General features: G+C 48.5%; 6 protein-coding genes and 1 long non-coding RNA gene across 9 annotated transcripts; 1 reads left to right on the forward strand and 6 right to left on the reverse strand.

Annotated features, from left to right (window-relative positions):
* Window positions 1–1,477: 1,477 nt before the first annotated feature.
* LOC117842389 (AAA-ATPase At4g25835) lies at window positions 1,478–3,681 on the reverse strand. Its single transcript, XM_034722811.2, has one exon. It carries the CDS (start codon window positions 3,387–3,389, stop codon window positions 1,800–1,802), a length of 1,590 nt encoding a protein of 529 aa, XP_034578702.1. The 5' UTR covers window positions 3,390–3,681; the 3' UTR covers window positions 1,478–1,799.
* Window positions 3,682–18,431: 14,750 nt separating this feature from the next.
* Window positions 18,432–24,496, reverse strand: LOC117844998 (uncharacterized). Of its 3 annotated transcripts, XR_004637982.2 has the most exons (6): window positions 23,653–24,495; window positions 23,246–23,511; window positions 22,885–23,148; window positions 21,915–22,800; window positions 18,781–21,752; window positions 18,432–18,698 (listed from the first exon to the last, which is right to left on the reverse strand). It is a non-coding gene; the product is annotated as an uncharacterized lncRNA (long non-coding RNA). The 3 variants fall into 3 exon arrangements; XR_004637984.2 differs by having other exon boundaries at window positions 18,432–21,752; window positions 23,246–23,492; window positions 23,653–24,496; XR_004637981.2 differs by having other exon boundaries at window positions 18,432–21,752.
* Window positions 24,497–25,873: 1,377 nt separating this feature from the next.
* Window positions 25,874–27,205, reverse strand: LOC117845379 (beta-1,3-galactosyltransferase pvg3). Its single transcript, XM_034726403.2, has one exon. The coding sequence runs from the start codon at window positions 27,005–27,007 to the stop codon at window positions 26,036–26,038; it is 972 nt and encodes a 323-aa protein (XP_034582294.1). The 5' UTR covers window positions 27,008–27,205; the 3' UTR covers window positions 25,874–26,035.
* A 1,469-nt stretch (window positions 27,206–28,674) lies between these two features.
* Window positions 28,675–30,112, reverse strand: LOC117842854 (beta-1,3-galactosyltransferase pvg3). Its single transcript, XM_034723378.2, has one exon. It carries the CDS (start codon window positions 29,984–29,986, stop codon window positions 29,048–29,050), a length of 939 nt encoding a protein of 312 aa, XP_034579269.1. The 5' UTR covers window positions 29,987–30,112; the 3' UTR covers window positions 28,675–29,047.
* Window positions 30,113–33,589: 3,477 nt separating this feature from the next.
* On the forward strand, window positions 33,590–34,248 carry LOC117842148 (histone H4). Its single transcript, XM_034722512.2, has one exon. It carries the CDS (start codon window positions 33,689–33,691, stop codon window positions 33,998–34,000), a length of 312 nt encoding a protein of 103 aa, XP_034578403.1. The 5' UTR covers window positions 33,590–33,688; the 3' UTR covers window positions 34,001–34,248.
* A 20,118-nt stretch (window positions 34,249–54,366) lies between these two features.
* Window positions 54,367–61,187, reverse strand: LOC117844250 (uncharacterized). The gene is made up of 4 exons (XM_072291860.1): window positions 61,067–61,187; window positions 59,977–60,236; window positions 58,067–58,462; window positions 54,367–55,196 (listed from the first exon to the last, which is right to left on the reverse strand). Exons 1-4 carry the CDS (start codon window positions 61,185–61,187, stop codon window positions 54,486–54,488), a joined length of 1,488 nt encoding a protein of 495 aa, XP_072147961.1. The 3' UTR covers window positions 54,367–54,485.
* A 4,052-nt stretch (window positions 61,188–65,239) lies between these two features.
* On the reverse strand, window positions 65,240–67,681 carry LOC117846122 (putative pectinesterase/pectinesterase inhibitor 45). Its single transcript, XM_034727236.2, has 3 exons — window positions 66,576–67,681; window positions 66,339–66,499; window positions 65,240–66,249 (listed from the first exon to the last, which is right to left on the reverse strand). The coding sequence occupies exons 1-3, from the start codon at window positions 67,616–67,618 to the stop codon at window positions 65,549–65,551; spliced, it is 1,905 nt and encodes a 634-aa protein (XP_034583127.1). The 5' UTR covers window positions 67,619–67,681; the 3' UTR covers window positions 65,240–65,548.
* Window positions 67,682–70,265: the final 2,584 nt, after the last annotated feature.

A 70,265-nucleotide genomic window follows, 5' to 3' on the forward strand; every position in this document is an offset into this window, starting at 1 on the left:
GGAAGTCCAGTTCAATAACTTTGAGTGCCTTCTCGATTGAGCTGGTAGTGTTGATGATAGAAAATCTACTGGAGGATTTGCAATATTTTTCGATCCTAACCTTATACCTTGGAGTGCTAGAAAGCAGGCTACAGTCTCAAGGTCTAGCACTGAAACATAATATAAGTCTATGGCTAATGCTACTGCAGAATTGATTTGGTTGGAATCTCTGTTGCTTGAACTTGGAGTGCGCTTGACACAACCGCCTATTTTATGGTGTGATAATTTGGGAGCTACTTATCTTTCAGCAAATCCAGTTTTTCATGCTCGAGCAAAACATATTGAAATTGATTTTCACTTTGTTCGAGAGAGTCGCCAAGAAGCAATTACAAGTCAAATTAGTGTCTACTTATGATCAAGTTGCATTGTCAGCCGGTAAGCTAGAAGATTTCAAGCACAATCTAAATCTCAAAAGGAAGAGAAGATTAGATTGAGGGAGGATGTTAGAATTATGTTTGTAACCAAATAGTTTTGTGCTACGATTGTGGTCTTAGAGATAGACTCAGATTGCTTAGAGATAGGTTCTATTGTAATTCAAGTTATAACAAACGAGTTCTAGGTGATCACGATTGTACTCATGTAAATCTCTTGATGATTTTTCACCTTTTATAAACACGCAACCGTGGTCAATCAAGATAGGCAACCACATTTCCTCGTATTGTTACATCTCCTAGTCTGCTATTGCTATGGTCGCTACTCCTCACATTTCCTCGTATTGTTACATCTCCTAGCTTGCTATTGCTATGGTCGCTACTCCTAGTAGCAAATAATAGCACTGGAACGTGAAAAAATAGAGACTCGCAAGAGCACAAACCAACACAGCTAGCGGCGCACGGCCGCCGCCAGGCACGAACAAAGCCGTCGTTTTCTCATCGTCTCCTCACACGTCACACGACGAGAGAAGGGGTTTCCGGGCGGGAGAGGGGGCTGACTTGTAGTGCGAAAGCGGACGGTCTCCCCCAGCCAAGAACTGCCGGCCGGCGCCGAGCTGGAAAGGGGCGCTTCGGCCTCGGATACGACGGGGGATCCAAAGGAGAGGACACGGCGAACAGTGCCCGGTATCCAAATCCGAGCAGGAACCGGAGCCAGAAAGGCATAAAGAAAGTGCTCGATCTCGGTGACCCACGCCCCCAGCGACCCTGCGCGCGCAAGATCTCTCCAGGAAAAAGAAAGCGCCCGCCTTTCTTTCAGAGCTCTGACTAAAAAAACTGGGCAAAAGCTAGGTGGCAACAACCGCAAAAGGATGGGCGTCACCGGACAAGAATCTGTCGTGCAGGAAATGCGGAATATGGTACATGCGGGTTTGATCTTGTAACAGTGTCTGCCAGCCCTCCTGACAGCACGAGCAAAGCTAGGCGATGTTTTTTTTTTTTGAAAGAAAATAGGCGATGGTAGAAAGAAGAACATAGCAAATGAACAATCACAAGAGAACAAAGACTTGCGCTTTGCTAGCAGCTCATATGCTCCCACTACTGGAATTTTAAATTTCTTTGATATCACACAGTACGGGGAGGAACTAACTACTAGGTAGCTAGAGAAAAGACATCTACGATAAGCATCGAAAGAGGAAAAATAAAGAAAGAATAATCAAACAGAAATAAAAAAGGTGTTCTTTCTGGCCATTGATTTCTCCGGTGAAAACAGGCCAGGAAACGTGTCACCCCAACAGGGAAATTTTGAACCCTTCGCTTTCCCTCTTCGATCTTACCAGCCCCGGCTGGCCTGGCCTGCTCTGTTCATCCCGCACCCGCACGGCCGCCTCACACCTGTTTCTTGGCCTCGGCCTCCTCGTCCTGTCCGTCGCCGCAGCTGTCGATGCCGGCCTGCTCCTTCCCTTCCTTGGGGCTCTCCAACGCCCGCTTCTCCTCCTCTTCCTCCTCGTTCTCGCCGCCGGCCTCCTTCCCCGGAGCCGCGGCCGCGCCGCCGCCGCCGCCCCGGCGCCGCTGCTCGGCGCGGGCCTTGAGGACGTCGAGCAGCTCGCGCATTGCCTCTGCCTTGCCGCTCCGGCGGTTCTTGATCAGAACCTCGCTCACGTCCGCCGGCGTGATCTCCGCGGCGTCGACCCACTCCTCGAGCCCGCGCAGGGCCGCCGCGGCGCCGGCGTCCTCGTCGCCGAGGCGGTCCAGGTCCTCGTCGCTCTCGAAGCCGAGGTAGTTCCTGAGCAGGATCCTGAGCGCCGGGAACGAACAGTAGGACATGAAGATGTGCATGTCCATGCGGCCCGACCGGAGCAGCGCCGGGTCCAGCTTCTCGACGTGGTTGGTGGTGAACACGAAGATGCGCTCCGCGCCGCAGCAGGACCACAGCCCGTCGGTGAAGTTGAGCAGGCCGGAGAGCGTGATCGACCGCCCCGCCCCGGCGCCGCCGTCCTGGTCGATCGTGCCGTCGATGCTCGGGCGCGGCTTGGGCGCCGCCGCCGGCGGCTTGGCGCGGTTGGTGAGGTCGACGGAGCAGTCGATGTCCTCGATCACGATGATGGACTTGGACGTCGTCTTCATCAGCAGCTTCCGGAGCTCCGCGTTGCTGCCCACCTCGGTGAGCTCGAGGTCGTACACGTCGTAGCCGAGGTAGTTGGCCATGGCGGCGATCATGCTGGACTTGCCCGTCCCGGGCGGCCCGTAGAGGAGGTACCCGCGCTTCCAGGCGCGGCCGGTGCGCTCGTAGAAGGCGCTCCCGTCGGCGAAGTCGCGGAGGTCGGCCATGATCGCCGCCTTCCGCGCCGGGTCCATGGCGAGCGTGTCGAACGTGCTCGGGTGCTTGAAGGGCACGGGGTCCCAGGGCAGGCCGCGCGCGTCCATGGCCCCGCCGCGCGCGTTGGTGTAGAGCAGCCGGTCCTGGCTGCGGCGTCGGATGTCGGCGGCCGCGGCGAGGATGTGGTCGAGGTACGCCGGGAGCAGCTTGTCCCTGTCCCCGCGGCGGATGCGGAGCGTGAAGCGGCGCTTCTCCTCGGGGAGCGGGCGCCACGAGAAGCCCTGCCCCTGGCGCGGCGCGACCACGTGCTCCCACGTGACGGCGGCGCCCGCGAAGGCGTCGACGACGCGGTCGCTGGCGGCGAGCCCGAAGGTGAAGGAGGAGGCGTTGAGCGGGCGCGAGAGGCTGAGGCGGGCCCCCGACGCCGGCGCGGCGGTGCTGCTGAGGTAGAGCTGGACGGCGTCGTAGATCTCGTTGGTGCTCATGCCGTCCATCTCCGTGACGTCGAAGTAGCAGTAGGGGGAGAAGGTCCGGGTGAGCCTCCCCAGCAGTCGCGCCACCGCCGCCCGCAGCTCCGCCGGGAAAACCGCGTGCAGCAACCCCTGCAGGAACGCGACCGCGCCCATCAGCGACGCCAGCGCCGTCCAGTACTCCTTCATCTTCTTCCCCGCCTCCGGTCGCCCTCCTCTCGGTTCTTGTTGCTCTTGGGACGCTCGCCCAGCCTTTGGATTGGAAGGAAGCAATGCGGCGGCCTGGAGGAGTCAAGGCTGGACCTTGGAGGCTTTCCACAAGCGGAGGCGACGCATTTATAGGAGAAGCGGCAAAATGGAGAAAGATTTGAGGAGAGCGATTATTAATGAACAGGCGAAAATGAGGTGCGCGACAGTGAGAGAGTAGTAGGCCAGGGGAGCCTGCAGGCAAGGTCACTGTCAATGGAGCTCAGAGAGAGATGGTCAGACGGATCTCGGTCTCGGAGAGCGAGCGAGATGGAGGAAGAGGTTGGTTTGGAACGAGCCTGACTAGTTCTTATCCGTGGAATGTTGGATAGATAAACCAAATGTATAAATAAAGACTAATTCGTGAGAATATTAAGCTTAATTAGTTCATGATTTGACTATGTGATGCTACGTGCTAATTATGGATTAATTAGATTTAATAGACTCGTCTCACGAATCAACCACGACTTGTGCAATTAGTTTTATAATTAATTTATATTTAATTTTTCTAATTGGTATCACTTCCAACGGCCTCGGTCGTCGAAGATCAGGTGATCCGAATAATAAAAATTAATCCACAAAACCAAAACATGATAGCAGGGAGAGAGAGAGAGAGAGAAATCAATGCGGCGTGAGAACACAGGGAGGTTGCAGTGATGCGGGCGGCAGCATACACATACCAAGAGAGATCCTCGTCGCAGATGGGGGCTCACTGCGAGGGAGATTTGCAAACTGTGCAGTGTCATCATGGATAGATAGGATGCTGCGGCCAAACTGCCATCCTGCCAATCGCTCTGGCTGATGGGTACTTGCCCGCCCTGGGCTACGGTTGGAGGCTGACACCACGGTCCTCGACCTTGCACCCAACTTGGGGTGTTTGATATCGTACCTGTCGGATATTTAATGCTAACTAGAGGTATTAAATACAAGCTAATTGCAAAATTAATTATACAGACGGAGTCTAATTCATGAGATGAATCTATTAAGCCTAATTAGTCCATGATTTGACAATGTGTTGCTACAGTAATCATTTGCTAATGATGAATTAATTAGGCTTAATAGATTCGTCTCGCAAATTAGCACAAGGGTTCTCCAATTAATTTTATAATTAGCTCATATTTAATTCTCTTAATTAGCATCCGAACATCTGACGTGACACTGCTAAAGTTTAGCACGTAGTATAAAAAAATCCCCCGGAGGCGTTCGGGACAAGATCGACGACAGGGCTGCTGCTAGCCTGCCCCGCTAGCGATGAATGGGGTTTGGATGTGGAGGCAGCGTCTGAAAACTCCAAGTAACCTACTGTCTCCCTAGTCAAGGAGATCACATTTGGTGGGTGCGAAGTAAACAATATCTCAATTTTTTAAACCTAGTAAAGAACAAGCCTGTCAATTAGATGGGAGTTGAAATTTGCAGTAGGATTGGAAATTTCTTCTGGGAAAAATAATAACAGGTAGTTCTCATGCAAAGACTTCTGCTGGTCCACAAAACGAGTCTCTCGTTGTTTTCTTCTTTCTTTTTCTTTAGAGGAACTCTCGTTGTTTTTACTAGCAATGTTTAGATTATCCATACGTTGGCTTATATTTTTGTTCATAAAAAAATTGATTGCACTGCGACTGTGTGAGTTCCATACGTGCTCAGATAGACACAGAATGACGTCTAACGGCAATCAAAAGACAAAACGTGAGCTGTACCTGACACTTGAAAGAAATCAAAACTTTGCGTATTACTCCGTAGGGAATTTCAAAATCGCCTTGATCACGGACAATTAGACCCGGAGCCCTGAGGTGAGTGGCATCTATTACACATTCGATTTCAGCAATTTAGATAGGTAGTTATTTGTAATATTTTCCAAAAACTCCTTCAATGTCAGGCTTTTAGTGGTACATAGTATAATTTAATGTAGAGAAGCCTTTGGGTTTACATCTCTTTTTTCTTCTTATTGATTTTTTTCTTTGTTTTGGACAGGGCCCATGTAAAAAAAAGGTAATGCTACGCGTCTTACGTGCGACGCGAGCACGAATCGTCGAACGCTCCCGCAGGCCCACCGCCCACCGTTCACGCCCACACGTATATCATCTTTCTCCCTGCACCGCTTATCCCATTCGCCCATCCCTCTCTCCGCATCCCGTTCGCCCCTCCCTCTCTCTCCGCATCGGTGCCCCTCGCAGCTCCCTCCCCACGCCGGGCGCGGGCGACTGGCGATGCTCGCCACTCTCCTCCTAGCGCGCTCCTCCTCCTCCACCTCGGGAGCCGCCTCCCCCAACCGACCGGCTCCCCACGCGCCCTGTTCGCGAAGCTCCCGCCAGGAGCAGGACGCGACGAGCGGGAGCGCCTCTCCCGCCGCATCGGCTTCTCCGCCGGCTGCTCCAGCTTCCCAGCCGCAGTCGCGGCGGCGCGGGGGCGGCCGGCTCGGGCGGCTGCGGCGGCGGGCGATCGGGGCTGGGCGTGGAGGGGCCACCGTGGACGCAGCCCATGGAGGGGGGTCGTTGGCCACTGGCGGTGGCGATGCATGGGGGTGGGGACTAGGGAGCTAAGTGGAGCGGGAGGACCGCCGCCATCCTCCTCCCCCACAGTTTCCCAACGTCAGATCTCGCTATGTTTCAAGCGCATGTTTGATCTCGCTATGTTTCAAGCGCATGTTTCAAGTGTTTCAGATGTTTCAGAAGAATGTTGCAAGTGTTTTATGTGGATGTTGTGAAGTAGATACAGATGTTGTGATGTTGCATATGTTTCACACACATGTTGCAACTGTTTTATCTGGATGTTGCATTTTCAATGAGAGATTTAAATGTTCCATGCAACATGAAACAGATGTTGCGGTGGGTTTTTTCCATCATCATTAAGAGAGGGCTAATAATTTTTTCAACATATTTTTTAATGTTGCAAACGGTGCTTTTCTATGTTGCAGATATTATTTTTTGAAGCTCCTTTGACCTTGAGAGCTATAGCCGGTATTGGAGAAAATAATTAGGGAAGAAGGAGAAAGAGAGATAGGGAGTGAAACATGTGCCATTTTGCTTCTCGGTGAGAGAACTCAAAACGACTGTTATGTTTTCGTTGGAAGCACAACTACATGTCTTCACATACATCTTTGTATTTCATTTAGGATAGATAAAAGATCTCATGGAGCTATAAACATGGCTACATGAATAATTTCCATACAAGATGTAGGGAGTTTAGAAAAACTTTGGATTCATAGGGGGCCATGGCCCCCGCTTGGCCCTCTCCGTCCCTGGTTGCAGACCATGTATACATGCATGTAGAAGTGATAAATTGGTTTTCATGTCAACCACATAGGCTCAAGTTAGTGTTTCAACTAAGAAGGTGTTTGGATCGTGAAGCTAAAGTTTAGTCCGTGTGACATCGAATATTCGAAAGCTAATTAGGAGTACTAAATATGAGTTAATTATAAAACTAATTACACAGATGGAGGCTAAACGGCGAGACAAATCTATTAAGCCTAATTAGTCCATGATTTAACAATGTGCTCCTACAGTAAGCATTTGCAATAGGTTTTGTAAATAGTCTATGTTTAATGCTCCTAATTAGTATCTAAACATTCGATGTGACAGGGACTAAAGTTTAGCCCGGGGATCCAAATACCCCTAGTATACATGTGAAACACATGGAAGTGCGATGCAAAGTAGTTATTTACCTGCAATTGTGGCAAATTTTGTTATTCGATTTGAACCATTTTGCACAAATTGCCTTTATTGGAAAAAGAAAAGGCAAAAGAAGACGCAGACTTTTTTGACACCTTGGTTTTGGGTATTCATTTCAACGGTTTCTTTGTCAATCTTGGTACGCAACAGACAAAAATTAAAGCCATAGGGGAACTGAAAGCAGACATTTCGCCAACAAGTCCAAATTTAACACGCATTGCACACGGCATTTAATTTGCAGGAAAATTAGCATTTATAGCAATGTCACGGCACAAAGCACGTCACAATCGAAGCACTGCATTGTGTTTGTGGCCGAGTTGCTCGAATCCAAAAGGACGATCGGGACACAGGTCGCAACAAGCTACTGTTGCTGGACATGAAAGATTCTTCTTGCCCTTAATACGGCCTAGACCATTCCTTGACGTGTTCCAGCTCATGATCGTGCCATACTACCACTCCTAGCTTAGGTACTACCCAGAACTAGACAAAGTGGATTGAAGCACTGGCAGAAGAACCAAAAGCTAATAATGACCTAATGTAGATCAAGATATTGTCAAATTTTGGTTAAAGATTGGATAGCTTGAAGAATGTGGTGCAGAGATGTGATCCATTCGTGTTGACGGCCGCAAATTTTCCATGGCAAAATACTGTTCACGGCAGGAATTTTGCATCGCCGAGCCAAGGTAGCGTTCATTACTCCAAGCTTTTTATCCATCCATCCTGTGATGTGATTGTAGATTTCAGGAAGATTTTAGAAAAGGGGGTCTAGCGTCTTCTATGGTTATCTGACCTAAAACAAAAAGTTAGGATCACGCTCGTACACTTGTGGCACAGTCGCAATGGGACACCGACACCCACAAAGTACACTGATCGGTACAAGTCATACACGAAAAACAGAAAAAGCATAAGAATGCAAGGATAGATCGGCATGGTCCCAGAATTGTAGTTTACCTTTGCAAAAAAAAAAAGGAAAAAACTGTTTCTAGAAATGCCGTACTACTTTCTTAGTTTAGCTAGTGTTCTCTTGGCCTAGCTCGGCTTGATGTAGTTGTAATCGGCCTGCAAGACAGGGAACGGGAAAGAGTTTGACGTGTTTTTCTTTCGTTTTTTTTTTTGGCTGGAGAGCAACTAGTATAAGAAGAGCGTTGGTACTCGTACTTAGTAAATTAACACACCCAAAATCATCGGATCGGAGTCGTAACATGGGATAGGTTAGATTGAACAAGTGGATGGAGAACAAGACGCCTAAAAGCGGGCCCAGTTTACAGCGTTCATCCCGAGATCATTTGTTCTTGCCCCACCTAGCTTGTTCCTCTGTTTCAGGCACCGCCGAGTACGTAGTAGGTCAACCAGGCAGCCATTGGACGTCGTACTAAACACGAGCTCCTATGCTCCTAAACTTATCGCCTCAGCGCTCGATGCAGCCGCCAGCAGAACAGATGCAGCCATGGAGGCTCAGGCTACTACTACTTGCTTGGAGTGAACTGCAGCTGCAGCCAACGATGCACCTCGTAGAGTGAAGTAGCAGTATCATTAGATTAGACGCGGTAAGTGTGGCTCCGGAATTAACAAAGCGGCAAAGCCCATCAGGGCCTCAAGTACAAGATCTCGAGCAAGTTGTTTATCCAGACCAGCTTTCACCAACCTGAAGAATGTACGCTACGTGTCTTCCATGAGCCCGCTGTGCCGGAAAACATCTGCCAAAGCTTGCATGGTGTCGGCGATCGGCACTACGTGCGCTTCAAGTTTCGAGCACTTGGACTTGAACCATCGATGCAGCGCGACAGGTCAGTCACAGAACCGCAGAGAGCTGAGGTAGGGGCATCCGGACCAAGATCGCTTCCGCTCTAGCTGCTACTACATGCTATAGCCTGTAGCGTGGGCGCAACCGCTCATGGCCATGGCTGCGGCCTTGAGGTCCGGTCTGGTCCTGCAGCGGCAGCTCAGCAAGATGAGATGCCACAGACCTCAGGAGTGCGGGAACGAGTAGCGAGTATAGCTAGGGCTAGGCAGGCAAGCCGTCAAGGATCTCATGAGCAATTGAGCAGTGCGGCCATCATCTCCCTCGGATCTCCTGGCCGACGGTGCTCAGATCATAGGCCGTCAGGCATTCAGACCCTACGCAAAAGCGGAAACGAAATCACCGTAAAGACGCAGCGCGACACGGGTCGGGCCGCCGTGGTCGGGCCGGGGCGTGCACGGCCGAGAACTGAACAGGGAACGAGACACCGCACAGTGTCACAGTCACACGCACAGGGTGGAACCCAAACCGAGACCAACACACAAAGCTCTGGCCTCTGGCTGCTGCCGCGCCTGCAGGCCGCAGCTGCTGGGTCCAAAGGGATCGAATCTATCAATCAGGAATCAGGAATTCAGGCTATCCGCCCGCGGCAGGCACCGGCAGCGGCGGCCAGAGAGTAGGGACAGCGCGGCTGCGCGCACGGCGTCAGGACATTGGATCCCTTTACGCATTGATGGCCAGGGCGCACTGTGTGTGACCTGCGTGTGTTTGTGTGGCATGGCAGGCTCGTCCAGTCCAGGTCCAGGAATCAAGCCGCCAGGGCGCGGCAGCGGCTTTCCCGGCCGCGACCGCCAGCCAGCCCGAGGAAGAGCCAGCCTCGTTCTCGTTCCGTGGCGCTGGCGCGGCAGCGGGCAGCCTGCTGCACGGCCTGGGCGCCCTGGCCCGCGGCCCGGCAGCTCTCGCGCCGTGCACGCTGCCGAGGCAGCCGAGCCGCGGTCACGTCGCTCGCTCGCTCGCGCCCAGGCCGGCGAGGGGCGGTCGCGTTCCGGGGTCGCGTCGACCAGTCTGCTGCTATCTGTAGGCTCGGGTCTTATCGGTGGCCACGACGCGACTCCTGTGCCTGACGGTACGGGCCACCGATAACATGATCCTCAGGGCTCAGGCCTCATCAGCCTAAACAACACCGATGTGCGTAACCGCGATGCAGCACGCAGGGCAGGGCAGGGCAGGCACCATGGACCGCGGTCCACGATGGCGCGATGGCAGCAGCGATCGTGCCGCGCTGGAGCAGCCTACCTAGAGCAGTACGTCGAGCTATTGAATCTTTGAATCAGGCGAGGCAGTCAGGCAGGCACAGTGCACACATGATGCATGCATCTTGCATGGTCCTTGAGCAGCTGGGTTCAGCTGCAGCTTGAGCCTTGAGGCCCAGAATCATCAGTCATCAGTCACCACCATGATCCATTGATCTCTGAACCTGAATCCTGATCCAGCCAGGCCAGTCCACTCGAAAGCTAGGATTGCGCAAGCATCGCGCGGACTCGCACAATGATTGACCCCGCCTCGGCCTCGCTTTTGTTTTGTTCGCATCTGCGCAGAATCCTGGAAAGCAAGCCTAGCCCGTGCGTACGCATACCAGCTGCACCGCAGCCGAGAGAGAGAGAGAGAGAGTCCGTCGCGTCCACGATGGCACGATCCATTCCATCCCGGCTGCCGCTGCTGAGGACAAAAGGCCGGCCGGGCCTTTCGCAATCGATTCGCTGGCCAGCAGACTAGAAGAGGCACCGCCTCGATCGAGCTCGAGGCAGGCAGGGCGGCAGGCGGCGCGGGGCGGATGCCGTGAATAATTCGTGCGATGATTGCCCTGCCCCTCTGGCCATTGCTCTGTTAGTCTGCTGCGCCGCGCTCGACGAGATTGTGCGCCTGCGTCTCGCTGAGCTGCAATGATTCGGGCGGGGATCGGGGCAGGGCAGAGCACTATGGTGAAAGCTGCCTTTGCTATTCCGCGGCTAGCCGGTGGTCATTCTCATTCAGCGCCACCAAAAGCTGCGCACCAACGTGAATGTAAATGATAAAAAAGGATGTTCGTATATCGGTACATGGCTATGGCCCGTTTGTTCAACGTCTCAACCGTATCCCCGTACTGGACACGTTTCGGTTCCGGAGACAGGAGGAGGAGGCCGATTTTTTTTTTATTTTAGCTCTTTTCGTAAAAGGTCCTGACGGAACTAATTCCGAAAGTGGACCCTTGGCTTGGCGCCAAGCTAACACGTCTTGGCGCCAGCCTCCATGACGCCAAGGTCGCGCCGTCGCGACTGACGCAGCAACTAACGTGGCGGAGGCTTAGCTCCCTTTCTTTTCTTACTTCTTCCACCTTATCTCCAGCGCGGCCGCCGCCCTCGGAGCCCGCCGTCGCACTCGGAGCGTGACGCCACGCCTCCGCCCGCCCCCGCTGGCCGCCCCTGGCCCCGCCGGTGGCCGCCCGCCCCAGCCCTTGGGCACCCGCCGGTTGTCGGCCTCCCCCGCCCCTGGCCACCGGTGTGCACCGTCACCTAATAGGTAAGAAGAGTTAGTTAGTAGAATAGTTAGGTAGGTAGTAGAATAGTTAGTGAGATAGATTGATTAGTTAGATAGATAAGAAGATAGAATAGTTAGGTAGATTTGTTAGATAAAATAGTTAGATAGATAAATTGATAGTTAGATAGAATTGTTAGATATGAAAACTAATTTAATTTGGTAGGTTTTGTGTATGAATTGCAACGATAGAAGGAATAGAGAATCTCATGATACTATTTAACTAGGTGGATGTGCTTATAGATGGATAAATAGATAAGAAAATAGAATTGTTAGACAGAGAAATAGATAGATAGAATTTTCTTCGTATATAATTTTGTTTACATAGCTAGATATATAGTTAGTTACATAGTAATATAGTTATTACGATATTTAGTTAAGTAGTTAGTAGTATTTAGTAGTTAGTAGTGAATTGATAGTATCTCATTTCATATTAGAGATCTTGTACTTAGAATGCTTCATTTATTATGGACTAAATGAATTGTGCATCGTTATGTTTATGTACTAGATGGACAACGTAGTGAGCATATATCATGGAGGCACCGTGAAAAGGGATGACTATGGATGTGTTAAGTTTGTTACTATACAGTGCAAGGTTGTGATATTCGATGAGAAACCCTCGTTTAGTGAGTTGGTTGCAAGGGCTCGGGAGGAGCTACATTGTCATGGAGATGATGACATCGCAGTCGATGGCGTACTTTACCTAGGTTCCCTTCTCAACATTCAAAGGAAGATGGTCCCAATTCGGTGTGCAGACCAGTGGGAGAAATATGTGAGAACGGTTATGAACGACCATTCCCCAAGTATGGAAGTGGTTGTTCATCGGGTGTTAGTTGATCCAATTCCTCGTCAGTTTCCCGACCAATGGGTCAACGGGCACACTTCGACCCTCCCGTCCCGGAACCTGTTATGGAAGTGGAGGTTGCACCTACAGTTCCCGATGCTGAATCTGCCCCCAATGAAGTAGTTGGAGATGTTTATCGGACTGTTGATGATGTGGCAGATTCTCCTCATGAGATCCTTTTGACACAGAATGATCCGAGTAAGTGTCTTATCAGTTTCTCTTGTTGGGAGCTAACCCCCTTCGTTCCATCAATTTGTTCTTTACTCATATTTGTACTTATGTTGCAGGAGACATTCCTGAAAATGTGGATGTGCCTCCAGTTGCTGCGCAAGTGCAATGTGGAGATGGATTGCGTGGCTCCAATAGTGTTGAAATTATGAATGATGAAGATGCATATGAGATGGGAGTAGATCTTGATTCTGATGATGATCGCCCTGTTGGAGAGATGACAGAGAGTGATGTTGAGATGTTCAGGCATATCTTCCCCGGATGCCGCGATCCGAGAGTTCACGAGTTCAGCAATCTTACTCATTCCGATCAGGCATTTGCAGAAGGATGTGATGATGAGCTCCTAGAAGCTCCTGAGGTCGGTCCTAGTATGGTGATTGAGGAGGGTAGGGTATTCAAGGACCTCCCCGCATTGAAGAGGTGGTTGCAAGCGTTTGCGGTGATACGGAAGAGACCTTACAAGGTCTTGCATTCATATGCGCAGCGCCGTTACACAGTTGTGTGTGACAAGAAACGGTGCCCATGGAGTGTTTGTGCAAGGAAGCAAAATATCACCGGGAAGTGGAAGATCACAAAAGTTGTCGGTCCACATAATTGTACTGACCATGAGCTTACAGTGAGATATCGGTAGTTGCCATCTACTCTAATTGCCAAACGGATGATGGGAATATTGAAGGAACAATCCAACATGAAAGTTAAGACAATTATCAAAATCGTTGCGGAGATTTATGGAGGTTATGTGATAACTTATGGTAAAGCTTGGAGGGCTAAGCAGCGTGCGTGGCAGATGATATATGGGGATTGGGAGTCTGGGTATGAGCAGCTGCCAGTGCTTTTTAATGCAATCAAAGCGGTGAATCCAGGCATGCATTATGAGTACATCCCCAAACTAAATGCTTGGAAGGATGGGAGGCAGATATTCGGACGTGTGTTCTGGTGCTTCCCTCAGTGTGTGGAGGCCTTTAGGCACTGTCGTCCCGTCTTCTCTATTGATGGTACGTTTTTGATTGGCAAATATAGGGGCACACTTCTTATAGCCATATCTTGTGATGCGAACAACATGTTGGTTCCTTTGGCATTTGCATTGGTTGAGAGTGAGAACAATGACAGTTGGGGATGGTTCTTGAGACTAGTCTGGATACATGTTCATTCAATTAATTATGTTTCATTGTTCATTCAATTAATTATGTGTGTTCATTGACTTTTTGTAGGATGGCGCAATTCCACCTACTCGACGAGGCGTACGACCAGACCCACCGAGGATGTCTCATAGCGGGGGGGGGGGGTAATAATCTACACATGTTCATCTAATTTTTCTAAGCGTACACATCTTGTTCCTTAAATAACGTCAGACTTTATTTGTTTGCATGCAGGTCCTTCCGCTCCTACGCTCTAGAGCCCACAATGGGTTATTAGCGTTGCAGTACGACGACCGTTACACTCGGCGGGCCTAGATGTCATCTCCTTTCAAGTTCGTCATGGGTTGCCCAAGTTCAACTCAGCGGCCATAACTGCGTTGGTTGACAAGTATTATCTTGCGTCTAGTGCCTCCGTTCATGTTCAATTTTTTGTGTCCTTACCTGTTTGACATGTAATATCTGTGTCAAATGTAGGTGACGGCCCGAGACTCACAGCTTCCACCTGCCGTTCGGAGAGATGACAGTGATCCTACAGGACTGTCAGAACATGTTGGGTCTGTCGATTCGTGGCAACGCAGTGACTGGGTTGGGCGTGTCAGAGGGTTAGTGAGCACGAGTTGCGGCCTTCCTTGGTCGTGAGGTTGAGGATCAAGGGGCTCGCACATCTGGAGTGCTAATCTCCTGGCTGTGGGAACACTTCGGACACTACCCCCAGGACGCGGATGCGGGGACAGTTGGGTACTACTGCAGGGCGTGGATCCTACACATGTTTGCCTGCGTTCTTTTCCCAGACGCCACGGGTGACACTGCGTCTTGGATGTGGATCCACTGCCTCATTGACTGGCAGCAGGCGGGTTAGTACAGTTGGGGCTCAGCTGTGCTATGTTTCCTTTACCGGCAGCCGTGCGAGGCGTGCTGTCGGACTTCGGCCTTGGCGTCAGTTGGTGGGTGCGTGTACCTATTGCAGTTATGGATGTGGTCCCGTCTACCCGTTGGTCGTCCCGAGGTTATGGGTCATCGACCGTGGTTCCCAAGTCAGGCACCGAGACGACAGCCGACGTGGGCGTACCTTTGGGACAAGGTTAAGGTTGGCCACACGAGGTTGGAGCGGGCGTACCTAGATTACATCAACGAGCTAGACGCGCTCACGGCTTATAGTGTAAGTAAATTTTATTTGTAATGATGATTTCTATTGCTTTAGTATAGCAACTAACATCTTGTTACTTTATGTTGCAGGTAGATTGGCAGCCGTACGAAGGTGAGGGGGCACTTCCTTTTGCTATGAGCGTCATGTGTGCAAGCGACGATGATTTATACAGGATGAAGTGCCATCTGGTATGTTTATATCTGTCGAGTTCCACATGCCTGATCGAGTAGCACGTCAGTTTGGGATAAGGCAGATTTGGCCAACGCCTGCGAACTCGACTAGAGTGGAGTTACACAAGTAGGTGTTTTGCTATTTCAATTATCTCGTGATGCTCCATTATCATTAAGTAAAGTTTGGCAACTCATAACATCTAACGTGACGTGCAGGGTGGATCGTAAGAAGAAGCAAAAGGTCTCTGAGTGGCTCGAGTTCCACCAGGCTTACATTGAGCAATGGGATCAGTTCCACGACAACGTGGACGAGAACAACAACCCGCACACAAACAATGAGTACAGGCGATACCAAACTTGGTACCAAGGTGCGACGCATAGCAGGCTGAGAGTACAATGGACGCAAGATGACTACGCCGACATCCAATCGTCCGACGATGAAGACACGGTGTACGACCAAAGTACTCGTGCAGGAAGGCACGTGGAGACAGGACCAATCCTGGATAGGATGGTAAGTCAATTGCCTTACTTTTCTATGTTAAGTTACTTAGTGACTCAGTGAGTTAGTTAGTTACTGACTTAGTGACATTCATCATTTATTGGTATAATAGTTTAATGGCTTAGTGACTTAGGGACTTAATCATTTAATGGTTTAGTGACTTAGTGGGTTAGTAAGTTAGTGACTTAATCATTTAGTGGTTTAGTGACTTAGTGAGTTAGTGACTTAGTGAATTAGTAAGTTAGTGACTTAATCATTTAGTGGTTTAGTGACTTAGTGAGTAAGTGACTTGATCATTTAGTTATTTACTGACATAGTGACTTAGTGATTTTATAATTTTGGAAATTTGTTGTAGGGTCGTACCCTCCAAAGCTCGGTTAGAGACATTGAGCATTTCTGTCCTAGAGTTATGGACCATGAGACGCGAAGTTTTCTAGACGTAAGAATCAAAATATTCTTTCAAATACTTCGTTAATACGTTACATTCTTTCATTTAACTAGTTTTTTTGCAACAGTGATTATCAAGTCAGCTTCGCCGTGCGGCTGCTCGTTGTGGTTGCAGGACAGCCACGACGCTAGACGTGCACGTTTCATCCCCACGCGAAGGAGGCGTTGGTTCGTCTAGGCAAGGCCCATCAGGGTCCAGAGCAATTGCGTCCGAGGATGAGGACGACGACGATGATGACGACAACGACGACAACTAGAGGCCTGAGGAGCTTGACCCGTCTTAGCTCCACAATGCTCCCTTGACTCAGCTTACACAGGTTGTAGGCACTAGACTACGTCGCCCACGTTCTCCTTACACTCCAGGCACCGACGCTCTTGGTCACAAGGGTAAGGATAAGACTAGGAGGCGGTGAGGGTACTATTGTGGACTTTGTGGTAGATGCTAGTGTGTATATGGACTATTGTGTATATGGACTTTCATTATTTGACTATTGTGTATATGGACTTTCATTATTTGACTATTGTGTATATGGACTTTCATTATTTGACTATTGTGTATATGGATTTTCATTATTTGACTATTGTGTATATGGACTTTCATTATTTGACTATTGTGTATATGGACTTTCATGGACTTTGTGGACTATTGTGTACATGAACTTTCATTATTTGACTATTGTGTGTATGAACTATTGGGGACTTTTATTTGACTATTGTGTATATGGACGTTTTGAACTATTGTGGATTTTTATTATGAATGTGCCGTATGCTTGTATGTTTGTATTTATGTTAACTATTCATCTCATAATTGTGTATGAATTGCATCAAAAAATAGGGGAAATTCTGCAAAAATTTCACTAAGAAGTACCCTTTTCATTTTCTGCGAAAATTTCACTAAAGAGTACAACTTTAAAAGTGCATTACGTTGCAAAATAAACATACATCGTCTACCACTTGCATGCCCATACTTAAAGTGCATTACATGACAACATAATAAAAGTCTCACAGTAGACAATATTGTTCATAAATAAACCATAGAACTACAAACTAATTATGACTACTGAGTGCAACGAGGCCACTTTCCCTTCCTCAAGGCATCGGGATTCTCCTGAATCGCTGCTTTCGCTCGGCGCGCATGCTCAAACTTCTTCTCCCTGTCTTCCCTATCCACAGCAACACGCCTCCTTTCCTCATCTTCCTTGTGCTCCTTTTCTGCAGCCCCATCTCTGAGGCTCTTCTCCATCATCTCCTTCCTCTCTGCACAGCGCAACATATCCTCTATCTCCTTCTTGTCTTCAGGATTGATCTCAGTGTCGATCCACTGCTCAAAATCATAGAGCGGTGGAGGGGTCTACAATAAATGCAATTGTTATAGAATAAAAAAATATGGAAAATAATTATAACACAACAACAAGTCCTTACCAACTTGTTAATACGGCGCTGACGAAGTGTAGGTTCAAACTCAAAGTTGGAACACATCCAATACCTCTGCCTATACGTGTCATGTTCATCGAACTTGGCTACCTTGCAAGGATCGCCGCAAAAGCACATAAGCACTGGAACACCACTAGGCAGAGGCAATGGATCGAAGGCATTTCCGGTCAGCTTGGCACCACAACTACAATTTAGTTTATTTCGTTGTAAGAACCGAAAGCACTTAACAATAAACCTACAATTAGGGTTTCCCATTTGATCCACAACAATGAACCCATAACATAACTACGTGCGCTGAGGTTACCTTAATTTCCTAGCTTTTCCACACCTCAGCATCCTACGGTTGCATGAAACCCTAAGTTCAAAAATGCAACTACTATATAGCGAATCGATGTGAAAAAAATCTACGAGGGAGAGAGGATACCTTGCTCTTCAAGATCCACGGACCAAATGAAAGTTTCTTAGGCCAAAATGTCGATTCGTAGTATAGAACGAAGTGCGGAGAGCAAAAACCCGAAAGGAAGGAGAAAGAGGAAGAAAAAGGTTCATGCAGAAAGAAGGGACGCGACCCTTATGTAGGAGGCTTGGCGCCAGCAGCCTGGCACCAAGGCCTGGCGCCAAGCCTCCACCACGTGAGCTGCTGCGTCAGCCGTGACGGCGCGATCTTGGCGTCATGGAGGCTGGCGCCAAGACGTGTTAGCTTGACGTGCTGGCGCCAAGCCAAGGGTCCACTTTCGGAATTAGTTCCGCCAGGAGCGTATTTGTGAAAAAAATTCGCGAAAAGAGCTTAAAAAAAAAGTCGGAAGAGGAGGAGGCTAGCGTGCCCGTTTTCACTGTTCGTGGGCCTGCCTTTCTCCTGCCGCTGAGTTTTGCCCAACCCATCGACTAAACTTCGGGCCGATTTGGTAAACCGACTGGGCCAGTGCGTGTCGTTGTGCCGCAGTTTACTTCTTTCTTGTTTCATCTGAAACAATAACTAGTGATTGGCGCGCGAAGTGCTGGATGACTGCATTCTATATTTGCACAAGGAAATAGGAAGGACAGGTAGAAATTGATGATAACATAGCTAAGCATGGGTGGCACTGGTACATACAGTGGGCACAATAATGTTATGAAGAACTTGACATTTGAAGTAAGTCTAGATAATTTATAATACATGTGCGAATAGTTGTAGATAAGTTATAATATACAGGTTTCAGCAGCTAGAGTAAGTTCATAACATTAAGTAGCTAGGAGGTAGTTTGTCACTTCTTCATTCTGCAACACTGCTGGCTCCTATGATTTTGCACGGTAGCTGGTATTGTTTTGGCAAAAGTAGAATCTTCTATCAAATTGTACAGTTGCGGGATTGCATATGGATATCCCTACATTTTCACGAAATTTGTTAAGAGCACCATAACCTACTCAGGATCATACGTGGTAATTGCAATAATTGTCATCTCTTACCTTTCTTAGCTCTGCATTCATCCCTGGAGTTAGAGATATAATTAGGAACCCAAGGTAAGCACGCTCTTAAAATAAGCAATAGTATGCAGGTAACTATATGAATTTCAAATCTATAAGCAAACATTACAACAGCATACTTTGAAATTATTTGCAAGTTTTGAAAAAAAAAAGAACATTGAGATTAAGATGGATTCACATAATCTCTTCACCAAACTAACAAAGCCATCATAATGATATTCGAACAATATAATATGATAAGGTAATGTAAATTGATTTCTTGCAATACTTTTTTTAAATGCATTACATTCCTGTCGCAGCCTAAGCCCTTGCTTGTAACTCCTCTCAATTACAACAAATTAGGAATAAATATCTAATTATCTTTACATAAGATGTATGCAAATTTGGAGATAATTTCCCTCCACACTGAGTGACAACCCATAAAATGTCTAATAGTTTTTGAATTTATTGGATGAAAACTACCATAATATTCAAATATATGGCAAATAAGAATCAATATAACACTTGACCATGCCATTGCAATGCCATGAACTAATTGGTGCATGAACTTTGTATCAATAAAGTAAGCCCATCAGTACGCTATTAAAAATAGCCTTGATCTTTCTTTTTTCTTGTAATCTTGTCTAGAAATAGGCGGATAATTTGCAAAGGATAAATATAGCCGTCAGAGAGCGCACTAACCCTTATGCCAATGATGTCTATCCATGTGTATACCACTTGCAGTTTTAAAGTGACCAAAAGGACACACCCAACTTTTTTGTAATGGTCTGTGTTCACTCAAACGATCAGAGCAATACTGGGCACATGTTCGAGCATATTAGTTTGCTATCTATTAAATTTAGCAAAACTGTAACTAACTATTACTGCAAGTGGATCAAATAAAGCACTTATTTATAATATTGCAAAACATGGATACAGTACACAGCTATATGAATTCTCTGTACGGAGCAGTTGCAGCTCAATTGGCTGATAACCCTTCACCATGCGTGTATTTCAAGGGAAAGATAATGAAATATTCACTCGCAAACTATATTGTGGGACTAAAATAAACAAATCCCATGAAATCTAACAGGAATATGGAAGCACAAAATGACAAGAAAACAAAAAGGATGTACTAAACAGTAAAGAGTAATGGTTGTTCAGTTGGAATTTCAACATGAATCCTATCAAAAAAATTGAATGCAAGGAAAGAGCTTTTCTCTGCATCATTGACTAACATACAGTGAAATCAGCATGGAACCCTTTTCTGATTTAGTAGGCTTACCTGCGAAAGGTTACATCTTGTAGCATAAGGTTCCATGTACAGAGATGTCATGTGCATGGGCAGCCAGGGCCATGGCGCCATGGGCCAGGCAGGCCCAACAGCAGCAGTCAGGTGTGCAGGGGCACCTGCAGCCCTGGGCCGCACCACCCTAGGGGGTCCAGGCGCCCAGCAGCCCCCTCCCTTCTATCTTTAGTCTATTCAAGTATTAGGAAGTCCTTTTGTTTAAGTTAGGTAATAATTAGAGATTGAGTTGTAAGATGGAAGGATTCCATCCTTAGATTGCTTGGGAGTTAAGTTAGGAGTCACTATAAAACTAAAAGGGTGTAATCTATTTTGGATCAGCAAGGAAAAGGTTCAACCCTACCCTGCCCCCTGCCTCTCCACCTCTCCCTGCGCCTCCACCCCCACCCCCTCAACAGTAACCCGCACACCCCCAATTCCTGACAAGAGAGCACGCAGGAAAAAATAAAGGCATTTCTTTGTAGTCACAAACTATTATAAATTAAAACTTTTGCGCTCTATTAAATTTTCAACCAAGAAATAAATCACAGATGCATGCCTACAGCTAGAAATTTTGGCTATAACAGCTCAATTAATCTCATCATCAAATAACTAATTGAATATGAAGGGTGGAATAAATAAATTGGGTTAATAAGGTATGCCTATAGTAGTTCGACATGAAGATACCGGTTTCTCTGTTTTAACCAAATATACACAAATACCTAATGTCCTATTTTCCTTTCATTAAGGTACTTGGAAAAGGAAATTGATAGGACGCAGTATGGAATGTTCCTGTACAGAATCTTTTGCAGATTTCACCATTATTTGGCTATGTTCATATTCTTCTTGTTGTTCCTTGTAAACAAAATGGCTATATGACTAAGAGGAATAGCAGATAACCAAGCAGGCACTAAACCAAATAATAGAAGCATTAATAGAGTTCAGAGGAACATGTTAACTCAAACGCCAAATGGTAAATCAGGTCAACAATATATGACCACTGAAATTAGGAGGTAACATAAGACATCAAAACATGGGTACATCAGAAAAAAGCATCAGATATCTATTGACCAACCAAAATATCTATTGTAAGCTATTAATCAAATATATGTATATCAAGATCAAAATACACACGTGTAATTAAACTTGGGTGGTATGATCGGTTTATCTATTGCTAATTAAATAAGCTTATGGTTACATGTTGAACTGATTTGATTAGCAACAAATTCACTCAATGTTGTAGCCTATCTGTTTTAAACCATGAATTTTACTCTTGAAAATCTATATATCCAGTAAGCTATTGAACAAAGAGCAAACATGTCTGACCTCATATACTCTAGAACATCTCTACTTGGACGAGGAATGGACTGATTGGGTAAATGCATTGGGACAGATGCTGTAATCTCAGTGTTCTTCCAAATAAGACCAGCAAGGAATAGCATCTTATTATTCACAAAAACAACAATAAGGAAAAATATCATGAAAGTAACTTACCACCAAGAAAATTCATATTTCTACCACATTACGACAACATTTACTTCAGTTACAATGCTTCACTTGAGACATTGCATCACAAAGGTTGAACCAACTTTCTGTCGGAAATAGGATATGAAGCTTCAGGTTTGTAGGTCAAACATATAGAAAACCTGAAAACTTCTCAAATCCCTTGAAGCATGCAACCATTTCAAACCTGGGCAAAAAGCATAGAAGGCACAACCTTTAACCTGTAATGCATTTCAGATTAAACTACAAATGAAACATGAAAGTGATTACATCAAAACAATATATGCAATAAAATGTAGTATTTTCCAAGTCTCGTTTTGCAGCATCCATAGGTGAAATGATTTCTTACCTGTACTCACAAATGCACGGTGGCAGGAGCCTTGGACGGAAGCACCCATACTCCATGCGTTAGAAGCAGAGCCATTGAGCTGATCACTTCAGGATGCACAAAAGTGATGAAAAATATGCGAGTGAAATCAGTTTCAAAACCAATATGCTTTTGTCTATTACCAAAATAAAAATACCAAGCACTATTCCTGGCAGGTTCTATTTCTAGTGTGCCATAAGAAGAACTGGATACCACATAAGTATCTTGCAATAAACATGACATGAACTTGAATTGATTATAACAATTGTTTCAGGAAAAAAGATAAGCAGCCTTAATATCGTGCGCAGTTAGGAAAAAACTCACTAACCCATATGAACTCAACCAAATATTAGAATGTGTTAGAAACATGACATTGGTAGATAATATAGCAACCGTGCATCTAGCTCCATATTTGCTCCAGATATTTAAAGCAAATTGAAAACAGTAAACAACTTAGTTTCAGGTCCGAGCATAATTAGCTTATGGTGTCAGATTGCCCCTCTATCTAAGATCCTTGATCATGGTACTATTAAGACTTAACAAGCACCGTGAAAACCACCAAATTTAATATTATAGTCTAAACCACCTTTTAACAAGACACAGTATTCCATATTCCATCTCAACCACCTTTTAATTCTTATCAGTGTGGTAGAATAATTCACTTCTTGCATTTACCCAGCTTAGCTTCTTAAGCCCAAGGCACCTCACAGGAGGCTCCATCATTTATAAAACTGGCATTCTTCTTAAGGCATTAATCTGCAATTGAGGCAGTAACTAACAGAGGACCTTGAAGCTGAATCCAGCTATTTGTGTACTTTCTTTAAATTATCTGTTTCCAGGTTCACCACCTGCTTCATGTCCTCAGCCACTGGTGCATACAAAATAATCAATCCACGATTTGAATCTCAATTGGTCCAAAAACTAAAAAAAAGATAAGTCACATGCAACAAACCTGACAATAACCGCAAAGGTCAATGAAATTGGCAGGAGGAAAGAAAAACAAACAAGGCAAGGGCACTCTTTAATTGAAGTTGCCTGTTTCTGCCTAATCATGACCCACAAGACATCAGTCCTGATAAGTGCCAACACCTGCTGTCAACAAACGACGCTGCTTGTGAACAGCCTAGCCATTGGCAATCGATGTGAACAAACACCAACTTGGAGCCCCTGCCGCCGCTGCTTGCCACAGCACACCACTGCCACACTACAGTATCACCTGGAACATCTTGCAATCAAACATTCTGTATGCACCTATACATTCTTTGCTTGTTAATCGATGCAAAAACGAAAGAGGGCAAGCACGAGCAACAAACCTGAAAAGAACATGAAGACCTTACAAACAGGGAGGAATTCTGCATCTCACTACATCCAATGGGGATGGAACCGGGAGATGCCAAATCACCAGCAGGTCATGCTGGTTGAGGAGTAAAACATTGGAGTGAGGGCAATGCCATCGTAGCCGCAGAATCAGCTGGCTGCACCGCCGTGCCTGCCCCACAGGCTGTGGGCTAGGCCGAGCAACACAGGAATGGACTCCGTGTCTGAATCAGCTTCAAGTAACTGCGATGACCAAATCGAGCTGCAATCAACCAGAATGAAATACATATTACAAAATCGATCTACAGGTCGGCCAAATAGATGCAGTATTACATTAAATCAAACAAGAGCAAAGCACCGACGAAGATAGAGTTTGTGATGAAGGAAGGTAAGTGGTGCTCACGAAAGATTGAAGGATGGTGCTCTCTGTTGCAGCCTGCTCGGCGGAGGACGAGGCTCGTCATGTCACGGCACAGCGTACCAAAGACAGGCTTCATGGTACCTCGGCATCTTGCGGGAACACAACCTCGCAGTTCATGGCTTCCCCTTTGTTGCCGCAGCAGGAGGGTGGAGCAAGATTCAAGAGGCCAGAGGTAGCCGCGGGATGGAGAGCCCTGAAAGAGGATGACGCCAACACCGGAAGGGGCGGTGCATGGCCGGAAAGAGCTGCGGAGGGAGGGGCAGCCGGGGGTAGGAGCGGCAGCGGCGGCGATAGGCAAGCGGAGGAAGGGGCTTTTTTTTCATCGAAGAAGTGGCAGCGTCGGTGGAAGGCGGCTGGCGGCACCGGCGGCGTGAGGGGCAGGCCGGCCGTGGGCGCCCCCATCGGCGCGCGGGCAGGACGGGTCGCCGCCAGCCCCCAAATGGCACGGGCGGTGGACGGCCGCCCACATCGGCGCGAGGGGCAGGCCGGCCGCGGGCGCCCCCATCGGCACGCGGGTAGGACGGGCCGCCGCCAGCCCCCAAATGGCACGGGCGGTGGACGGCCGCCCACATCGGCGCGAGGGGCAGGCCGGCCGCGGGCGCGCCCATCGGCACGCGGGTAGGACGGGCCGCTGCCGCCCCCAATGGCACGGGCGGGGCACGGCCGCCCACATCGGCGCGCGGCAAGGACGGGCCGCCGCCGGCCCCCAGCGGCGCGGCCGCGATAGGCGGCTGGCAGCACCATCGGCGCGGCGCGAGGGGCGCGCCGACCGCGGGCGCCCCCGTTGGAGTTGCCCTGAGCAGCGGCGGAGATGAGGTGGGCACGCCGCAGGTGGGGCAGAGGAAAGGCGGGAAGGACGTGCGTGACGAAGGAGGTGTTTGGATACCATGCTAAAGGTTAGCACACGTCACATCGAATGTTTGAATGCTAATTAGGAGTATTAAATATAGGTTAATTATAAAACTAATTGCACAGATGGAGTCTAATTTGCGAGACGAAATCTATTAAGTCTAATTAGTCCATGATTTGACAATGTAGTGCTACAGTAACCATTTGCTGATGATGGATTAATTAGGCTTAATAGATTCGTCTCGCGAAATAGCATAGGGATTCTGCAATTAGTTTTATAATTAGCTCATGTTTAGTTTTCTTAATTAGCATCCGAACATCCGATGTGACACTGCTAAAGTTAAGCACATAGTATCCAAACACCCGCGAAGACATGAGAAGATGAGCACATATTTTACCTCGTTGGACGACCTAACTCGCGATGCTTCTAGTTATAGCCAACCGGACCTTGTTTAGTTGCCCAACTTTGAACAATCAAAATTGTTATAGCGCAACTGTAGTGTTTCGTTTGTATTTGTGAATTATTGTCCAAATATTGACTAATTAGGCTCAAAAGGTTCGTCTCGCAAAGTACAACAAAACTGTGCAATTAGTTTTTGATTTCGTCAGTACTCCATGTATGTACCGCAAGTTTGATGTGATGGGGAATCTTCTTTTTGCATAGTATCAAAGTTGGAATTTAGAGGTGAACTAAATAACACCCGGAGCTCGTAAAGCTACGATCGGACGTTAAAATAAAATTTATCGACGTGTCCATCGCGGTTACTCGCCGAGCTCGCCACGATTCATGTATACCAATTCTCAGAGGAATACTCCATCCATCCCTAGATAACTAACGTTTTTACTATCCGAAAAACAACTTTAACTAAATAATCTAGTTTTTTAATAAATTTATTTGAAGATACAAATGGTGCATGTATTTTCTACAAATCCAGTTAAACTTGCGGTACGGAAACTAAAAGCGATAGTTATTCAGGGACGGAGGGAGTAGCCTTCTATACAGAATGTTTGTCGGTATGATGACGAACTGACGAATTCACCTCACATGACTAGAGTACTCCCGTTCGCTGGCACTTTGACTAGTTGCACAGCTATATAGCTAATGAGCCCATTCGGTAGAGATTGATGCTGCAGCGTTGCGGCTTAAAAACATTCTACTGACAGTTTAAGTTTGAAATGTTGATTTGGACTTTTGGAGTGGCCTTTTGCAATTTTGCCGTGCCTATAGAATGGCACTCCTTTCTGAGTACGCATTTGCTGTCTATCGACTACTTTGAAAAGAGTAGGTATGTGCGGAGCAAAGAGCTCCATGTCAGTATGAACACGGGCATTCTACTCTGGAGAGCCTTGACGATGCCCAATCAGACGACCGATAATAATAAGTAAATAAATAAATAAATACAGGAAACGAATGCGAACTACGTGCGCCACCTTGGCACAATCGCCTACATCATCTCAGGAAATACACGCACCAAAAGGAAAAAAAAAGATACAATCGAACAGCTTAGCTGCTCGATCACGGCTGATGGTACAGGTCGGAGGGGTTGATCCCGGCGGTGACGTTGAAGTACCTGAACGCCGCCGCCCACCGGCGGTTGTCCTTGAGCATGTGCACGGCGATGGTGTCCGGCCGGAAGTTGTCCATGAACCAGTTGAGGTCGTACATCCGGGGCTTGAGGCTGTACCGGTTCTTCCCCCTGCCGCCGATGCTGAGCCACTTGCCGACGAGCAGGTCCTCGGGCCCGTGCGTGTCGTTGTGCCGCAGGATCTCCTGGTTGTCGGACACCCACCGCGCGACGTCCCACGACACCACGTACCCCATCCCGTGCATGAACGGCATGGGGTCGTCGCCGACGGCGAAGCCGTGGCCGAGGTACACGTCGCCGCGGGGCTTGCCGCGGAGCTCCTCGGCGAGCGCCGCCACGCGCAGGTACGTGTCGTCGTCGGTCTTCATCACGTAGTCGTAGGGCCGCGACGCGAAGAGGCGCGGCACCGAGGAGAGGTACGCGTGCGTCTTGCCGTCGTTCATGTTCTCGGTGCAGTTGAGCACCAGGATGTCGCCGTGCCGCCGGGCCTCCACCGCCACCAGCGCCGCGTCCACCGGGTCGGTCACGTTGCAGAACACGAAGCGGACATCCACGCGCGCCGCGCCCGCCGGCGGCTGCAGCGCGTAGGCCATCCGCACGATGTCCCGCCGCTCGCGACGGCTCGGCATGGTCAGGACGCCGACGAGGAGGCTGAACTCCTCCGTCCCCGCCCCCGGCGGCGGCGCCGTCCCGGCGGCTTTCTCCTCGTCGTCTCCCGACGAGACGGAGTACCCGTCGGCGCCCGCGCCGCCGCAGAGCACGCCGAGGCCGTCGGAGCGGGCGTTTGACGGGCCGAGGCTGGGGAGCACGAGCAGCGCGGCGAGGAGGCCGAGCGGCACGAGGAGGAGGTACGGGGTGCAGAGCGACGCGCCGTGGAGCCCGTGCGACGAATTGGTCTTCATGGCGCGCGCGCGGTCGTGTTCGCTCCGTGAAAATATGGAGGAGACGAGCGAGCGTACGTGTCCTGTCCCAGACCGCCGGGCGTCGTCGGCTTATAAAGCTCACGCGAGCGTCGCCTACCTTGCGACTAGTCGTGGTGGGATGTTGGTTGAAACGTTCGTGCATGACGGGAGAGACGAGAATCTGGCACATCAGCCGCGGGAGGTCGAGAGCATGGTGCTCGGGGATTCCTGTTCGCTTCAGCTTATAAGCCGGCTGAAAAGCTGAAACGACTGATTTGTTGTGAGAAGAAAATACTGTTTGGTGGCTGATAAGCCGGCTGAATAAGCTGAAGCGAACAGGCTTATTCGGGTTGCTACTTGTTTGTGAATGCGTGGTATAGGATTGAGATGTTTCAACGTCCAAGAACGTGAGGCGTGGCAGTCCGGAGGGCATTCGAACTGTATTCAATTCTATCTCGATTCGATCTGTTCTCGTGGCCTTGGGTTGACAGCTCGGGGATCAATAGAAAAACGGTCACAGGTCACGAGCAATCATTCGTAGATCATACAGATACAGACTCCGAGCAGGGCACGGAAAGGGCGTTGTTTAGACGGTTGCAGCTTGCCTGTTTGAGTGATGGCAACGACAGGGAGCAGGGAGAGCCGCCGGGGACAGGATTCTTTGTCGGTTATTGGTTAGTGGTTACTTGATGGAGTTTGTACCTCGGTGGCGTCCGTAGCCTGCCCGCTTGATCAAACTGTATGATCGAAGCTGAGATCTCACCAACCTAGCAAAGTAGCAATATAGTACGGCATTCTCAGCAATTGACAATTCAGGGTGATTAGGGCGTGGGGGCCACCTTCACTTTGTTTTGGTGTCTTTATATGACATCTTACTACAAGATTGCTCCCTCCTAAAATGCTATTACCTCCAGCCGTAAAATATGATGTCTCGACCGGAGAAACGCATTGCCATCAGGTCGTACCTCTGTTGTTCAGGAATATATGGCACTGGAAAGGTGAATTCTGTTCCGTGCACTAGTTTTGAACTTGTAAGCGTTCTCTGATAAGTTAAAAACTACAGTGCTGAACAACATTCACTTTTGGAACCTTGTCGCCTACTCGCCTGTGGAAGGCACAAGCAAGCTACACTGTGCTTCCAGCATATTCGTTATTCCTTGATAGTGATGTTGAATACTTGTATACCACAATAGAGTAATAAAATGCATAAGAAGGGTTACATGGCGGCCTGCATCATTGCAGTATGCATTATATTGTAGAATACACCAGAATCGTACATTCCATTTCCACGGGCATACCTAACCTCATACCTATCATCGTTTGGCATTCGTAGGACGACAGAGACAAAACTAGCTATGGTTACTCTTGCTTATTTTTAGCACTCGTCACATCAAATATTTAGATACTAATTAGAAGTATTAAATGTAGACTATGTACAAAACCCATTACATAAGTGGAGGCTAAACGGTGAGACGAATCTATTAAGCCTAATTAGTCCATGATTTGACAATGTGTTGCTACAGTAAATATTTGCTAATGATGAATTAATTAGGCTTGATACATTTGTCTTGTCGTTTAACCTCCATCTGTGTAATGGGTTTTGTAAGTAGTCTACGTTTAATACTCCTAATTAGTATGTAAACATTCGATGTGATACGTGCTAAAAATAAGCAAAGGAACCAAACGTAACTCCATCCAGGCCGCCTTGGCAGGTCAAAGAATCAGCAGCAAGAAGGATGTCATGTCACGAGGCCAATCAGTCGAGGACTGGACCAACCCTCCGGCCGTCGCCAAGAAAGAAGCTTCCGAAAGCGAACCCCGTTGGCGATTCGACTTGCACGGCGCTTTCCAGAGCGCGTCAACGAACTAACCATCGGGCCACATGACATGACATGACTCAAAATGCTCCCCACTACTCTCCCATGGTCCATTTCGTGTCTCGCACAACTTGTGCACGAACACTTACAAAACAATTAACAATTGACACGGATCGCAAATGAATTTGACACAAAAAAAAACGAAGTGTTGCTGGTCGATCGATCATGGCAGCTGGTGGTAGAGGTCGGACGGCTCGATCCCGGCGGTGACGTTGAAGTACCTGAACGCCGCCGCCCAGCGGTAGTTGTCCTTGAGCATGTGCACGGCGACGGTGTCCGGCCGGAAGTTGTCCATGTCCCAGTTGAGGTCGTACATCCTTGGCTTGAGGTCGTACCGGTTCCTCCCCCTCCTGGCGAGGTTGAGCCACTTGCCGACCATGAGGTCCTCGGGCCCCAGGGTGTCGTTGCGCGCCAGGATCTCGTCGGCGCCGGCGACCCAGCTCGCGACGTCCCACGACACGACGTACCCCATGCCGTGCATGAACGGCATGGGCTGGCCGCCCATGGCGTAGCCGTAGCCCAGGTACACGTCGTCGCGGGGCTTGCCCCGGAGCTCGTCGGCGAGCTCCGCCACCCGCAGGTACGTGTCGTCGTCGGTCTTCATCACGTAGTCGTAGGGGCGCGACGCGAAGAGGCGCGGCACGGAGGAGAGGTACGCGTACGTCTTGCCGTCGTTCATGTTCTCGGCGCAGTTCAGCACCACGACGTCGCCGTGCCGCCGGATCTCAAGCGCCAGCAGCGCCGCGTCCACCGGATCGGTGACGTTGCAGAACACGAAGCGGACGTCCACTCGCGCGCGCGATGCCGGCGGCTGCAGCGCGTAGGCCATTCGCACGATGTCGCGGCGCTCCCGCCGGCTCGGCATGGTCAGCACGCCCACGAGCAGGCTGAACTCGGGCTCCGGCTGCGTCGGCGGCGACGCCTCGACCGATGGCGCGACGGCGACGACGTCGGGGAAGCCGGCGCGGCGGGAGCAGAGGACGCCGAGGCCGTCGGAGCCAACGCGGGGCGGGGAGCGGAGCGACGGGAGCACGAAGACGACGAGGAGGACCGCGAGCGGGGCGAGGAGGAGGTAGGAGGTGGGCGTGGGCGGCTTCATCATGGTCGTGGTCGGGGGTGACGAGACGGGAGCGCGCGTACGTGCGTGCGAGCGGGTGCAGTTCGGCTCAAATAGAAGTTGCGATCCCCATTTGAGTTCGTGTTAAAGGAACCGTGGAACCGTTCGACAAGAGGGGTTTGTCTATTTGCTCTAGGCTTCTGGCATTCGAAGAAGAATCGGTCGATCGAGACGCACCACCAGCACGAAGAAGTTTTGGAAAAAAGAAGTAGCAAGTAGCTAGTTTCAGAATTAGCGCCCGAGGTGGGCATGTTGCTTGTAGCACATGAATAGTCGCGCAAAACAATACACTAATTCAGAACGGGTAACATCCTGGACAGTTCATGCGGTGGGGAATCTTCGTACGACGCATGGTGTTTCTAAATCGATCTCCGAAGATTGATTTGTGGCGTCGAGCTTAGCAACAGCGTAGCCGAGACACTGAGGCATTTTGCCATGAAGTGCTGAACTGCTGGATCAACGCAGCTGACATTACTTCCCGAGGAGTATCCAGTTTTCCACACGGGTAACTGAAAATCAGGTCCAGTATAATTGCGAAATAGTAAAGCATAGTACATTCGTATGCAACCATGCTGACGGCTCAATTACGGACAGTTGAAGCGTAAACTGGAGCTGGAATTTCCACTGCGCTGACGCATCCTTGTGCTTGTGCAACGCTGCCACTGTTGCAATAATACGGCGGAAGGTCAAAGAGACCCGCCCGCGCCGGAGCGCAGCGTGCGGTAGCCTTCACGACGGCCGCACATGCGAGCTCAGCGCAGAGCGATGAGCTGATGGGAGGCATGCGGGGAGCTCCTACGAAGCGAAGCGTGCCGTGTTCGCTGCTCAAGCGCTCCGAGAGTCCGAGATGATGAAATGCTCTGAACCTGAACCAGACGTTTCAGCGCGGAAAAGCGGAGCTCCAGTGATCGATCTTTCAGCATCCCCTTCGGCAGCACAGCAATCCTGGATCATGGATCGGGGGCGTCTCTGACGGAGTAACGTGCCGTGCTCGTCCGCGCTTGCTATCTTGCTGACCCTCTGAGACTGCTGAAAGTGCCGTATCACCAAACTGATTCCGATCGATGGTACGGGAGCCACCGTAGTTCGGCAGCTGATGATAGCTCACAATTAGCCGATGCTCCCTTACACTGCTACTGCACTTTCCGTGCTCGACGGAGTCCAGCCGTGCAGCAGGTGAATTCTTCCCCTGGTACAGCACAGATGCCTTACCCTTCTGCCGTTCATCTTGCCTTGAATGAAATAAAAAAAACAAAAAAGAAGGCTCTGCTAGCTTCTTGATTAAGTAACTTAATGTTCGTCGGTCATAGCTTAACGTCATGCTGGAATTTACGCGCACGATGGTAAGACTCGAAGGAGACGTTTTCAGGCGATTTTGTTCGAGCTCCACGCGTTCCGGGAGCGGAGCACGCGGCGTCGCGCCGCGGCAAGCCGAGCAAGGCAGGCGTTGAATTCAATTCAGGGGGACTGACGACGGACGAGGTAAACCGATCGAGTTATTTATCCGACCGGATCTCACCGGTGAGTGGGTGGCTGCACCGCGTTTCCGTGTAACCGTCGCCTGAGGTCACACAGGTCATCCGAATCTGGAACGGGTAGACGTTTTAGACAAGGCGCAAGAGCTCCAGCTCGCCGGGTCCCGGTAGCAGCCACACCCGGGCCGGGGGACTCTTCCTGTGCCTTTCTCTTCAGGTCAGGCTAAGATAAGAATGAGTCCAGTGGACACGGCCGGAGTCAGAAGCACAGTTCGGCGCTTCGGCCTCGCCAGGAACAGGTGCCCACCTACTCGCGTGTCGCGACGGGCGGGCACACCTCGCGGGCGCGGCGCGCACGGCGGAGACGGCGGAAATGACACGGATATGGCGTCGCGGACGGGGTCCGGCTCAGGCCGGCGAGCGCCGGCTGTCTAGGCGTAGCTCGGCTCATCCTGCCGTTCGGATGTCAAATCATGGGGTTGCTGCTAGATGTGGATGGCTCGGCACATCAGCGGACCCCGGAGCGGTTCAGGGACCGAAGTAAAGTTCAGTTTTTGTCGCATCAAATATTTAGATATTAATTAGAAGTATTAAATATAGATTAATTATAAAACTAATTGCATAAATGAAGGTTAATTCGTGAGATGAATCTATTAAGCCTAATTAATCTATGATTTGATCATGTGATGTTATAGTAAATATGTGCTAATCATGAATTAATTAGGTTTAAGAATTAGCCACAACTTATGCAATTAGTTTTCTAATTAGTTCATATTTAATGATCCGAACTAAAAATTAGTCCATGGATCTGGACACCCTTAAGGTACGTGGCAACACATCACTCATCAGTATCACGCTCCTGTTCTTATTGGGCTGTTGCTCTGTCGTCTATCTTTTGTTCTCTCTCTGTCCCTTCTAAAAAAGGACGGAGGGAGTACTAGGCAGCTCGATCGTGCGCTAGTACGATACCCTAGTACATAGGGAGTGTTTGGCACACAGGGTTAAAATTTAACCCCTGTCACATCGGATGTTTGGACATTAATTAGGAGTATTAAACATTGGTTAATTGCAAAACTAATTGCACAACCCCTAGGCTAAATCGCGAGACGAATCTATTAAACCTAATTAGTCCATGATTTGACAATGTGGTGCTACAGTAACCATTCGCTAATGATGGATTAATTAGGCTTAATAGATTCGTCTTGCGATTTAGCCTAGGGGTTCTGCTATTAGTTTTGTAATTAGCTCATATTTAGTCGTCCTAATTAGCATCCGAACATCCGATGTGACAGGGCTAAAGTTTAGCCCCTGTCTCCCAAACACCCCATACTGTCCTTGTTCTTCTTAAGGTATGTAATGGAAAGAGTATCTGCTTAAATCAATACCGGTACACGTATTATTACGGAAATACTGAAGTTTAACGTAGCGCGAATCCTTGTGTTGTGTGTGCTACAAAACACATCAGTGCATACGTGCTACGACTGGTGACGGTAGGCTAGCAGCTGCTGTTGCTGACTCTAGCTGCTACCGTCCAGTTTGCGACGGAACTGTCGTGAATCGTATGATCCGAATCCACCCTGCTCTCTGGCAAGCTCAGTGTCTTTCATTTTTATTTTCTTTCCTTTTTTTTTCATGAGAGGAGCAATCACACTAGCTCAGTGTCATGTCCTTTTGAGATTTGAAGCTTCACCATAAGAAACGGGGGCAGTTTTTTCGGCCCAAACCGAATACGTTGCCGGTTAATTTGGGCTCCAGCCCACCACACTTGGAGGATAAAACTCAAGCAGACCCAGCTGCCGAATAGGCTTAGCCAAACCGCCCGCCCGCGCCACACGCCCCGAACCCAAAATTTCCCGTTTCCCACCAGAAGAAGCCCCAAACTTTCGACGCAATTCCCGTCCCCCGCGCGCGCACGCGCCACCGCCAAAGCGCCTCCGGCCGAAAGCCCGAAACCCCACGCCCTCCTCGATCCGCCCCTCCCACCCCTCCACCAATGGGAGCCCAGACGTTCCCATCCAACGGCTTGCTCCTCCCCTCGCGCCCCTCACGCGTATCGGTCCCCATCCAACGCCTCCCCACTCCCCTACCACCACTATATTACCTTCTCCACCCGTCCCCATCCAGCCCATCCAATTCACAAAGCTCCCCACCACCAAAAAATCCCCCAATTTCCTTCGTGCCGCAAGAGGAGCGCGTTTTTGCGGCGGCGGCGATGTCGGGGCGCGGCAAGGGCGGCAAGGGCCTGGGCAAGGGCGGCGCCAAGCGCCACCGGAAGGTGCTCCGCGACAACATCCAGGGGATCACGAAGCCGGCGATCCGGAGGCTGGCCCGTAGGGGCGGCGTGAAGCGCATCTCGGGGCTCATCTACGAGGAGACCCGCGGCGTCCTCAAGATCTTCCTCGAGAACGTCATCCGCGACGCAGTCACCTACACCGAGCACGCCAGGCGCAAGACCGTCACCGCCATGGACGTCGTCTACGCGCTCAAGCGCCAGGGCCGCACCCTCTACGGATTCGGCGGCTAGGCCGGGGCGCCTCTCCTTCGATCCCCGTGCGTTTTCTGGGTTGTTGCCGTGTGTGGTTAGGGATGTTACCATCTCTTGTTACGGAATTAGCCTATGTCGGCTTCTGTGGTAGGAGTAGTAGTATTGCTGCAATTGTTGCCTTTCTGAATGTAATCTTATCTTTCTGAAATGAAGGAATGCGTACTGGTCAACATGTATGAGGATTGAACATACCTGCAGCAAAGAAATGATAGTAATCATGTTGCAAATTTGTGCTTGGTCGGATCTTATCCTGAAGAAAGGAAATCGTTCAGGAATCAACATGCCTTATGGCTGAGTTTTGGAAGGCAGTGAAAACCTGAAGCCGCCTCCTGTCGAGTTGCTATCTTTCATGTTAAAAAATGCAAAATAATTCGTCTTTTCACGTGTTATTATGGTTCTGTTGGTTGCCTCAGTTCTCATGTTCACTGAACTTTGAACCATTGCCCAGTGCCGCTGTTCGTCTCTGATAACTCTTGCTATTGATCTTGCATTCTGAGAAAACTTGCATCTGATAAAGCAGTCCTGCTGTTTGCTGCAGTAACCGAAAAGGTTCAGATTGTATGGTGAGCAGGTGTCAATGGGAAAAACAGAATTCCCGGTTGTGCACCGTATGGGCCACTGACCCAGCCAGACGCGCGTACCATCACGTTTGTTCGGCCCGGGGGGCCGAGGGGTGCTCCAATCGCAAAACGTTCGGCCCAGTAGCCGTAGGCCCACCTATCTGGTTATAAACGCGAAGCTGAAGCCGGAAAATAAGTGCGTTGAGCAGTGCTAACACACACCGCCCACACCCATGACTGCGCCCTGATGCACGCCTAAAATTGAAAATGTTACAAACAGCTATCTATTTCACTGAAACCAAGAAAAAAATGCAGTCACATTCTTAACTGTAGGATCACCCATTGCGATTTTGCCGATTTGGACTCTGGACTGCTATCATCTTAAGTTCAGCAAAAGTGATAACGAGCAGCCATATTTGGGGTTTGTGGCTTCCTGTTTTGTGGCATAGTAGTGGAGCAATGGTAGGAAGTAGATAGAGGTTTCATAATCCTTGAAAAGGTATATATCTTTGAAGTGACAAAAGAAAAAACTTTTCTAACAATGTGGTGATAATCTTTTAATTGGCTTCAGTGGGTCACATCTACAGTACTACTCAAGTTGAAAAGTTATTGAAACTAAAAATCTCAAACCCGATTAAAAGAAAAGGTGCTTCATAAATTTTGAGCCGAGTTGATGATATCAGGTGGAAATAAAAGACTTTCCAGCGGAAAGAACCAGAGAGAAAGAAGAAGAAAAAAAAAGGTGTTGTATGGGTGACTTAGGCTCCCTTTGGTTTGGCTTTCTGGGTCCTGTGGCTTCAAAAAAACCAGAAGCCAAACCAAAGGGGTAGGGATACTTCTTGCCTTCAGAGAAATCTAATTACGTGCAGTTCATTTTTCACAACAGGGGAGGAGGTGCTTTCTGGAACTTTGGCTTTCACAAGTTGAAAGAAATTACCCACTGCCACTAGTTATGTTGTACCGGTTCATTTTTTTTCCTTGTCTCCTTCACCTGCCAGCTCTCCCCTGTCCGGCACCGCTCCTCCTCTCCCAGCGGCGGCACCCCTCCTCCTTTCCTGGCGGCGGCGATCCTCCTCTCCCGGCGGCGGCACCCCCTCTGGCGGACGTGGTCGCGATCGGCGGTGTCCGGGGAGGGCTCGCGGTCGAAGGGCTGGTCGTTGTCGGCGCGGCGGTGCTTGAGCTCGCGCCACATCTGGAGGAGCGAGGGTGGCGTGGTGGGCTGCAGGCGTGGCGATGGCGTGATGGGCGAGGAGAGGAGGAAGGAGGGGTCGAGGGTGGAGACGTGATGTAGGACTGACCCAATCTTCCGATAGGTATGGGGGTAATTCGATTGGTAGAGAACTCGACGTTGATGATCCGAGCTTCTAATTAGACATGATTCGAATCCTTGCAACCGCTACACTGCTGCTCCGTTGGTTATCAACCAAGAACAACTCGATTGACCTCGCCAAGAAGGCTTTCTCTGCAAGCGAATCGAAGAACACAAGCAAGAAAGTATAAACACGCAATCTGAAATTGCAAATATGTCTGAAGTGAAGATAAATATGGGTTCAAGCTCTCAATTCGAAAGGACTAATTGACACAGTCGAGGAGAACAAGAACATGGGCCCTGGATCACTGTAAGAGGACTTGTCACCACAGTTACAATTAATTTTCTTGCTCTTGCGCTCCAGATTGATAACTATCCCATTCTCTGTTTATGGCTACTCCTCTACTGATATTCTATAACAATTGAGTGGCCTCCTTGAGTGTTTTCTCCATAAGATCTCCTCCTGCACACATTTGAACAAACTCCTGGTATTTTTGGGTTAGTGAAAAATAGAATGTATGCAACAACACATCACCTGAGAATCCAAGCTTAGATCCTTATTCGAGTAGTCTGTTAAATCTATTCCAAGCTTGATCTATTCCTTCATCTTCTACTTGCACGAACATGATCACTTCCTTTTGAAGGTTTTGAACTTTGCTTGTAGAGAAAAATCTCCCACATAACTTTATCATTAGTGTCTCCTAATTCCCCTTCGCATTGAAAGAAGCTTCTGCATACCATCATTTTGCTTCACCTGCAAGTGAAAACGGGAACAGATTCCACTTGAACCAAGCTGGTGGAATTCCTTCTTGTTGTAGCGTGTTGCAAAGCATCATGAATCGCTCAATGTGTCTCTATGGATTATCAGTCTCCACTCCTTGAAAAGGATTGCTCTTAGCCACATAGATCATTCCTTTATTCAGATCGTACTCCTTGGCTACAAGTACTAAGTCAGATTTCTGCATGTCAAATTGATTGGTTAATGGGATTGCATAGTCCCTCAGCCACTTTTCTCCTTCCTCCTTGTAGTGATTGATCAGAACCATATAGAGACAAAAACAAAAATAAAGATTTTCTTTTTTAGAGAAAAATTTAGATTTTAGAGGTTAACAAAAATTAATTCAAATTTAAACATAGCAAAATTGACTTGTTCCCCGGCAAAGATGTCAGAAAAGCTTGTTGACGGTAGTTAGCACGCCAAATTGTGAACCGCAAGCGCACGGATCAGTTGTAGGTTTTCCCTTAGAGATTCCCCCAAGGTTTATCAATCCATAGAATAAGGGATTTGCACACTTAACTCAGTACTAATATATGTAGCCGAAAGCTCTTTATATAGGATATTATTATGCTAACAAAACAACTAAGCAATCTAGATTAAGATGGATAAAGAGTAAGGGTTGTGAACAAGATATATTAAACACTTGTCCTAGGGATCTAGGATCACTTGTAGATGCAATCTCCATGCATGAATAAATTAGATCTAGGTGTTATCGTGAGTGGTTATGAACCATGCCCAATAGTTTCCCACCCGCAATACTATCACTACATAGGGGTACTCAACTATCGGAACATAAGAACACGTCAAGATGATTATTCTAGGTAAGCAAATAAGCAACCCAAAGCAGCGCTGGCCAGCCTTTACATGAAAGAGCATCATCAAGATATGACTAATAACAAAACAAATCTTAACCAACGGTTCGGCGATTACAAATAGAGATCTCCATACAACCCCGAGGACAAACAGAGGTATTAGCCCATGATCTTACACATGTTGACAAATTTTGGGGTAAAGGACGCCCTGTAGATCAACTGGACCGAAGATGACGATGAATGAAGGCAGAGAAGACCCAGGCCGATTGGCCTGGGCACCTCTGAACCGATCGGCTCAGGGGGTTTTCTCCTCCCCTGGTGCTCCTTTTCGCATGGCCTCCTCTAGATCCAATCTTCTCTCCGTTTTTCCTATTTGTGGCGGCGGTGGATGTTGTTTGTGTGGTGATTTCCTCTCCTTTCCAACTCTCCCTCCTTGAAGTCCATGAGGGCATATTTATAGTCTCCAATAGGTGGCAGCTCTGGGTCAATGTCGGTGAAAAAACCCTAGAGATCATCGTAGACTTCACGCTGAAGAAATGGTAGGTCGATCGGGCCTTGTATAGGCCAGGCCGATCAGCCCAGAGGGTCCCAGGTCGATTGGCCTGGGCCCATTCCCGGTTCTTCTTGTCCTCTCCTTCCTCGTGCTGGCTTCCCTCGATGACCCATGTCCAAATATCCATTAAGCTCTTTATACAAACCTCCTTGATTATGTCGTATTTCCTGCCAAAATACAATATGCTCCAAAATATAACACATATGCAATAATGGGTTTATTTCAGGTACCAAGTGGTAGGTTAGTGTAAGAATAAGCATGAAAATACTAGTTAAATAGAACTAAAAGTGTGTCAATAATGAGCATCAACAAAGGTCGACGCTAAGGGGAAGCAGCCGTCGGACGCCGACATCAATGCCGGGGAGGAGGATGCCTTCCCCGAGCCCCAGGACTGCCTCATGATCTTCGGTGGCTCTGACTTCTATGGGGGCCTCAAGTGAAAAAACACAGCTAGGCAGGTATTAAGCACGGATCCCATCATTCCGACTTACCTAAAGTGGTCGGACACAGCTATCATCTTTGACAGAACGGACCACCCCGACCACTTCAGGGCACCGAGGAGGTTCCCCCTCGTGGTGGCCCCGATCATCACGAACTCCCGCCTGTCCAACATCCTCATGTATGGGGGTTCTGGCCTCAACATCATGTACATTGCCACCTTGGATGACATGAAGATCCCAAGGTCGGAGCTCCAACCAAATGGGATGCCTTTCCACAGGGTCATCCCGGGGAAGCAGGTGGTCCCACTGGGGCAGATCAACCTTCCCGTCAGGTTCGGAACCCGGTCCAACTTCCGCATGGAGATCTTAACCTTTGAGGTGGTAGACTTCGTGAGGTCTTACCACGTGATCTTCAGGAAGCCATGCTACGCGAAGTTCATGGTGATCCCAAACTACACCTACCTCAAGCTCAAGATCCCCGGACCCCGCGGTGTGATCACGGTCAGTGCCAAACACGAGTTCGTGCTTCTCTGCGATGTGGAGAACTGTGAGCTGGCGACATAGACCATCTGCTCCCTTGAGTTCTTTGAGATCCAGTAGATCACGCAGGGGGTTGCCCCGAACTCCAAAAAGACCTCGACCTCGGGGGCCTTCAAGCCCACGGAGGACACCAAGGTGGTCCAGATCAACCCCGAGGACTCCAACAAGGTCGTGTGGATTAGTACCATGCTGTCCCACAAATAGGAAGGTGAGGTCGTCAACTTACTATGTGAAAATTAGGACATCTTCACATAGAAGCCCTCTGACATGTTGGGAATCCCGAGGGAGGTCGCCGAGCATGCCCTCAACATCAGGCTGGATGCCTGGCCTATCCAGAAATGCCTGTGCTGCTTCAACGATGAGAAGCGGAAGGTCATTGGTGAAGAGATCAGTCGGCTCCTAGCAGCCGGGTTCATCAAGGAGGTCTTCCACCTCGAGTGGTTGGCCAACCCCATGCCGGTGAAGAAGAAGAATGGCTCCTGGTGCATGTGTGTGAATTATACGAGCCTAAACAAGGCATGCCCCAAGGTATTGTATCCTTTCCCCTGCATCGATCAGGTGGTCGATTCAACCACATGATGTGAAGTCCTGTGCTTCCTTGATGCCTACTCTGGCTACCACCAGATCGCAATGAAGGAGTCTGACCAGCTCGCGATCTCCTTCATCACCCCATTCAGCGCATACTGCTACGTCACGATGCCGTTCGGATTCAAGAACACGGGCTCCACGTACCAGAGATGCATGCACCGCTGCCTCAACCACCTGGTCGGGAGCACCGTGGAGGTATACATCGACGACATCGTCGTCAAGTCCCTCAAGATGGGATAGCTTGTGCAAGTCGAGACAAAGTGGAAATATTGAACAAGTATGGCATGGTTCATGATGATGAAGCTCAAGAAGATGAATATTGTATTTATGTGTTGATCTCGAGTGTAGGTATGCCTATCAAGAGGGATGCATCACATGGTCATTTGACAAAGTCTTAGTGCTCAAGTTTCCTATGTGAGTTGATGAGAGATACAAAAGCCATACGTACATACTCTATCAAGTCAGGCAGTGGCAAAATCGGAAGCTCCGATTTGAAAACAGGAAGTTCTAGTTTTGGGTGCCACGTGTCTCTAATGGCTAGTTGGTTTGAAAAAAGGAAGGTTCCGGTTTTGTGAAACCGGTAGTTCCGGTTTTGGTCTGAGATCCCAACGACTAGTTTTTGAGGGGTGATGTATTTATATCTCACACCCTCCACAGTTGTTGGCGACTGCTTCTGAGGTTGCTTGTGTGCTTCCTGCCTGTTCTAAGCTAAACTAAAGCCAAAATAAATCTCCCCAACCCCTCTTTGTAAGGTTGAGTGATCTTTGTTAGATCTTGTGAGTTGGGTAGTAGAGAGGAGCCATTCGTGAGCATTAGTAGAGCACCAAATTCCTTGAACACTGGTTTGTCTTGTCAAGTTTCAAGTGAAGCATTTGTTACTCTTGGAGGTGTGCCTCCTATATGGTTAGGCATCGGCCGGGAACTCCCAAGGTGTGGTGAGCCACGAGATAACTTGTGCAAGTCGAGCTTCGCCTCCGAAAGGGAAGAAGCTAACTAGTGAAGCGGGGAAAGGGTTTAGTGCAACCCGGCTTCTTTGGAAGCACCCAACGGAGACGTAGGATTCGCCTTGGGTGAATTTGAACTTCGGTGAAAGAAATCCTTGGGTCTCCTTGATGGTTTTCTTACATTTGCTTTTCACTTGTGTTCATTGTTAAAACTTGTGAACTTGGTTGATCTACTCGGGTGTTAGTGTTTGTGGAGTGCAGGAACTTTGTGTGCCTACTGAAGAACATCCTTTGAGCTCCTACACTAAGTTTGGTTTCATCTCGAGCTCACTAATCACTCTGAGGTTTGGGGTTCTCTCTCCCCGTGCTAAAACCGAAGGTTCCGGTTTCTGGCAGAGAGAGTTTTATTCCGCTACAAAAGTGCTTACTCTCCTATCCCAGAATTTTCCATAGATTTCTTTGGAAATTCCGTAAGTTGCGGAATTTCCGAAAATATCTCCGGAAATACCGGAAGTCCCTAATAAATTTGTTTTAAGTTGCGATTATTCAGGGTACGCCTATTCAACCCGCCCCCTCTAGGTGACATCAAGATCCTTTCAATACTTCATCAGCAAAGTACTGTCTAACACCAAGGTACATTACCCCAAAATCCAAATGATGATCTATGCGATCCTCATCGCGAAGCGCAAGCTCCTTCACTACTTTGAGAGCCACCCGATCATGGTGGTAATGTCGGCACCGCTCAGGGAGATCATCTAGAAACATGATGCCTTGAGCCATGTGGCCAAGTGGGCAACGGAGCTCATGGGCTACCACATTGACTACATCCCGAGGACCGCAATCAAGTCGCAGATCCTGGCTGACTTCGTCGCAGAGTAGACTGAAACCCAGGCCCTCCCGCCGCTGACTAGTCACGAGTATTGGATGATGTACTTTGACGGGTCATTCATGGTAGCGGGTGCGGGGGCTGGAGTAGTGTTGACCTCACCAAAGCGGTACCACCTCGAGTACGCGATCCGCCTCCACTTCCCCACCACCAACAATGTGGTGGAATACGAGGCCATCATCCATGGCCTCAAGATCGCCTTCGTTGGGTGCCTGCTGCCTCTACATCAGGGGCGACTCGGAGCTGGTCGTCAACTAGGTCATGAAGGAGGCTTCTTGCGGTGACGAGAAGATGGTCGCCTATTGCAATGAGGTGTGGAAGCTCGAGGAGAAGTTCAACAGCCTCGAGCTCCACCACATCCTTAGACGTGACAACCTCGCCGCCGACTTCCTAGCTAAGCTCACGTCAAGCCGGGAGCACGACCCATTGGGGGTCTTTGTCAACGACCCCTACAAGCCATCAACAAGCCTGCCAAGACGCCCAACCTTCCACTGGGCTTAGGCGGCCCAGTTCCAACCTCGGAGTCGACTCCAGGGAACAGGCAAGCCCTCGCTGACCATGAGCTCACGGTGCTTGAGCCAGATTGGACCATGCTGTACCTCGACTACCTCTTGTGGGACACCCTTCCCGACGAGACCATCGAGGCACGCTACCTCACCAGATGCGCGAAGGCCTTCGTGGTCATCGGGGAAGAGCTCTACAAGCGCAGCCCATCTGGTATCCTCTAGGGGCGGGAGGAGATCCACGCCGGCATTTGCAGTCACCATGTGGCTCCTTGATCGCTCATGAGCAAAGCCTTTCGCTAGGGCTTCTACTGGCGCACCGCGATGGCGAACGCCCAACACATTGTCCCCACCTGTGAAGGATGCTAGTACTACACGTGATAGATGCACATGCTGGCTCAAGAGCTGCTGACCATCCCCATCACGTGGGCCTTCGCAGTGTGGGACCTTGATCTAGTCGGGCCCTTCAAGAGAGTGCCTAGGGCCTACACCCACCTCCTCGTGGCGGTGGATAAATTCACCAAATGGATCGAGGCAAAGCCCATCACCAAGGTCATGTCCGTGGAAGCCGTCGAGTTCTTCCTCGACATCGTCTACCACATTCAGGTTGACTGGGCTTCATTACCAATACGGCACATAGTTCATGGGGAGAAAATTTCTGCGTTTCTATGATGACTACCACATTCGAGTTGATTGGGCCTCTGTAGCCCACCCCCGCACCAACGGGTAGGTCGAGCGGGCCAATGGCATGGTCTTGCACGGCCTCAAGCCTCGCATCTTTGATAAGCTCAAGAAGTTCACGGGGCAGTGGGCCGAAGAGGTGCCTGCAATGCTTTGGAGCCTAAAAATGACCCCGAACAGGTCTACAGGCTTCACACCCTTCTTCATGGTGTACGGCACCGAAGTCGTCCTCCCAACCGACCTCGACTACGAGACGCCCCAAGTCAAGGCGTACGATGAGTTTCACACCCATTTTTAAGGACAAAACCGAGTGCATTGAATACATGTGCGCCAGGATCAAGTTACACACATGTATGACATAAGTGAATAACAAAGACAGTGCCAAATCAAGTAAAGAGAGTATTAACCATTATTACATGACTAAAAGTCTCAATAAAACAGAAGTCTAATTTATCACGCAGCAGACTTTGAAGGTAGCGACGACACCACAGGCAGCTGATTGAAGAACCGTACGCCTAGAACTCCTCAAAGTCATCTAGGTACTCCTCCAGATTGTCTTGGTCTGAACAACGGTTTTGCAAGGGTGAGGACAGTTATGGTTAGTACTCAACAAGTCGTGGGGAATAGTGTAGTTAAGGCCAATCAAGGTATGGCTAGGGCTTAACCAACATCAGCTTTTAATTTAGTTGGTCAAATTTTATTAGCAGTTAACTAAGTCAGTACGCCCTAGCTGGGGCAGCTTGTTGTGTAGTGTTGTCGTGGTGAGGTGCCTCTTGGCGATCCAGGAGGAGGAGGACGATGACGACATTAGCAAGAGAGCTGCCATTGTGCCAGCTTGGGAGATGATGACGTTGGAGGGAGGACGGAGCGCCGGTGACGGATGTAACAGAGAGGTGGGAGGTGAAGCGGATGAAGCTCCGTGCTGCCACCGCTATCGACATGTTTGATGAAATGCCAGAGGGAGAGAGAGAGGAAGATACTCGACAATGATGCGGTTTTCAAAAAAATATACTCTTATTTGTAAGTTATTTTTAGAAACACTTATTAGACACACTTCTAGACTGTTTCAAGGGAGAACAACATTACCAAATTTGAAGTGGGTGTGCCCGAAAATAATATACGATCACCACCCAAACGACAAATCCAAGCTAACGAACAGGCCAATTTTTCCACATTAGCCCAAAGCTGATGAGCCAACTACTACCCACAGGCCACTGCCCAAGAAAAGTAGAGCGAATGGGGCGGCCCATCCATCACCAGCTCACCACCGCATTGCAGTGCCAAACCCAAAATTTTCCATTTCCCACCACCGCCACCAGCCTGCCACCCAGAAGGTCAGAAAGCAAAATTTTTCCATGGGATCTCCGATTCCCCGCATGCCCCACCTCCCAAAAGCCAAAACCCCAAATCGCCTGCCCCCTCCGCGATCCAACCCCTCCACCAATAGGAGCCAAGTCCTCTCCATCCAACGGCTCACACCACCCCTCCCACCACTCACACGAATCGCTCCTCATCCGATGCCTCCCAGCTCCTCTCCCACCTCTATATCACCCTCCCCTACCCATCCCCATCCAGCTCCATCAGATTCCAAGCCTCCTCCCAAAACAAAAAAAATTCCCTAATTTTGACGAGTGCGAGAGAGAGCGGAAGAGGAGGCCGACAACGGCGATGTTGGGGCATGGCAAGGTGTGGCGGAACCGCCTTAATTAACTTAGCTAAAGCACAATTATGTCGCCTGACATGCGCTCTTATGCTTTAATCAAGTTAACTCGGCAGTCAGTCGGATTTCATCCGATAAAACCACTGATCAGGACCGAGAAAAGCAGAGCTCACACAAAGGTGAGTGGTTCCAGAGAGTACAACAGATCATCCAACTTTAAACAAGTTCATCAATTTATTACAACACTGTTTCGAAAATCAGAGTTTTACAGAGTCCATAAGCAGTGGAAAAAATAAACCAGCGGAAGCTAGCGCCGGGGTCGGATGTCACTGATGAGGCCGATCATGACATCACTGATCCCTATCCTTGCCGTCCGAGGAGGGATCTCACTCGACCGTCCACCCAGGAGGAAGCTGGGGAGGCCAAGTGCCACAAGCAGCAAACTCAGGAGCTTCAACATCACCTGAAAGAAATTGCCACAACAAGGCTGAGCGACTACGCTCAACAAGACTTAATCGACCGGTGGGAACTACTCCACCAACTTCTAGACATGCAAGGCTCCTTGGCTGAGGGGTTTGTTTTGCCCCAAAGCGACTACAATAGGTCCTTACTTTCAATATTTTAGCTTCCAGTTCTAGGTTCATTTTACCAAACTAAGTTAGCAGCTCTACTAGACAAGCAAAAGTTTCCAAGCAAATTATGACAAGCATCCAGGTTAACATAACAATCAAGTTCCATTCTTACTCGGTGTAGCATAGTGATCAAGCAGTCCCAAACTGTGAGAGGCAGACGAATCGATTCGAATTTTCTTAACCATGCATGGTGAACCTAATCTCACGACATCCGCGCACCACAGAGGGTCGCTTCCCTTGTTGGCCGTCCCCATCAATCCCCTGACCCGTGTCGGGCCCACTTCTCTTGGTACAAGGCTCCACAGACCCGGCCTCTACCGTTCTGTGACCACACTTGTCACCACATGCGGCCGCAAGGGAAAACTCTATTCCAGAGACAATGGATCGAACCGCTCACATCCTGGTTCAATCAGGTACTAGGCTTCCCCATCCCATACTAGGTATGAGATTAGTACTTTCAAACACTTGATCACGAACACCAACACTTTCTGACCTTAAACAATTTCAAGTAGACAGACGGGGCCATCCACCGACCACCAAAATAGTTCACAAGGCCCTACCCCGTCCATCGTCCTTATAGTTGTAACAAAAGGAGAACAAACAACTCCTATAACTCGCGAGTGACAGGGAATCACTCAACTTTTATCGAGTCCTGTTAAGCACTGCAACTACTCAGCCTATCATACTAGTGTTCAGATCAAGGGAACTAAGTCATGCATCTATGGTTTCAAACAACTCCTGTAACATAAATGCACATACATACAAAAGAAGGCATGCGCAAGTTTAGAAAGACTGGGTTATGCTCCGAGGCTTGCCTTCAAGCGGGGTGGAGGCGAACTAGCCTTCTGCGTGCTCGGCTTCAGCTCCTATAGGCAGCAGCTCGGCTACAACTCCTTCTTCTAGCACCAGGTGCAGCTCGTAGGTGCCGTGAGCGAGGTTCAGCTCTACACGAAATGCAAATGCAAGGGTCAAACACTTAGACGGTTATTTCAACAACACTTGCAAGATTTAGCCTAGAAACTGTAGCAAATTTACAGGGAAGGAGTGAAACCCATTTTATTGGATTCTACTCAGAAAGAGGATTCCAACCCAAGTGATTTCACATTTTCTGATTTTTCCTCGATTTAAGATGAATTTCCCAAGCTTCTGTTGATTTAGAGCAAGATAAAGGAGTCAGATTGGGAAAAACTTACAATTTGACCCTTAAACATAAGGAATAACTGTACCAGGGTCCTCAAACTTAACATAGAGAAGTTCCCAAAATTTTACACAGATATCCTTGGTCAAAAGAAAAGTCACAACTGAGCCCTCGGGCGAGGTGGATAAGGGTCGGGCGAGACGGACAAGGGTCGGGCGAAACAGGCAGGGTCGGGCGAGACGAACAAGGGTCGGGCGAAACAGGCAGGGTCGGGAGGAAGCAAGCTCAGGCGGAACGATGAAAGGCGTTAAGGCTCGGGCGCGGCGAGGTCTGGCAGTGTTCTGGCGGCGCAGTGCTTCTTGTGGACAACAAGTAAGCTCTAGCACAGCGCGAAGGAAGCAAGCGGCTGGTGGGGTTGGAAAGGCGGGTGTTGAGCGGAGAGGGAGAGTTCCTCAAAGAGCTTATGCGGCAGCGCTTGAGCACGAAACAGAGGAGGGTGCGACAAGGGAAAAGATGGCAAAGGGAACTTCGGTAAGAGGCTCTGGTACCCTTTTTATAGCTGCGCGGAAGTGAACGAGCTCGAGCGGCGTGAGGATAAGATCTAGAGAGAATGGAGTGCTCTGCCTTGGCGGCGATTGGTCGGCGTCTCCATTGGCCGGTGAAGCGGAGCTCCGGGGACGGATCTTACGGTATTGGGCACTGAAGACAACGCTAGGCAGGCGCGGTTTTGCTGGACGGAAGGACTGGTGAGGTCGAGCGCATGCCTGGTCGCGTCAAGCGCCGAATTGGGTACGGCGACTCGGTATTGGCGGATAGGAGGGAGAGAGGGGCACTGCAGGCGAAGGCGCTGCAGGCAAGGTGACAGGGCGAGCGATGCGACGCGAGCATGCATGTACTAGCGGCTCTGCCACGGTACACGACTGGCGAGGTGGGGGAAAAGGAGTTGTCACTGCCTGCGCGGTGGTTGGCGATGGCGGTATTATCACGGGGCGCCCGCGTGGGCAGCGCGACTGAGGTACGACGGAAAAGCCGGAAGGCGTTGGGGTGCAGCCGGGGATCCTGGTGAGGAGATACGTGTGGGAGGTGAGGCGGACTGGTGCAGCAGCGGCCAATCTTCGGTCGCAGCGGCGGTAGGGCACCTGGCGCGGCTGGCAAGGTCTCGGGCGAGACGAGACGGGGCAGAGAAGTTGGCAGGGCGCTCCAGCGTGCGATTGGGGAGGAGGCGCGATGATCCATCGTGTCGCGGCTGGCGACTGGGCGAGGCGGCGCTCACCGATGAGGTCACACCACGTGGCGGTGGCGCTCTGAAACAGGGTGCACGCGCGCTCTGGCACTCTTGGCCCGAGAGATCTGCGGGATCCTTTTCTGGGTCCATTTTCCAGCCTCTTGATCTCCCAATTTCCGAACTACACCACTTTGACTCCCTTAACAAGAGTTGTAGAACACCAGCCAAGGTCCAACTTTTGTAATTGGATTGAGTTCAAAGATGTAGTGGATTTGGAGATCCAAAGCTCCAAAGTTCAGAAGAACACTGGTTTCAGAACTTAGAGAAAACGACGGTTTGTTGGGTTTCAGGGGTCGGGGCTGAATTGAGTTGCAGATTTGGGAACCTTCGGAGGCGAATTGGATTAAGGTCCAATTAACAAAGCTAAAGTAGGGACTTCATTCTTCAACTTTTATAAAGAGTTTTCTTGGCATCCTGCTCAATTTTCCAAAGATAAACCCTCCCTAAGGCGCTAGGTTGGGCTGAAAACCAGACTTAGCCAATATATCTCAAGAAAAGCTGAGTCAACCAGATTAGGGAACTTGTCTTAAGATTAAACTCAGTTGATTTAAATCTAGGTCATTACACAAGGGTGGCAATGGCCTGGGAAAGGGCGGTGCCAAGCGCCACCGGAAGGTGCTCCACGACAACATCCAGGGGATCACCATGCCGGCGATCCGGAGGCTTGCCAGGAGGGATAGCGTGAAGCATATCTCGAGACTCATCTACGAGGAGACCGTGGCATGCTCAAGATCTTCCTCAAGAACGTCATGCCATGGACGTCACTGCCATGGACGTCGTCTACGTGCTCAAGCGACAGGGCAGCACCCTCTACGGATTAGGCAACTAGGCCAGGGCATCGAGTCCTGCCGGGAGGTTCCACTTCCTTGGGAGTTCGTGGATGGCGCCACCTATGATTAGGGATGCTTCGTTCTTTAGTTATCTAATGAATAGTGCCGTGGTGGTAGGAGTTGCGGTGTTGCAGTTACGGGTTACTGCCCCTCTGGATGTATTGGAGATTTATTGGTGGATTTAACATGAATTTTGGATCTGAAGTAAGAAAGGGAAGAATGTGAAAAGTAACATTGGGGGAAAACTAAATGCATCGATACTCTCAATCTTTCTTAGGTACTCCATCTAATCTCTTTCCTGTTTTTACATCTTGGTCCCTAACTCTAACCATATTTACAACATACCCCAACACTCCCCCTCAAGATGGGGCAAAGACATCATATAGACCCATCTTGCTACTAAATGAAGAGAAAGTCTTTTCAAGCAACCCTTTCGTCAAAATATCAGCCACCTGGCTAGTTGATTTTACATAAGGTAGGCAGATAATTCCTATATCTAACTTCTCCTTAATAAAGTGACGATCGATCTCGATATGCTTGGTTCTTTCATGATGAACATGATTGTTATCTATATCAATAGCCCCTTTGTTGTCGCAGTATAGCATCAAGGGTCCACTCTTAAACAATCTCAGTTCAGTTAGAAGAATCTGCAGCCACAACAGCTCACACACACCAGAGACATAGCATGAAACTCTGCCTCCACCGTAGACCGTGCTACCACAGTTTGCTTTTTTACTTCGCCATGCAACTAGATTACCTCCAAAGGTACAACACCTAGAAGTTGATCGTCTATCATCCAAAGAACCAACCCAATCAGTATCGGTATAGCATTCAACTTGTAGGCTTCCTTGTTTAGTGTATAAAAGACCCCTCCCCGGGCTACGCTTAAGATACCTCAAAATGCGATAGACAACATCCATATGAGATGATTTGGGATCATGCATAAATTGACTCACCACATTTACTGCAAAGGCAATATTAGGTCGAGTGTGAGAGATATATATAAGTATTCCAACCAGTCTCTGGTAACATTCTTTATCCATTGGAGTACCAACATCTTTACTAAAATGATCATTTTGCTCAATAGGTGTGGTTGCAGGACAACATCCGAGCATTCCAGTTTTCTTTAGTAGATCCAAAACATATTTTCTTTGAGATAGAAACATCCCTTTGGCCCACAGGAGATTTCAATACCAAGAAAATATTTGAATTGCCCCAAATCCTTTACTTCAAACTCTTGAGCAAGATATTTCTTCAAATCGACAATGTTAGCAATGTCATCCCTAGTAATCACAATATCATCCACATACACTATTAGAATTGCCTAAAGAATAGTGTGTGATCAAAATTACTTTGGATGTAGTCTCTTTTGAGCATTGATTGCCTAAAGCGATCAAACCAAGCCCTAGGGTATCACTTCAATCCATATAGAGACCAACGTAAACGAAGCACTTTCCCATTTGTTTGACTTGTTTCAAAGCTAGGTGGTATGTGCATATATACTTCTTCATGGAGATCACCATGAAGGAAAGCATTTTTAACATCCATCTGGTATATATCCCAATCCAAGTTGATAGCACAAGGTATGAGTGTTCTTACCGAATTCATCTTAGCAACAGGTGCAAAAGTATCATCATAGTTAATCCTATAAGTTTGAGTGTATCCTTTTGCCACAAGACGGGCTTTGTATCTATCAACCTTCCCTTTAGGTGTATGTTTAATGGTGAAAACCCACTTGCGCCCAACAGGTTGCTTACCGTGCGGTAGATCCACAAGCTCCCAAGTTCTATTCTTCTCCAAAGCTCTCATCTCTTCAAGCATTGCATCCTTCCACTTAGGATCCTCTTTAGCTAATTTCCAATTCATGGGTATGAATACAGAATCAAGAGATGCAACAAAACTTTGGAAGGATGGGCTACAACACTTGTAGGAAATAAAATTGGAAATGCCATGTTTGTAACCAACATAATCTTTAAGGAATGCTGGAATATTGGAAGATCTAGTTGGCTTTCTTAGGGTTATAGGTAGAGGCTAAGTAAACAGTTGATTGTCTCCTTGCTCTAGAGTGCTAGATGGAGCATTAGGACTAAGAGATTCTAAGTTGGTACCTGGGTCCTCGTGCATAAGAGACTCTTTGTTTTGAGAAGACAAAGTACTATGTGTATCACCATGGCAAGAATTATTACCCCCACTCTCACTATCGTTATTAATTTCCTCCCCCTGACTATGAACCGAATTATCCCCATAGGAACCAACTGAAGGAGGAACAAGAACAGTGCCCATATGAATACCTCCACTATTACTCTCCCCCTCTTGTTGCTCTTCAGGTGGAAAAAGAGTAATTCCGGTATCATTGGTTGGCTCATAATAAGGTTCATATTCTTGAAATGTCACATCCATACTTACAAAGAAATGATGTTTGGATGGACACCAACAACGATAATCTTTTTGAGTAGGAGAGCAACCAACAAACATGCATCTAACAGCACAAGGGCCAAGCTTTCTAACATCATTTCCATAGTCATGAACAAAGTAAACACATCCAAAGACCTTCAGAGCAACAACAAATTCATTCGAATTCAAAAGTAACTCAGCAGGAGATTTATTGTTAAGAACTCGAAGAGGCATGCGATTAATTAGATATGTTGCAGTCTTCACTGCTTCCCCCCAAAGAAACTTAGGAACATTCATTGTAAACATAAGAGAACAAGCAACCTCAAGTAATGCCTATTTTTTCATTCAGCAACACCATTTTGCTCTAGAGTGTTAACACATGTTGTTTGATGTTCAATACCATTAGAAACAAGGAACTGTTCAAACTCCTGGTTAACGTACTCTGTACCATTGTCTGAGCGTAAGATCTTAATAGTGTTGCCAAACTTATTTTTAATGAGGGCATACAAATCCTTGAAAACAACAAAAACATCACTTTTGTGTTTCAACAAATAAAGCCAAGTATACCTACTAAAGCCATCAATAAAAGTCACAAACCATCTATGTCCAAAAATAGAGTGCACCTCACATGGTCCCCAAACATCAGAATGAATCACATCAAACGGTTTATTACTTCTTAGACCCAAACTAGGATAGGGAACTCTTATATGTTTAGCAAACTCACATGCATCACATATAAGAGATTCCCTAGGACATGCATTAAAAAGTGAAGGATAACTACGAGACATAGCAACCAAAGAGAGATTTCCAAGCCTGCAGTGAAGTAATAATAATTCTTGACATGGAGACATCTTGGATGCAAAAGCAACTTCATCACTCCCTTCATCAAGATAATAGAGTCCATTATGCACGGTCCTAGTCCCAAGAATTCTCCCTGTCCCTAGCTCCTAAAAAGCACAATGAGAAGGATCAAACCAACCTCTACAATTGAGGAATTTCATGATAGAGCTAACTGATAATAAGTTAATAGGAAAATCAGGAACGTGCAAAACTGGTGATAAGGATAGGGTTTTGGTGCACCGGATAGATCCACGTCCTGTTATAGGAACCATGGATCCATCTGCTACAAGCACCTTATCCTTACCTGAACAAGGAGTATAGGAAGTGAAAAGATTGGATGCTCCATTCATATGGTTAGAAGCTCCAGAATCAATAATCCAAGGTTTATGTGTGTAGGCTTGAACAGGTTTTATACCTTGGGAAGTAGTATGGTAACTGGAATTAGTAGAGGAACCTTGAGTGGAAGGTGAGCCTTCAGAGAGCTTGAGCTTGGAGTTGTATTTCTCAAGAGCTTGAGCATCTATTAGTGGAAGCTCCTTTTCAGATGCAATATGATTGGCTCGATTCTAGTTAGCACCTCGAAGCCCCCCTGGTTGAGATTCCTCCCCTTTTTCCCACCCAGGTGGAAAACCATGCAGCTTAAAATACTTCTCTATGGTATGCCTCTTATCATCACAATGATCACAAATCATCTTGCTAGATGGAAAACCATGCAATTTAAAGCACCTCTTTATGGTGTGCCCTTATCACCATAGTGATCACAAATCACCTTATTTCTTTCTTGGTCCCCTCGGGAAATAGATGTGCTGCTCTTCGTTAAAGATAAGGCAGCACTAGCATCAACTGCTTTATAATCATCCACTTTGGGATGTGATAGTTTAGTTTCCTCTTCTATTGTGTTGGAAATTATCTTATCAAGAGTAGACCATTCAGACTTAGAAAAGATAAGCTGCCGACGGAGGTCAAATTCTTGATTTAAACCATCAAGAAAAAGTTTGCTCACAAATGATTGAAACCATGTATGATGAAAACACCAGGCACAGGAGGCTCCAAAGATGGACAACAGTAGGACTGATGGCCACAGATACACAACCTCCCCCTCCCAAGCAGGCATGCAGCACCCATCAAGAGCTGCAGGCAATAGAGCTCAAAAGAAAAGGCACTCAGATCAACACCGGGCCAACGAACCCACCCATCAGCAACTCCACTAAGATGGTAACGACTACGGCATCTCCACCTCTTCCACCTCCAATCAATCAACGAGAATGGAGTGGAAACAATAGGATTAATCTGGCTTTGATACCATATTGGAGATTTATTGGTAGATTTAAGAGAAATTTTGGATCTGAAGTAAGAAAGGGAAGAACATGAATAGTAACATTGGGGGAAAATTGAATGGATCGATAATCTCAATCATTCTCAGGTACTCCATCTTATCTCTTTCCTATTTTTACATTTTGGTCCCTAACTCTAACCATATTTACAACATACCAACAGGATGTAGTCCAATCTTTGCAGTTAAGAAATGATAGTGCTATCACCTTGTCGAGAATTCAACTTGCCAGTAATGCTGTTGCAAATGTTGGTGATTTGATCCTAATAATCATGTTTCTCTGAAATGCTAATGTTTTATTGCAAATGTTGTTTCAGGATGAATCCTATCCTAAAATGTATTTGGTTCGAGAACAACTTGCGTTATTGACATATTTTGAGTGACCATGTTATCCTAGGAAAATTGGATGCCCCTTTCTTTTTCAATGTAACCCAAGTTAATTAAACCACTAATTACTAGGGAAGATCAAAAACCATTTGTTTTTGAAACGATCAGAATACTAATTTTGAGTTGGTATATCTCATCATGCTGAAACATCAAGACGAATTGAACTGAACATGGTCATTTGTCACCTCTACAACTTCAGGTTCGCATGTCACCCACGCTCTCTCTACAATTGCAGCGCACACGCCCTCTACAATTGCAGTGCACACGCTCTCTGAAACCTTATGGGTTATTGCTCTTCTGAATTTAATCCAATCCTTTGCATCTAAACAAATGCTAGTACTGCTACCTTGTTTGAGAATTTAACATGCAGTTAAACAAATATAGTTGCAAATATTGGTGAAGTGATACCCCATATTTGTCTGAAGTTCTTGTACTTTTCTTGCAAATATTGTTTTCGGGCTGAAGGGATCAACTTGCCATCTTGACAGGTTTTCAACTTGCCATCTTGACAGGTTTTCAACTTGCCATCTTGACAAATTTTCAATAACCGTGTCAATCTAGGAAAATTGGATTCTTGTCCAAATTTTTAGACTAACTAGTATGAATTACCAGGGTAGGTCGATTCGGCAGTACATTGTGCATCAAATGTCGGGGAAGAAGATTTTGAGTTGAAACATTTCACCATGTTGAAGCATCAAGACTGAACCGAACATAGTCACTTGCAACTTCAGTTTCACATGGCACCCTAAACTTGTAGTGAAGCCTGAACAAGGACGCTGAAACTTTAAGACTGAATGGTGCCCAACCCCACTCTGATGCAAACAAAAAGACCCACCTTTCGATTTAATAGTGTTCTGATGCAAGCAAAGAACAGAAAAAAAAATATAAGGTCCCGTTTGGATCCTTCATTTTGAAGAAATTGAAAATCTAATTAATGGAGTAGGCTATTTATCTTGGAATGTGCCATTCCACAACTTTAGAAAGTTTAGATATAAGCCTATGTTAAATTCATGGGAGTGGGAGATGTAAATTGATTCTATAGATCCTCATACTATATTTCTAATGTGCAACTTATACCACGCTCTTCAACTCACTTCCTTCAGAAGTGCAGTATATAAGTATCTCTCCCATATGACCAACAATAATATACAAATATATCACATACAACTATATTAGCTTAATTAATTTATATATAAAATATGATTATTAGAATGAAATTCAATTCAAGGATCCGCGCATTTTTATCCAAATTCATTAATTAGGAATTCAGGATCCATCATCCAATCAACAGTAGCCACAAAATGTATATTCTGAAACACGGCGCTGCAAACCCCCACAATCTGACGTTACCGTATTGACATCAGCAGCAAACTACAACGGCGGGCTACGAAGATAAATGATCACTCCACCCACTCGAGCGCGAAGGCGCCTCGAACTTCTCACGGTCGAACACCGCGGGGCCACGGTCTTCCGCGGCGTCGCGACCAACAGGCGCATAAGCTCGCCGACGTTGTCGTAGTTCCAGTCGCAGGAGCCGTGGTTGGCTTCCTTCACGACGACCTGCAGCAGGGCACGTTGGATGACCATCAGCGCCGGCCATAGCAGTGGGAGCTCGGGGCAGACGTACAACGCGTCCTCCGGGAACCGCGTGCCACCGCCGTGGGACTCCGCCAAGGGGCCCGCCGCCGCGGTGTCGGGTTCGAAGAACGCGCCGCCCAGCGCGCACGACAGCTGCTGCGAGCGGAGGCGGAGGTCCTCGTGCGACGCGCCCAGCAGGGCGCGCACGGTGGAGGCCGCGGCGGCGAGGGGAAGGCAGCGTAGGGCGCTGGCGCCGGTCACGGCCGTGGCGGGGTGGTAGTGGCCACCGACGGAGCGGAGCGGGAGATCAAGGACGCAGTAGCGATCGCCGCCGCCGCTAGCGGCGGCGGCTTCGCAGCTGGTGCTGGAATCGTCGTGGTCTAGGAGCTGGAATGCCATCGCCGCGTATGGGAGCGTGTGCGCCGGAGGATGGACTGCCGCCGATGATGTTGTAGTACGCACTGGGTATTTGTAGGCGTCCGTGGTGTGTGACCGTTGGTATGGCTTGGAGGAGGTGGGGAGGCGGCAGTCAAAAGGACGTCCCAGTCAGTCAGTCGGAATGTCCCTAGGAGTGTTTGGATACTAGCAGTGTCACATCAAATATTCGGATGCAAATTAGGAGGACTAAACATGAACAAATTATAAAATTAATTGTAGAACCCCTATGCTATTTCGCGAGACGAATCTATTAAGCCTAATTAATCCATGATTAGCAAATGGTTACTGTAGCACTACATTGTCAAATCATGGACTAATTAGGCTTAGGCTTAATAGATTCGTTTCGCGAATTAGACTCCATCTGTGCAATTAGTTTTATAATTAACCTATGTTTAATACTTTTAATTAGCATCCAAACATCCGATGTGACATGTGCTAAACTTTAGCATGGGGTATCCAAACACACCCTAAGTGTTCGTGGATCTAAGGCTAGTCCCAGTGCAAGGTTTCATTGCACTATTTCCAAGGATGCCACATCATCCCATGAGGTGTATTCTCATGAATGAAACAGGGAGTCTCAGTGCACAGTTTCATTTCACGATTTCATAGGATGCCCATAACATTTAATTGTGAGGCATGTGATTGGCTATGGTTAGATGAAATGAAACTCTATAGCCCCCAATGCAAGTTTCAATAGGTTTCATAGTCTTGGAAACAGTGTATACACAGTTTCATCATGATGAAACTCCTTCCCTCTCTCACTTCATAACTACCATGTCATGTCATCACATATGCTGATGTGTCACCGTATTTAATGTGCATGAAACCTCTATGAAACTCTCACTGGGATTAGCCTAAGTGTTCGTGGATTGACCCCTTGTGCGGTGCGTAATTGCGTTCAATGTTCATATTGTGCGTCACAACGTCAGTGTTTGTAGGTGTGAGTACATAGGAATTCAAATTTCAAAGAAGGTTCATGATCTTTCAAAGAAAGTCGGAGAATATCATAGTATTCTTGCAGAGGTCGTATGCTTCGAAAAGTAGCAAAATTTCGGTTGATGTTGGCATGCTGTGGCTGCCATGTCCAGTATTACCGGTGCACTAGCTAGGACTTATCCATTTAGTTCACCATTGCCGGACTCGACAGGGAGCCAAGCATGGCTTTCGCGTGAAACTGTGAACCATCGACGCAGCAAAAACTAGCCGCCGAGACAACTACCACATAGAGCCGCAGCCGCCGGCAGAGCAAAGTCGTTGTCGCACCGAACAGTGGTATTCTTGTTTTTTCGAACTGCTAGTGTTTCTGTTGATAATATTGTTTCAGGCTGAATCCTATATTGAAGAAATGCCACTAGTACATTATTGTTCGAGGATCAACTCGCATTCTTGACGAGTTTCACACTTTCATTGGCCGTGTCAACCTGGGAAACTTTGATGCCCCTTTGTGTCAAATTCCCTTCTAAATTTGTAAATTAACCACGGATTACGATGGGAGATTAGTCAGGCCAATGCACGGTGAAGAAGATGTCACGGGGAAAAGGTTTTTAGTTGAAACATCAAGACGAACTGAACTTGTTAAGCTGCAACTTCACATCAAGTAAACCCTGACGGCCTGGAGTTGCGCAACTGCAAATACACTTCCGATTTTTGAAGTGTTCCAACGCAAAGGAAGAATTTTTTTTAAAAAAATAATCAAGAGCATTTTATCTAAATTCATACGTTAGCATCCATCATCCAGTATTCCACTCAATAGAAGTAGTAACAAAAGTTCATCACTACTGCGACTGCAAGATAAGGACTGCACGCAATTTTGGCCGTCTGATCTCCGCACGAACGGCCCAGATGCGATGCTACAGTAGTGACAGTACCATACAGTAAAAATGGGACAGTGCCGAACAGTACTGCACAGTGATGAACAGGATTTCCCCTCTGCATCTGGCTGCCGCTTAAGTTGCAGTCGCTATAGCGACTGCACTGGAACTCGGCCCCACCAGAACTACTGGACCGGTTAGTTCGAAATCATATAACAAAAATCTTAAGAGCACAATATGACGACGGTACCGCACTAAGGGCTCGTTTGGTAGAGCTTCGGGAGAAGCCGCTCCTGAAGCCCTACCAAAGGACGCGCGCGCAGCAGAACGGCTCCGGCTCCGGCGGCAGAGCCTCGCAAATCGCGCTCTCTGGAGCCCTTTCGAGGAGGCGGAGCCAAAATAACGGGCTCCCGCGGCTCCTCCTCGGCCGTTTCCCACGCTTGCCCTCGAGGAGGGCCCGCAGGCAGGCCAGGCAACGGGGAGCTGGCTGGCACGGCGACGGGGGACCCGAGGGTCGGGTGGCGACTCGAGGCGGCGCGGCGACGGGGATGGCGTTGGAGCTCAGTGTTGGCGGCGAGCTGAGGCGGAGCAGCGCCGGGGACCCGAGGGCGGGGCGGCGACGGGGAGCGGGGCGGCAACGGGGGGCCGGGTGGCGCGTGAGGGAGAAAGCGGCGGAAGCCAGAGGAGACGGGAAAAAGATAAGGCAGAAGGAGATGGGGAGCACGGAGGAAAAAGAAAAGGGGAAGGAAAAAACAGAAAAGGTGAAGGGAAAAAAGAAGAAAAAATGAAAAGGAGAGAGAATTCCTTTTCATTTATTTTTTTAATTCAAATGGACTTAAATTATAAACTATTATTAAACATTCGATTCATCTATTAAAAAAATATATATCCAAGGGCATATAGGACATTTGACCTCTTATATCCATAGCTAATAATATAGGAGAAGCCGTTTTGCCAAACACCTTCGGAAACGGCTCCATTGACACTAGAGAAGCCGCTCCATCAGAGAAGCCAGAGCCGAAGCGTTTTAAGAGGAGCCGGAGCCCTGCCAAACTGGCCCTAAAGTCATATCAGTAGCAAACTACTACGGCAGGCAACAAAAGATCAACGATAACGTCACTCCACCCCCTCGAGCGCGAAGGCGGCCTCGAACTTCTCGCGGTCGAACACCGCGGGGCCACGGCCGTCCCTGGCGTCGCCGACGAGCTGCCACAACACGTCGCGGACGGTGTCGTAGAAGTAACCGCACACGTCGTAGCTTGCCTCCTTGACGACGACCTGCATCAGCACCCGCAGCACGGCCCGTACCGCCGGCGAGAGCGGGGGGAGGTTGGCGCAGACGTAGAGGCCACCCTCCGGGAACCACGCCCTGCCACGCTCGGCGAAGGCTCCCGCCGCCGCCGCGCGGGGGAAGAAGGCGATGCTCAGCCCGCGCGACAGCTGGTGCGCGCGGAGGCGGAGGTCCTCGTGCGACGCGCCCAGCAGGGCGCGCGTGGTGGAGACCGCCTCGGCGAAGGGGAGCTAGTGGAGGGCGCGGGCGCCGGTCGACGACGAAGTCGCGGTCGCCGTCATCGCTGGATTGAGAGCAAGCTAATAATAGAGCAGTGTGCTGACTGTAAGTTCACCCATATAGCAGTGGGCTTTTCAATATTAATACAAGATTTACTTGTCTCTCTTATAAAATTTCTTCAATATTAATACAAGATTCACTTGTCTCTCTTATAATTTTTTTTCTAGATCTAAACGGGTTGTAAGTTTACAGACCGCTTCTCCTCTCTCTCCTCTCCTCTATCCTCCACCTCAGCATTCAGGGTACTTACATATACTTCTGATCGTGGTGGTCTACGAGCACGAACGTCGTCGCGATGCACGTGAGAACGGGTGCGCCGGAGGCCGGACTTCTGCCGCCGGCGATGTTGTAGGCTGGGTATTTGTAGCCCGAGGCGAGCCCGGTGTGTGCTGACCGTTGGGATGCCCTTTTCATTTCCTCTTAAAAAAATTGAATTTTGTGGGCGGACGCGGAGACCGGAGAGGAGTCATGGCAAAGGTTGCATTTAGATTGGACAGTCAAAACTCAGAAATCTTCTCCAGTCTCCACAATGGTGATCCCTGGCTTTACGTTGTTCAAGGGCTTATACATTTGAGCCAAAATACACATGGAGTAGGATGCTTTCCAGAAAAATGTAGGACGCGGTTTGGTCTTGCCTGACTTGGTACTCGTTGTTTTGGACAAGGATCTAATCTATAGTAACTTTTTTAGAGTAAGATCTGATCAAACTTTTATAACTTTGATTATGCGTAACCTTTAATTATTTATCAGTTTGAGAATGCAAGCATATGCATAAACTTGCTTTGAGTACTACTACTTTCGTAATATCATATATGTGTTTATTTTATAAAAAAATATCGTAATACAAAATGGTGGTCAAAATTGTATTTGGAGACCATGTCATTGCCCGAAATGGCGTATTTGCATACCGGAAAGAGAAAAGGTTAGTGCACTTTGAATGTTAATACTCGTAGTTATGTTTTCATGACTATGAGATTAGCCTTACCTGAAGTAGTTTTAAATATAAATCTAGTATATGAAAAGTTGAAAACACAATATTATTGTACACTAAAAATTTATCCGACAAAGAATGAAGTTGTGGCTTTTAGACCAAGTTGGTAGGGTCTCATGTCGTTTGAGCAACGCAAGGTTGGTTGTTCCTGTTTCCCTAAAGTGAATGTGCTATCTAAGTGGAATAATGTCATGTTTGGATCCACCCATCTAAACTTTAGTCAGCTAAAGTTCAAAGACTTTTTATAGCCAGCTAAAGTTAGCTAGATGAGGGTGTTCGGATCCACTATCTAAATGCTAGTTGAAGAGAGATTTATCTATACAACGCCTCCCTCTCACTTGCAGGGTCCACACACGCAGCACGTCTAGTGGCAGCTTCCACCATTGGACGGGTCCTCCTCCATTCGCCACCACGCCCTCGGCCCCCTTCCTCCTCCATCGCTGCCGCCCTAGCTTGCTCCACCGGTTCGGTCACCTCGACCTTTGGCCTCTCCCCACCCGAGGACGAGTCCGACCACAGCGTCGCTCGGTCACGGCCGTAGAAGAGAAGATCATCTTGGTCCGGTTCCACCCTGCTTGCGTTGTCCGATGCTGCGAGAAGCCCCTCAACCTCTTCCTCATCCTCGTCCTCATCCTCCTTCGACAGCGACGCCCACCTAGGGTACTCGGCGTCGGAGCCGAGGTTGAAGTAGTCGTGCTTGATGGCGCCGACGTCATCCTCCCTACCACCGCCGCCTTGGGGGATGCGAGGAGTAGCTCGCAGTGCTCATCCATCTTGCGTAGGTGGCTTGCTAGGGTTTGGGAATTTGGAGCGGACAGCAGAGGCGTGAGCTAGGATTCAGAGGCAAAGAGGAAAAGGGGAAGGAAGGGAGAGGAGGAGAAGGCGAGGGGAGGGACAGCGTGTGGGGAGGGGCGGTGTCGCGCAGGCGCACATGAGGGGAACAACGGGGGATTTCCTCAGGTATGTGGAGGGGTACTATGGTCTTTTACTAGTTTTAGCTGGTTTAGCTAGGTCCAACCAGCTAAAGAATTTTAGCTGCAACTAAAGTTTAGCTGGGTCCTGTTTGGATCCAAAGTGGCTAAATTTAGCCAGCTAAAATTTAGATGAGGGATCCAAGCAGGGTCTAAGAACCGAGGAGCTTACTCATGCTCCCATATCAATTAACCATTTAATTATGGGTGGACAAGTCATTTGGCTCTGACACTAATACTCCCTCCGTATTCATAAAACATGTCATCGTGGGCCTCTACTGCATTTTCGTGAAACATGTCGTTGTGGCCGCGTGACCCCGTACGTGGTCGCGTTTGCCCCTGGAATCCTCTCGGCTTCCTTCCTTCGCTAATCACGCGCGCCGCCGAGCATTAATCGCGTTTGCCACTTCGTTTCCTTCGTCGACCATTCACTCGCAACCCATTATTGCGTCGCACTGCCATTCTTGTTGCACGACAGTGTGGCACTCCCTTCATCGTCGCAGTACAACGTCGCCGCCGTTCCTAGCCGCCACGGATGGATCGCTCGCTTGCACGATCGCCGCACTCTCGCCGCATGGTCGTTGCACGCTCACCTGCATGCTCGCCGTACGCTCGCGACGTGGATCGCTCGCGTCCACGCTCGCTCGAATTGCAGCTGGACAACGTCGAGATGACGCCGTAGGAGTTGCCGGACTCCGTCGCGCTGGACAACATCGAGATGACGCCGCAGGAGTTGCCGGACTCCGTCGCGCTGGACAACATCGAGATGACGCCGCAGGAGTTGCCGGACTCCGTCGCGCCTGATCTGGACTCCGTCGTTGAGGTGCCGGACTCCGTCGCGCTAGACAACGTGGAGCCGCTGGACTCCGTCGAGGAGGTGCCAGACTCCGTCGAGGAGGTACAGTGTCCTCGCTGCGGCACGTTCCACGCTGGCGGCGTCTTCGGAGAAGCCTGCTTCCAAGCTCGCCGCAACGCTTGCAGGTGTGCCCGTTGTGGCCTTTTGCATGAAGACTATGATGTGCCAGCAAGGTTCCTCTATGGCGTGGATAAGTTTGATTGTGAGTTCTTCATTCCTGATGTGGAAAAATTTGAAATGCATGGTAACACCATCATTCTGCCTGAGGAAGTTGTAAAGAAGTTGGAGGAGCACGATGAGAAGATGAAGCAAACAAAGATCAGTCCCCAGGCCAACAAAGAAGATGAAGCAAAGCAAGTTCAGTATGGTACATGCATTTAACCTAAGATACATTGTAGGATCCGTAACTTGCATCTTCTAATTTGCATAAGCTAATTTCCATCTTCTAATTTGCAGGGAGACTACTAATGGCTTCAGCTAGCAAGGAAGGTTCACAGGATATTTGCAATGGCAGCCTATCTTCTCTCTCAAGTTTTTGTTTTTGCATGTGAGGAATTTTCAACTTGTTGCATCCTTGGAGCTTCATGGCTTCTTTCAAAACACTTTGTAGTGTTACAAAAATCCTGTTTGCTTTCCATGGAGAGTACTCTAAGAATGCCTAAAAAATATGATGAAGAAATCAATGAATTAGTCATTGAAGAAACAATGAAACAAGTGCATTATCTTGTTGTAAGAAACAATTGATCATTTACCTGTTGCACGGCTGGAACAAGATCTTTAATTGTTTTTGCATCCTTCTTGTATTGAATAGCTTGAATAGCTCTAAAAAAACCCCAAATCTAGAATGTTAAAATCCGGAGAATTGGGTGGTTGACAAATTAACCGAATGTCAAAACCATCTTGCTTAGCAGCCTCACAAAAAATAGGATCATCCACTTTTAAATGAGAAGGTGCATTATCTTGTTGTATGAAAATTGGCTTGTTCACATCTTCTCTTGGCCACTTGGCTCGAATTGCAGGGAACACTCTATTTACCATGAAATCTCTGATCACATCCCTTGTGATTGATGTAATTGGCTTGATTACTTCTTCTCCACGAATACGATTGTGATTTCTTCTAATAGCTTGTTCATAAGTGACAAGTGGAAAACAACCTATTTTTCCATCAAAAACACATTCTCCATTCCTAAACCTTGGCCGAGCACATACACACAAGAACATGCGCCTAGGGATGTAGTTCTTGTTCTTACAAGTGCGATGTGGGTCATCTTCCTCGGGCAGCAAATAATATTTTTCAGATTTTTGAGAGAGGTAGAACCATTTTTCATCAATGAACACAAAATCAAACAAATCCTTAAATTTTGGATCATCAACCAAACCTTGCTCAATCATATCAACACACCACTTCAACCTAGTCTTCTTGTTAGCATCTGTGAGGTATAGTTTGATGCTACTAGAGTGGCGCCTAAGCAAACCTTTTTTCAAATATCTTTGTATCCTAGCTTTGCTAATACCAAGTTTACTGGACACATCTTCTATGGTCATTCTTTGCTTGAGAGGAATGTTGCGCAATCGTTCCAAATCTAGAGGGACTGCCTTACGACCACTTCTACCCTTCTTTCGACTAGCAACCACAACCGGAATGTTATTTGCAAGTTGGATTTTACCTTGCTTCCATAAGCGTTGAACTGTCCGAATGTGCACTCCAAACTGATCAGCAACGATTGTTGTATCTTTCTTGCCTAGTTTTCCATTCTTGCTTCTAGCCAACAATGATTGATAAATTTGTTTTCTGACGTCTTCTGTCATGTCTTTTCTTTGATGGTTTGCTTCAACGGGAGCAGCATATTGTATTAAAAAAATAATCACTTGTTAGCCACGACTTGTTCTATTAAAAGAAATTAAACAAGGGCATGTTAAAAAAACAATAGCCACGGAGTAGTAGATACGACATGCAGGTTTATCTAATGGCACATTCAAAATAATTGCCATGCTTACCAATACAAAAATCTAATTGCATCAAGTGACAAGATAAATCAAATCCACGTCAAATAATAGCCATGGCTTACATGAGAGGTTTTGTACATAATCGAAGTCAACAGCACCAAATTCATCAAGTGGCAAGTTCAAATCAATTCCTGTTGAAAAAGGAAACAGCAAACTGAGAAAGGAAACGACATTTGCAAGTGGCTGCTATGAATATCATAAATGGAAAGAGCAAACTGAGTAACAATGGACACAATACCGTTGTTGTGATCCTCCAATATTAGCTCGTTGAGATTGAAGAGAAGGTTGCCCTCGTCATCTTGTTCTATACGAACATTCAAATCAAAGGCAGGGAACGGATCACCCATTGCGCCGTACGGAGAAGTGGAAGAAGAAAAAAACTAAGCCATGTCGTAGATGAACATGGCTAAGAACAAGCAAGCACGGTAGTTTAAGCAAGCAAGCAAGGAGGCAAGGTAGTAGATGCAGGAAGCTAGGTACGAGGTGTTTAAATAGAGGAAGCACTCCAAGTGTCAGGCCTATTACCACGCGCGCAGTGAAAAGAAAATAGCGCTAGTGAACTATTACCACGCGCGCAGTGAAAAGAAAATAGCGCCAGTGAACTCAAACAAAAAAATGAACGAAACAAACGAGCGCCAGTGCACAGGGACATGCATCTTTCGCGCGCCAGGCCAAAATCGCACAGAAACGCGCTCAGCCACGTTCAGCCGAAACTAAACAGTGCCATGCAAAATCAGGGGCACTAGCAGAAAATATGCACCCACCAGGAATCGAACCCAGTCTTTAGGGCTCACAACACCCTACGCTAGCCATTTAAGTTATGGTTCTTTCTCATATGGAATGCACCCGCAACCCTATTTAATAGGGGCACATAGGGAAAAATACTCCCTAATTAATCACTCCTTGGTAAGCACAATCATGTCCTAAACAACATGTTTTATGAGTATGGAGGGAGTAGTTTTTAGGGGGGAGGGGGGCATAATCTAACATGTACTCAATGCAACTTTATTTTAGCAAGAACACGAATTCTAGTGAGAGTAAGTTTGAATGCCTATCATATGGATCCGGGATCCTATATAGTACTGACATTTGGAGGTTTAGTATTCTAGATTTAATTAATCTTCAGCCACAATGGAATGAAAACAAGGTGGTCCTGTTTACAGGGAAGTCTGGGGTCCAGCAGGCTCACGGTGAACAGGCTGCCCCAAACCCTCGTGGTGGAGGACTGGCGCGGGCAGTGGACGACGGTGTCTAATGGTTGGGAGGCAAAGAATGGCCGGGTTAGGATGGTGAACGGCAGCCGAGGTGGTGGTTGCCGTGTGGGAGAACAGGAGCGACACCAACAGTCCAACACATAATAACAGTTCGATCTGAAAGTTACCTAAGGGGATGTTTAAGGGGATGTTTGATATTAATTATGAGTATTAAACATAGGTCAATTATAAAACTAATTGCACAACTCCTAGTCTAAATCACGAGACGAATCTATTAAGCCTAGTTAGTTCATGATTTGACAATGGGGTGCTACAATAACCATTCATTAATGATCGATTAATTAGGCTAGATTCGTCTCGCGATTTAGCTTAGAGGTTCTGCTATTAGTTTTATAATTAGCTCGTGTTTAATCCTTCTAATTAGCATCCCAGGACTAAAGTTTAGCTCCTGTCTCACCCCAAGTAAACAGGTGATAGCTGGCAGGACATCTAGCGTGGAGATACATACGAGAGTTTTTTAATTGATGAACAGTGAAAAACAAGGCGAGGCAGAGCGCTAGTCTCGCTCACGGCCCGAGGCGCCTCCCTCACGCATGGTTTCCAAGGTAACTGCGGGTTGCTGTGCCAATCGTTTTTTTGAGCTAAAAGTTATTGCTGCCTCGGACTCTAGATCAGGCAACTGTAGTGCATTGGCTGAAAAAAACTCATTTTCAGCTAACTGATATATAGATCTCCCATAGTGTTGCCAGTGAAATGTTACAGTATCTCTGTCAAAGATTTTCCAAATCTTCTATACTGAGACGTAATCGTGGTAGGAAAAAGAAACTTCATGTACAGGTACAAAACCCATATAACAGCCAGTATACCAACGCGAATTTGAACTGGACGTCCATGCAGGGCACCGTAGCATCTCCACTCATCACCACCTCTTTGCCTCCTCCGATCCGATCCCCTACTGCGCAGACGCCCGCATCGCACGCGATCCCCGGCCGTGGTCCTCATGTGAAGAGGTCGTACTTGACCGGCGTCCCCGTGGGATCGATCCACGGCTGGGCACGCAGGAAGTTCTCGACGGTGAACTTGGCCGCGTCCGCCTTGCTGATCACCTTCTTGTACCCCGGCCAGTTGACGCGCCCCGCCGTGTCGGCTCCCGGCCCGGTGTTGCCGTACTCGGCGTACCAGAGCGTCTTGAGCGCGAAGTCGCCCTGCCACGGCATGTACCCGGCCTTGTCGATGAAGTCCGGGAGCTCCGACTCCATGACGAGCGTGCGCGAGCACTCCCGCCACGGGCGGCCGAGGTAATTCTTGATGGGCGGGCGCGCGGCGTCCCTGAGCGCGGTCTCGGCCTGGAACTCGCACTTCTGGAGCACGAACCCCGTGGCCTCGCGGGCGTCGGCGCGGCCCTGCGCGGTGGCGATGTTCTGCTGGTTGTCCATGGGGCGGCGCAGGACGAGGATGCAGTTCTGGAACACGGCCGCCGCGTCACCGAAGATGAAGTCCACCGTCCCGGAGATGACGCAGTTGCGGTAGAACTGCGCCTTGGAGTGCGCGTACAGCGTGTCCTGGAACCCGTCCATGCGGCAGTTGAGGAAGATGGACTTGTCCGACTGCACCAGTAGCGCCACCGCCTGGTGCTTCTCCGGTCCGGCCGTGTTCTGGAAACCCATCCCGATCGCCATGAACCCATCGCCTTGCGCGGCTACCCGACGACGACAGCAACTCATTATTGGATCGGAGCCTGATCGATCGAATTGAAACTAAGCAGAGATCGAGCAGCGTCGTCCTTACTGAAGGTTGCGGTCTTGAAGGTCGTGATCCCGTCGACGAAGTTCTTCTTGCCGGTGACGATGGACTTCTTGGAGCCGTCGCCTAGCAGGGTCACGTTCACCATAGCCTTGGTGATCGTCACGTACTCCTCGTACACCCCCTCCTTCACTTGTATCACGTATCTACGGGACACAACACCCGTGACAATTAGACACTGCATCAAGGAACGGAGACACACGGCTCGAGGTCGTTCGGTACCTTCCGTTGTTGGACTTGGGCATGGCGGCGAGCGCCTCGTTGATGGTCTTGAACTTGCCACTGCCGTCCTTGGCCACCACCACGTTCGGCGTGAGTGTGCTCTTGAAGCCGCCGCCCTTGAGCACCCTCCGCTCGCCGTCGGGCACCCATTCGGGGATGCCGTCCTTGTCGAGCGCCGGCTCGGCTCTCGACGCCGGAGCGCCTTCGTCCTCGGCGAGCAGCCGCCGTTTCGAGCTACCCTTGATTGCGGAGAGGATCGACGATCCCTTCTCGATGAGCGCCAGGGCGTTGCTGGTGAGTTCCTTCCCGTTGGTGAAGGAGTCCTTCACCTTGACCTTGAAGTCGTCGTCGGGGAAGCCGTCGATGCACGTCTCCATGTGCGCGATCACGGCGCTGAGCCAGATGCGCAGCTGGTATCCGTCCTTGGCGATGCCGTCCTTGGCGTCGACGCCCTTGACCGTGCGGTTGAGGTCGTCCTTGGCGTCGCCGAAGATCTCCTTGCAGTCGGCGACGGCGGCCTTCACGCGCGGGTCGTTGCTCATGATAAGGTCCGCGCGCTCGAACGCCTGCCCGATCGCGTCGCCGATCACCTCCACCGCCGCCCGGACGATGTCCTTGGGCGACGTCGCGTTCGCGGTCGCCGCCTTGCCGAGGCTCTTCTCGCACGCGTCCGTGTAGTCCGTCTGCGAGCACATGGCCTTGATGCTCTTGGACACGGCCTTGAGGTCCGGCTGCGAGTCCGACGAGCCGGAGTCCGAGCCCGAGTCCGAGTCCGAGCTGCTCGGGCTCGCGGAGTGGGACCCGCCGCCGGATGACTTGCCTTTGGCCGGCGACGACGAGCCCTTGGAGCCGGAGGAGGACTTGGAGTGGCCCTCGCTGGACGACTTCCCGCTGTACATGACGGCGAAGCTCCCCGCGACGATGAGGACGACGACGATGGACACGGTCCCAACGGCGATCATGATGCGCCTGCGCTGCTGCCGCGCCTTCTCGGCCTTGCGGCGCTCGGTGAGCGGGCCGAAGTCGCCGAACGCCGACGACATGGTGCCGGAACTGTTTTTCCCCCCCTTCCTTTTGTTTTTCCGGCGAAAAAAATTGTCTTTCACTGACCGCTTCCTCCTGGCTGTCGCTCTCTGCCTTCCATCACCCAAAGGCAGAGAGGATGGAGCAAGGGCGGGAGGCAATGGCAAGCCCTGGTTTATTTGGGGGGTGTGGACTCCGGGGAAAGAAGGGCGGGGAGACGTTCTTGGAGGCTATGTTTGGGGTGCAGCTCGTTGTTGCTCGTGTTCGTTTTGCCACAACAACAATGGCCTCCTGTTCGTACCGTAGCATATAAGCATGCTGCACTGCCTATTTTTGTACTACGTACATGGAAGCAGGAAGAGGACTTGCATAGGAATGAAGTCCATGCTGTATCAATATTTTAGATTCTAGCAGCAGCAACATGCATGGAGGAACACTGACTGTTTCCGAAACCAATAACGACATGAGGTTCATATATATACTATGAAGTAATTAAGCCCTGATGTACACATGATACATTCCGTACATATTTTTTTTCCCGATAAAGGCTTCACCCTGCTTTTATAGAAAGCATGTAAGAGTACAAAGTTTTAGCACTGGGGACTCCAGTGTTCGCTTACAAGCACCATTACAAGAGACCAGAAATTGAAACAGACAGAATAAAAAGTGTCCTCCACGGACTTCCAGAACGCCCCATTCTCTTGATTGGTTCACGAACTGCAGCATCCACGTCTTCACTTGGGTCTCCATTTCCTCCACACGTTCTTTCTCAGCAGCCTTCAACCGTATACGCCATCTCTGTATGAAAGAAAGAATTTTGAAAATTATTTCACACAGTATATACAGTCGGTAGCAAATACTCGAAATCTCTGAATCCAGTGCACAAGGGCAGCATTGTAGGTGCAGTATCGGACAGCTGAGAACGAGCGATCGATAGCTCATTTTGTCAGTTGCGCTAGTTAATTAACAACCCCGCGTTTGAGCCCAGCTCGACCCAAGGCTCTTACCCTTCCTTAATTTGATTAATATGGCTTCAGCGTCATCTACAAATTTTTCTTAACCTAAGAACATGTCCACTCACACAACTGATCAATGGGTTGCTTGAGCTGCAGCTGTGGCACTTATTTCGGAGGGCAATGCCCGGTTTTCCCCCTAGCGGAGTCGTACGAGCAGTCAGAGTGCCCGGCCGTCTTCCTGGATGCCGTCGGCACCGACTCCGCAACTCGACCGCGGTGGCCGTGCCCGCCGCCTCCCGCTCCTCCTCCCTGCAGGCGCGCGGCGGCGCCGTGGAAGAAGGCCGCCGTCGTTGAAAGTACCAGAAGCATCAGAACCACCACCACCACCACCACCACCTTATTTCCTCCTCCTTCCATCTCGATCGAAGAATAACTAACGTTAATGTCTCTATTTGTTATGTTGTGCAGATGATGGCTGTGGACGGGGTCGGATGAGAGGAAGCTAGCGAGGGCTCTGCCGTTCTTATATAGCGTCCGCGGCTACCTGGATCAAAAGAGAGATGCATGGCGGTAAACTACGTCGAAACCTGAGCTGAGGTAAATGGGGGTGAAAAGTTAAACGCAGAGCTTGGCGCGAGTAATCGCCGCGGGTGTAAACCATGACGCGCGCAGCTACGCGGGGATAATTTTGTATCCGAAGATATTGTGTTGTAGCAAGCCGTTGCAACTTGCAAGTATGTGCTCCTTCAACTAGTTTTGAACTTTTGATGACAAGCAGTTGACACAAGAAGCAAAAAGTATGAGAAGAGAAAGCAAAAGCTAAACGGGGGAGAATCAGGAATGTGTGGCAGTGCGTGGTTGCTTCTTCCCGTCACCTTATTGTCAACCACGAACCGTTTTTCAGCCCGTCACAAGTGCCCAAAACCACAAAAAAGGGGATGCCAAGGGGAAGGCCTGCCCAATGCTGAGCTTCCTGAACCTCATTCTTCTGTGCTACTTCATGGCATTTTGCTCGCAATTTACACTGTTAGCTTCGCCGGGAAGATGGACGCTCTCTTTGACGTCCGTTCGTGCGGATTTACATATATTCTTCAGATGCCCATGCCATGCATGAACGGTAATGTCTTACCTTTGTTTCAGTAGAAAATCAGAAACTTTTCCGATCTTTCCGCTGCTTTGTCTCGCCGACGAAACTGCTTTCAGGCGCGCCACAACCATTCATTGCGACAGCAGCGCACGAGGCCCAGCCCAAACTTCCTTCATCCACCGGACCGGCAGGCCACGTGCTTTCCTAAGGCCCAGCCCAAGATCGAGCCTCCGGTCCAACTTGGAAACAGCCCAGGTTTCTCCCTTTTTAATACATCGCATTAAAAAAAAGGTTGGGGACTGGCGTGCAGGTGAAATATATCTTCACAAAATCTGCGTCCCTTTCGTCTAAAATAGAATAAAACATTCTTCACCAAATCTCCGTCCCTTCGTCTAAGTAGAATAAAGGAAATCTTTGTTGCTTGTGATAACTAGTATACTTCGGTCAGTGTAAAATTATGAGCACTTTGTTACCATTTTTCATCTATTTTTTTTTCTCCATTAGGCTTCCCATGTGACAATATGGCAACTTGTGATAGCAGGATGCATGAACCGGCTGGCTATTTTTAGCATCTCCAAAAGAACTCAGCAGTGGACTCCAAAAACTTTATTAGCAAGGTAGAAT

This window comes from Setaria viridis, chromosome 2 (genome assembly GCF_005286985.2).
Source record: "Setaria viridis chromosome 2, Setaria_viridis_v4.0, whole genome shotgun sequence".
NCBI lineage: Eukaryota > Viridiplantae > Streptophyta > Magnoliopsida > Poales > Poaceae > Setaria > Setaria viridis.

Coding starts and splice junctions, on each gene's coding strand:
- LOC117845379 (XM_034726403.2), bottom strand. CDS start 27,007: ATGAAGACCAATTCGTCGCACGGGCTCCACGGCGCGTCGCTCTGCACC.
- LOC117844250 (XM_072291860.1), bottom strand. CDS start 61,187: ATGTTGTCCAGCGCGACGGAGTCCGGCAACTCCTACGGCGTCATCTCG. Junction 60,237..61,066: donor AGCGTACGGCGAGCATGCAG/GTGAGCGTGCAA, acceptor GCATCCCCCAAG/GCGGCGGTGGTAGGGAGGAT. Junction 58,463..59,976: donor GGGAGAGGCCAAAGGTCGAG/GTGACCGAACCG, acceptor GCCCTCCACTAG/CTCCCCTTCGCCGAGGCGGT.
- LOC117842148 (XM_034722512.2), top strand. CDS start 33,689: ATGTCGGGGCGCGGCAAGGGCGGCAAGGGCCTGGGCAAGGGCGGCGCC.
- LOC117842854 (XM_034723378.2), bottom strand. CDS start 29,986: ATGATGAAGCCGCCCACGCCCACCTCCTACCTCCTCCTCGCCCCGCTC.
- LOC117842389 (XM_034722811.2), bottom strand. CDS start 3,389: ATGAAGGAGTACTGGACGGCGCTGGCGTCGCTGATGGGCGCGGTCGCG.
- LOC117846122 (XM_034727236.2), bottom strand. CDS start 67,618: ATGTCGTCGGCGTTCGGCGACTTCGGCCCGCTCACCGAGCGCCGCAAG. Junction 66,500..66,575: donor CCCAAGTCCAACAACGGAAG/GTACCGAACGAC, acceptor TGTGTCCCGTAG/ATACGTGATACAAGTGAAGG. Junction 66,250..66,338: donor CTTCAAGACCGCAACCTTCA/GTAAGGACGACG, acceptor GTCGTCGGGTAG/CCGCGCAAGGCGATGGGTTC.